Genomic DNA, 55,768 nt, shown 5'->3' with positions numbered 1-55,768 from the left:
ATGCTCTGTCTCTCTCTGTCTCAAAAATAAATAAACGTTAAAAAAAATTAAAAAAAAATTAATTTATATTAAATGTGTGCAAAACAACAGTGAAAACTAATGTATAACTTTTGTTCCATTTTGATCATTCCCAGAGTACAAGGCTTTTCCTCAGCTAGGGTGAGAGTGATTATTCAGATTCTTCCAAGAGTCATGTTGAACACAGTCAAGCCATGTATATACTGTATATAAAGTTTTAACTCACCGGTAATTAGCCTTTGATTTTTTTAAAAAGTATTTGAGCTGGAAGGGAGTTAGGTTACTTTCAGAAAATTTTGGCTCATCTTCAGATTCAATTTTAGGAGGACCCAGAGTCCAAGCACTGCAAGGATGCAGAGAAATACACAGTTTGTCACAGTTTTCTAGTCTTTCTTCCATTGCTGCTTTCTTGGCAATATTTGGGCGTAAGTGGCATGTGGAGAGAGGGCTGCAAAGGTAATTTATTTTCAAATCTGGAGCTTATTCTGGTTTTCTATTGCTTCATCACACATTACCCCAAATTTAACAGTTTAAACATTTGAAATGAAGATATTTGAGTTGAAACAAAACAATAATATTTGAATGTTTGTTTGGGGTGGGGAGGGGCAGAGAGAGGGAAAGAGACCAAGCAGGCACCATGCTCAGCACAGAGCCCAACATGGGGCTTAATTCCACAACCGTGAGATTATGACCTGAGCCAAAGTCAAGAGGCAGACACTTAACAAACTGAGCCACCCAGGTGCCCCACAATATTTGAAATAAAAAAAAATTTTATTATGTGGATCTGGCTGCAAGTAACCTCAAGAATTATCTTGAGGTGTTTCCAATCACAGGCCTATTGGTTGATATCAACCGTTGGTATCACTTGGGGTGACCCAGACCATCTCCACACACCATGTCATATATGGACTCCATACACTGCACTCACAGCTGCAAAATCATGGGTCCTAAAAGGACCGGACAGAACTGTATCACTTTTATGACTTAGTCTCAAAACTCACATATTATTTCCACTATTGTTGCAAACCTGATGAAATTCAAGAGGGATCATGGACACTACCACTTGATGGGAGAATGTCATCAGATGCGTCAGATTTCTTCCAGATTCTGGTATCTCTCACAAACCCACACTGCTGCCTAAACCTTGGTTGGTTTCTCATTACCATCTTTGCTGGACCAATTCTTCAACGGTCCATATTTAGCCCAGGTATCTACTCCCAAGTAGGAAGCTACTGAAGCTTTTTGTTCATGTATGAACATCTCATTTCTCTGAAAATTAGTTCATCTAGGCTTTCTTCTATTCATTGTTCCTTGCTGACTTCATAAAAAAATGAGTTTAATTTTGTTGAAGTCTTTGTTACCACATGCCTTTCGTGTCCTATATTTTAACTAGAAGCAGAAATCTCTTCATTCATGTTTAATTTCAAGGTCTTTATTTTTCATTTCAATTAGTTGTTTTAATCAACTATCCTTTCATATTTCCTTGTTTTCTTTTTTATGACATTAACTATTTTAAACATGCTAGGGGTGCCTAGGTGACTCAGTCAGTTAAGCGTTGACTTGGGCTCAGGTCATGATCTGACAATTTGTGGGTTTGAGCCCCGCTTCGGACTCTGTGCTGACAGCTCAGAGCCTGGAGCCTGCTTCAGATTCTGTGTCTCCCTCTCTCTCAGCCCCTCCCCTGCTTGTACTTCTTTCTTTCAAAAATGAATAAATATCAAAATAAAATTTTTAACATGCTTATAGCATGATTGCTTTTTATATTTAGTGTATAAAATTCATGGTTTTGTTTTTCTCTGCTATTCCATGTGTCTGCTTTGTACCATAGTAGTTCATTTGTAATTTGTGATTGCAAGCTAATTTTCAATGTGGTTTTATATCTACGGAAATCCTGTGAAACTTAGATGGAAAGTATGTATGTCTTTCTCCTTCCCCTAGTGAATGTTTTTGCTTTGCAAGAAATATCAAGAGTATCAATGCCTCAAAACCACTTTTTATGTTAACTTCTTAGCCTGGGGTTCCAAGACTGAGGTTACTGTAAATCCCAATTTCTTAATAGAAAAAGAGCCATTTTTTTTCCTAACCCAGCTTTCATCAATATTAAAAAACTTGCTTTTTATCTCCTACCCTTCCTAGCCCTACTTTCTGATGGTGGAACTGGACTCAGCAGAATACCTTTCTCTTTTGCTGGCAGGTTCTATGTTGAGATCTTCCAATAAGGGTGCTGAGGAGACAGCGCAAGACTCGAAAAGGCAACTTAATTCTTTTTTTGCTATTTTGTTCTCCATGTAATGGCAAGTGGATCAGCAGGAAGGAGTCCTGGCAGTGGTTACCACAGTGGCACAGCCCTCCTACTCCAGTGGTAAGTGCCCCCCAGTCCACAGAGGTGGGTTCACTCACAGGCAGACACCTTCCATCTAGCTTCTCCATTACCAGAGGAGCAGGGCAGGTTTCTATGGCATCCACAGTCTTCTCCGAGGTCTGAATGTGCACTTTGTAGGGCTGTCCTCTAAATGGCTAAATTCCTCTTCTGTTCATTTTCCCCTCAGTCCCAGGGGTGATGGCTGCTCCCAGCAGTACCTACATCTGTTAGAACTTGGTTTCCTTCTAGCATTAACCACCATTTATCTGTTTAATAATCTCTCATATTCCCTGTTCAAGTTACTAGTTCAGTTTCTGACCAGGCAAGAGAGACCCGAAACAAATTCTGCCAATTGGAAACACTCCATATTAATTATATAACTGTTATTATTAGTTCCTCTCTTTGTGAAATGTAAATGTAGGGTGAGCAAAAAAGGAAGCAAATTACTTGGTGTATACTGTAGTCAGTGACACTGACCAACTAATGAAGCTCATCACACATCCAAAAGTCAGAAGGAATGGGACATTGGTGATTGAGCCATAAGTTAAGTAATTTCCCCTTGACTTTCCCTTTTATCTTCAAGCGTACCCTTGCACGCCTTCGTTCTTGGAAAATCACTTAAATGTTCAATTTAGTTATACAAATGTAAAGTAAAAGACCATTACAGAAATAAAAGCATTTGAGAGCAGTGATTTTTAAGGAGCTAATTCACTCTGTATAACAATGCAAAGGTTGTTTGTATTATAGGCAGAGTTGGTTCACTTGGACTGTTTGTTTATAGGAATGTTTGTTTTTTAATATGAAATTAAGCTGTGATGTGCCTACAAAGTGTTACTTATCATTATGGAAATATGCTCTTTGTTGAGCCATTATTGAGCACTAAGGAGCTGTAACCAGATTTAATACACCTACATTTTCACTTCATAATGTACAGAAATAATGTACAAAAGAACTAGGCAATGCTGGATCAAGTTAAACCTGGACTGGACTATTCTTTCACATATTATTATTTAAAATCGAATATATAGGACTTTAGGACCCATAATGATACCAGATTATTGTATTATGAGACCGTTCTATTTATGTTCCTAAGGCAAATATTCCTAATTGGTAGGGAGTGAGTTCTCCCCATAAGCCAGTGAATGGCCTTATTTTCAGTCATCCTGAAAAGATGCAGATCATGGGACAGAAAGGCCTAGGAGATGGAAAACACGTTCCTCTATGTAGGCCACAATATTCTGGAGCCTTACTTCAAGCAGTGGTGTGGAGTACATTTAAGTGCAGGTCTAAGAGGCAGAATTTTGAAAACCCTAGTGTTTTTCACAAGATTCCAGGGATATAGATACAAAGGAAAAACTTGTTGAAGAAAATCTCCTTCAATCTGTATAATAATAACAGCTACTATTTATATTATATTTAGGGTATTATAGTTATAGTATGGCATATAACGTACATTCCAAAAAGTATAGTGTAATCATATTATACTAAGCTCTTAACATTATACTAAGCACTTGCTTTTAATATTCCACTAAGCACTCGATTAAATGCTTAATCACTTAGGGGCACCTGGGTGGCTCAGTCACTTACGTGTCTGATTCTTGATTTCGGCTCAGGTCATGATCTCACAGTTCTCGAGATCAAGCTCTGTGTTAGGTATGCGCTGGCAGCATGGAGCCTGCCTGGGATTCTCTGTTTCCCTCTCCCTCTCTGCCGGCCCCCCTACCACTTGTGCTCTCTCTCTCAAAATAAATATTTTTTTAAACGCTTAAATAATTTATACTGACAACAAACCCATGAGGTAAACTTAATTGTCTCATTATCTACATTTTATAGCCATCTTATCTGATATCCTGTGTAAATTTTGGTAATCTAAACTCTGTTCCAGTGAATTGAAAGAATGGATTTACGTCCATGTTTGGACCACTATGGTAACAGAGAGCACAGAATGCTCCCCTAACCCCCAGAGAAACATGATTGTAGCAGCTGATCTCAAAAAAGCAAAAAGCAATTAATAGCCAATAGAGGAATTCTGAGCAAAGAGATTCAAATTTGAAACTTCACAATCCAGACGACAACTAGAGGTACAGATTGTATCCTGATCGACTGCAGTTTCCATGAGAAAAACTTCTTCCTCTGACTTCAGAATAAACCACTAGAGAGAAAGGAACTTTGCAAGGGATGAGAAAGGAGAAAAGTCCTGCTACCGGGAAGGTGGGTAGATGGCGTCTCTAGCAAGCTGATATTAAGTGGCCATCACTGTAGGTAATTTGTGTGTCTCTTACTGGTACATTGACTAGTCTGCTGGGCAAACTGCCATTTAAATGATTTCTCTAGCTGTGATAATTAAGCATAAAAATCCTACCAGAATATACTTGACTATTGTCTTCATTGATTCCATAACCATTCTCAAATGCAGGTTTGGAAATGCAATATTGTGCCATGGCAGAAACACAACAAGACTTGTGCTCATTTTTTTTTAAATTTTTTTTTCAACGTTTTTTATTTATTTTTGGGACAGAGAGAGACAGAGCATGAACGGGGGAGGGGCAGAGAGAGAGGGAGACACAGAATCGGAAACAGGCTCCAGGCTCCGAGCCATCAGCCCGGAGCCTGACGCGGGGCTCGAACTCACGGACCGCGAGATCGTGACCTGGCTGAAGTCGGACGCTTAACCGACTGCGCCACCCAGGCGCCCCGACTTGTGCTCATTTTATTGGAATCCACCTACATTAAAATCCTCATCACTTTCTAAATGTCTGCATTTGTTATCAAACTTAACCAAATTGGCTATTAATTAATCCTTCCTGCTGACAGGCCAGATTAAAAAATTTTTTCTCCAATTACAGGTGTTTCAAATTATCATTTAAAAAAACTGAAAAAAATACAAGGAAAAAAATCTCCCAAATCCACAATCTTGCTAATATTATTTACCAATTTTTATTTTCCCCTAGGAATATATGTAAGAAAGAATGTATATATGTATTTGAAAACATATGTGCTTTGTTTTAAATATGATTTGGAACACACTATATATATAGTTTTCTATCCTGATTTTTTTCATACATCAGCAGCATTTTGCCATGCTATTAAAGCTTTTTCAAAAAGTATTTCACATGGTTATGGAATAAGACCATACCAGCAAATTTAACCGTCCTTCAATTGTTGAGCATTTACTTTCTTTCTGGCTCTTGACAAATATTTCCAAATGATTTTTCAGAACGAATTTCACTGTCCCCCATTCAGGACAATACTACTTCACTGTACCCTTTCAAAAAGTGAACATTTTTATTAGGAAATTTTGTCAACCTGACAAGTGAACAGTGACTTTCCTTTGTGTTTTAATTTGTATTTTTTTTGATTAGTGAAGCCCATTTTTTAATGTTTTAATCATTTGCACTGACTCTGAGGATCGTTCATATCCTTAACTGAGTCCAGATCTACTTTTAATAGAGGTTTATAAAATGTCTATAGTTGCATTAATTGTGGTGTCACATGCAGTTGTAAAAAAATAATATAGAGAAATCACTACATGTATCCTTTACCCAGTTTTCCTCAATGGTAATATTCTGCAAAACTATAACACAATATCACAAACAGGATACTCACATTGACACAACCAAGATACAGGTTTTCCATCACCACAAGAATCCATTCTCTACTCCCTGATCCTGGCAACCATGCAATCTGTTCTCTGTTTCTTTAATTTTGTCATTTCTAGAATTATACAATATGTAAGCTTTTGATACTGGCATTTCAATTCAGAATAATCTTCTGCAGATTCACTTAATATGTGTGTGTCAATAGTATGTTCCTTTTTGTTGCTGAGTAGTAGTCCATAGCTTTCTTTAAACATTTATAGTTGAATTTTAAAGATTATTTCACTAATAAATTTGCTTGATTATGGGGACTGAAAGAGGGATAGAAAGTATGGTTGCTATTCAATAAGTCATTCAGTCATTCCACCAATATTCACTGATTGCAAACTAATAGGCCAAACATATGCTTCATGCACTTGGTTACAAAAAACGACCAAGACCCAAATAAGGTCACAATTATTTAAGAGGCAGTTCTAAAACTGAAACCTAGGTCGGTCTAGATTTCAGGAAACAAGAAAACGAATAGCTCAGAAACGATTTTTTCATTAGTAACAATTTTCCAAAACGTAACAATTTTCCTAGATTAAATTACAACAGGCTAAAAATAGACATAGTTTTAAAAAAGCACTTTATGCAATGGACTGGGAGTTTACTAATCCACGCCTCAGATGCGATTTTAAGGCCCAAATGAAAAACCAAGTTGTACAGGAACACTGGAGAATGCAGGCCAAGTCGCGTCAGAGTAGCTATCTCTTCGCATCTACTACAGAACCCAGCAGCACGCTTGGATTGGCAAGGCGTGGATTGATGTCCCTGAAAAACCATAGCCCTCGAACTGATTTCCTCTGGACCACTACCACCTCTCCGAAATGATCTGAAATTCTGATTTTAAACAAAACAAAAAGAGGCCGGTAGGGCACCATTAAAAAGTTTCTCTACAATGTTGACAGTACGGAGATAGAAACGCAAACTAGAGACCAGAAAAGAAAAAATTCCTGGTGCATTCAAAACTATTTCACTCAGTCCCCTGACTCTATTTGCCACTTACGGTGCAATATTAACTAAACCTAAGCACACAACACACAGAGAAGTGCCCCTTCTCATACCCGATGACTTCTGGCCTTGGGCTCTAGGTAAGCCGCTCAAAAGGCTTTGGTACAAAGTTCAAAGGCTGAGCCTTGACCGTTGCGACGCGCGGAGACGCTCGGGACCCAGACGCGGGAAACGCAAGGAGAAAAGGAGACTTCTAGTTAGGTCAAGGTCCAACAAAACAAACATCCACACCCAGGAATTGAACTAGCTCCAAGGCAGAGGCTGCGGACGCGGGAGCTTGTGGAAGTGACGTAAGAACCGGTGGCCGGAGGAGGCGGGGCCGCAGAGGGAGGGCACCCTATTGGGGCCCGGGAGAGGGCGGGGGTGTGGCAGCGTCGGCGGCGAGGCGCTGGCCTGGGTGCTCGGGAGGGCGGGGTCTGGGTGCGCGACTCGCGGGGACTGGCTTCCTTCAGCGGCTGGAGGCGGTCACTTGTGCTAGGCTGAGGTCCTGAGGCGAGCGAGGGGCCATGCGGACAGCGAGGGAGTCCAGATCGCGCAGCCTGGCACTCTTCCCTCGAGCGGCAGCGACTCGGTGGCTGCTGGAGTAACCGCAGCCTTTGTTCCGAGCGCCTGTCCCAGTCTCTCACGCCGTTGCGCGCCGGCCGGCCCGCCCTTGGTCCCCGAAGCCTCATTCGGCTCGTGCCGCGCGGATGCGGCTGCCGGGCCTGAGTGTGGGCTTTGAGCGGGAGGAGGAGGAGCGGCGGCGCCTGGGCGGCATGCGATGGGGAACTGCTGCTGGACGCAGTGCTTCGGGCTCCTCCGCAAGGAAGCGGGGCGGCTGCAACGTGTAGGAGGCGGTGGAGGGTAAGCCCGCTGGGGGAAGGGCCGAGCTCCCACTGGCTCCTCCCATTCTGCCCCTTGCGGGGAACCCCCTTCACTGTCTCCGTTTCCTCCCTCCCCCTATGTCTTCAAGTAGGCCGGGAGCCCCTCAGCTCGGCGTCGAGCGGGCTGTCGTAGTGGAGGCCCTGGTCGAGAGGTGTCCCCCAGGGAAAAAGCTAGAGAAGGGGGCGGGTGTCGCTCTTGCCGCCTCCAGCAAGACTCCCTCCGGGCGCGATGTCACGCGGGGAAGGAGTCGTGGTAGGCGTCTTCTCTGGGAAGCATGGGGTACTCTCTACGAATGGGCAGTAGAACGGGCTTCACAACAACCCGGACACACCCTACGTTGAGTTTGGGCTGATGCCAAGGGTAATAGCTGTGTATTTGATCCTCCCTTTGGCTGTGACAGAGCCGCTGAGAATCTGGCTCCAGAAAGTTGATATCTCAGAGGGATTGTTAGTAGAAGTCATTTGGATGCTGTATGTAGTAAAATAAGGTTCCAGACATTGAGTAACTCTTTGACATGTACAAAGACTTGCCGAATTGCTGGGTTCCCAATAGGCATTCGGATTCTTGGTACTGATAACAAGAGGAGCAGTGTGTGGCTTTTCCGTATTAATTCTTTCGGTTATTTCCAGAGGAATGCTAGACCCTAATTGCTACCTATAAACTCTGTAATACTGAGGAAATCACAGTCCTTCTGAACCTCACGTCTCTTGATTAAAACTGGCATATGCATAGGTTTTTCTATTCACACCATCCATAGAATACTAGAATTTCATTATTCCATTTTTGTGTTTTTATTTCTTACAGTGTTGGAAAAAAATTAGAACAAACTCCTTTGAAGTTGGCTTTGTTGTTGTTAAATGTTTCCCAGAAATTCAAACTTAGAATAGAAAATATGAACCAAGACGCTTTATGTAAGGAATAAGCCTTTTTGCACTTTATGGAACAGATTGCTAAATTTTCAGTCTCTGTCTCATTGAACCAACATTATTAGGTAATAGGGTGTTCTGAATACACGAACGGGAAGCCACATGATTTATAATTTGGATCTTTTGGCGATGAAGATCTTATTTATATATGATTCACTCATTGGTTCGTCAGGTGCATATTCTTTGTGTTCATTGCACCACATACAAAGTAGCCAAGGTTGTGCACTAAGTAGTCTGAATGGAAAGGTTAGGATTTAAAGATTTTGTGCCTAGTTTAGTATCTTGGTTTCCCTGACTTAAGGGCTATTACTGTCAAAGGGGAACATGACAGCTGTTTTTATCATGTCAGACCTAATCCTCTAATTTACTCCTAATTTTTGTGTGCAAGTGCACCAATATAGTTAAATATGCTTAACTAGGTTTGAGTAAGGACTGGAAGCCACAAAATCTCTGGCTTTGCTAATATTCTGTTTGTATTTGTGTTGTGGTGTGTTAAAGTCTAATTGTAGAAATAGGGTCTTATGATCTAATTGGGTAAGCAGAAATCATTTGTATTTGATTTTGGACACTGTGGTGTCTGGAGTTTTTGTTTTGATCTTTCATTATGATTTTACAAACTAATTATGTTTTCCTTAGAGTGTAGCATTAAAATTGTAGATTTTACTCCCCAAGCACCTAAGCTTGGCAGCATAGGGAAGGGGCTGGGGGAAATCAGTGAAATCAGTGTGTTAATTGTCGGTTGATATGCCATAAAAACATAATGGTTTGATCTGTTTTCCTCTGTTATGGGCAAAACTCCTTGAACAAGCAAGTCCTATTGAAGGAATGAACTTCTGTGGGTGTGGACACTGTCATCTAAAACCATATAATGGTGATATCAATACTTTTTCTATCAATCCATAAACGTAGATTTGGACAAGACAGTACCCTTATTTGAGTATACTGATAACTTATTGTTTTACATTAATTTTCACATTGTTTTAGAAGCTTCTAGTAAGCATGCAGAGACAAGTGGATGTAGCTAATTGTTATTTACAGAATAAAGTTGCACTTTGCCTCTCGTTTTAGTTGCTTTTTTTTAATCCCCTGGTAATTCTGATTTTCTTTTTGGTATAGGTTTAGATAATTAACTAATAGTTCATCTGAAGATGAAAAATTTAGGGAGTGATCGCAAAAACTTGATTTAATTTATATTTGTCACTGTAGTTGTCATAGGTAGGAAAAAACTGGGCTTTCTTAGACTATTTTAAGCTGGACATCACAAGGATGCTTTATGACCTAGGGCCTTAGCCTCATAGATTCCCCAAGGGTATCTCAAAGTCAGATCATTCAGTATTCATTACCCAGTTTCAAAACCAGAATACCACTGATTTTGTTTATAAAATATTAGGGAATTCTAGTATTTTATATTCTAAGATATCTGTCAACTAGTCAAAATATTAATATCAGCGTTAAGATATGTCATAAATATTGCTACTAATAAAATTATTTGGTGATTAAAGCAGAGGGAGTAAAATATCTTTAAGGAATAAAATTTAGACATCTTAATGAGTCACCCTTTTTCACTGTAGGAAGTTTTGCCCACCAACACATTCCAGAGGGCTCCACCTGCTGGTCAATTCTTGGGCAGTACTGGAAATCTTTTTTGTATGTACTTTTAGTGTTAGTTTCTTTCTCAAACTGAAGATCCAGTTATGTTTTGTTGTGTTATATCTTAATTACCATTTTTATCTTGCCATATATTTCCGCACAGTGGTTCCAGTTAAGATGTACAATAGGTTTTTTTTAAACTATTTTTTAAAGTGTATTTATTTATTTTGAGAGAGAGTGAGAGAGAGTGCATGCACAAGCAGGGGAGGGGCAGAGAAGCAGAGAGAGAGAATCCCAGGCAGGCTCTGCACTCTCACCATAGAGTCTGATGCAGGGCTCAGACTCATGAATCAAACCGTGAGATTATGACCTGAGCTGAAATCAACAGTTAGACGTTTAACCCACTGAGCCACCCATGTGCTCCAAAATGTGCTGTGGTTTTATATAAAGGTATGATCATGTTTTGTATCCTTTATATTTAATATTTGTTGGCCTTTTGGCTTCAGCCACAAAGTTGCCTCAATTCAGGCAATAGTTTACAATGATCAGCTGTTTTCTTTCCTGGTAAAAAATATTTTAATAATAGCTGCCAACATCTGATTACTTCCTATGTGTGCAGGTTCTGTTCTAATAACTTTACATTATCTCATTTATTCCTTACCACATTCTTGTGACAAAGGTAAGTACTATTACATACATTACAGATTGAGAACTGAAGTGTGGCAAGTTTATCTTACTCAAGATAGCTAAACTGGGATTGAGCCCAGGTCCCTATGAATTCAGAGCCTTTACTCTTAATCACTAATAGCTCACGGCTTTTTATTTTGTAGGTAATGTATGCATATATCTTAACAACTTGACTCTTTATTCTGTATGATAAACTGTTCTTGAAACTATGCACTTGACCTCTGCAACATCACTTTTATTTTCCTGCTTCTCTGCTGGCTGTTCTTACTCTGCCTATTAAGTATGGGATTTTTCTCCTTGTTTTCTGTGCTTTATTTAGTTCTCTTTACACATAAACCCACCCCTGAAGAAATTTCATCCATTCCTATGATTTCCCAACCACCAACACTTCCAAATCTCATGTCTTCTGAACAGACCTCTTTTCAAGGGTTCAGCACTGTATTTTCAGTTGCTAAGTGAACAGATACACTTGGATATGTGAAGTCTCCTCAAATCAGCCTATCTAAAATATCTAATATTGCAGGAAATATCTAAAATAGTATAATTTCTTTCCCCCAAGGTTTCTTCTTTCACTGCTTTATGAATTAATTCCTTTAACAGCTGCATTCACAGTTTTCCAAGCCACAGACTAAACTTCACAGTCTTCTACCTCTGTCTCATCAGCTAAGTCAGTCTCTTCTTTATACATATTGAATCCATTTCCTTTGTTGGTACTTTGCCTTAAACTTTGTCTTTTTTATCGCCAGGTCACTGGCTTCTTGATGGTTCTCCCTGTTGTATGTTGTATACATACATACTGTCATACTTCAGTCCATCTTCCCTTTTTGTCATTGGAGTTAGGCTTTCTAAAACTCATACTGGATCATACTAGGCCCTTACTTAACCACTTCCTGTGTGTCCTATTTCCTACAGCTAAATTGCTCAGCCTTTTTCCCCTTCTCTGAGAGATGATGAGATGCATGGCAACAGCTCAAATGTGCAACATAACGTCTGCTCAAGATTATATGTAGTCTCTGCATTTGCGTAAAGAGTGTAATCTCAGTATTCTCTCACTCAGAAGATAATATCAGAATAGAAATCAGTGAGAATAATATAAAAAGGAAAACAATAAATTAATTTCAAAAAACAACTCATTCATAAGCCTTAATATCTTAACTTTTTTTGAAAAATGATAACCTTCCATTGAGAGTAGTATCAAATTTAAACTCCCAACAAGATAATTTTAATCTATTTTACCAGCCTAATTGTGTTTTCCAGTTATATTTTTCTTAAAATATGCATTAAAATTGTAGATTTTACTTCCTGCATGCATGACCTTGGCAGCATAGGCAGGGAAAACCAATGAAAGTATTCTCTGCCATTCTTTCACTTGCCACATCCCCAAATTCCTAGATACTAGATGGACTATATGCATTCCTGTTTTAAATTACAGTGTTCTCTCATCCTTGCCTTTGTGTGTGTTATTTCTTCTTTTCCTGTTCTTGGTGAGCTTTTACTTATTCTTAAGTATTACTGTCTTTTATTTTTTTTATTTTTTTTTTAACGTTTATTTATTTTTGAGACAGAGAGAGAGAGACAGAGCATGAACGGGGGAGGGGCAGAGAGAGAGGGAGACACAGAATCGGAAGCAGGCTCCAGGCTCCGGGCTCCGGGCTATCAGCCCAGAGCCCGACATGGGGCTCGAACTCGCGGACCGCGAGATCATGACTGAGTCAAAGTCCGACGTTTAACCGACTGAGCCACCCAGGTGCCCCAAGTATTGCTGTCTTTATGAAACCTGCCCAGCCCCCTGAGACAATGTTACCTCCCTGAGGAAATAATATTTTCTCTAGGCTTCAATCTGCTTTATAAGGTGAGCTTTTTCTGTAAAGGTCCAGATAATAATATTTTAGGCTTTGCAGGCCATAGGTGCAGCTTTTTTGCCACTACTCAGCATTGCGGTTTTAGCACAAAAACATAGATAATATGTAAACAAATTGCATGTGACTGTATTCTAATAAAACTTCATTTTTCAGAAACAGCACTGGGCCAGATTTGGCCCATTGACCATAGTTGTCTGACTTCTAGCATAAAAGGTGATATGGGTTGAGAGCTCCTCAAGGTCAAGGATATGCTTTATCTCTGTCTACTCTCAGTGTCTCATGTTTGTTGAATAAATAACCAGGGAGTATTACTTATGTACTTGTAAGATATAGAAAACAATGTTTTCTCTTATCCTTTTTCTTTTAGGTAACTGTCTAACTTTGGCAAAAATGTCACTCGTTCACAGAGTTGAACACATATCCTACCAGTTTTACATTGATTAATTAAAAAAGAAAAAGACCATAGAGAATACTAATGAGAATATTTCATCATAATACATGTTGCTAAAATAGTAATCAATAGTGTCATTGAGAGATTCCGTTTGGTTTTCTGCATGTTTGTCAGAAAAATATACAAGTATAGGACATTTCTTTTGAAATTTCAGGAGTTAGGAAGGAGAACAGTAGTAGACTTAAATGGATATGAATTTCCTGAATATTCTGTATTTTACCTTAAAGACTCCCCAGGGCTCTGAACCTTACTCTATTCTTTTTTAATATATTTTCCGTCTTTAATGTACTTTTCCTTGGTGATGGCATGAAGACACATGGCTTTACCTATTACCTGCATACTAATGAGCCCAGTCATCTCAGTATTAGCTCTGAAATACGTAATTACCCACTGAGTATTTCCACTTGGATATGAAACATAACTTCAAATTCAGTTTGTAAAGCTGAGCTCATCTTTCTTCCCTTCTCACAGCCCTTTCCTCAATTTTCTATTTTTTATTTTTTAAAGCCCCAATCATTTCTTTTACCTTGTGCCCTACCTCGTGAGTGGTAAACACTGTATCGTCACTTAAAGCCATGAATCTAAGAATCATATTCAACTCCTCCCTTTCAATCACCCTACAAATATGGGTTGTCATGTTCTGTAGATGATACCTTCTGAATTGCCCTTACATCTTTCCAACTAATACAGCCTCCCTGCCTTAGAACAGACCATTCTATCTTCTGGATATTTGTACCTCTACCCTCTCGCTGATACCTTTTTGAGCCTATGTCTCATTAATCTGAAAAACAAAGAGAAAGAAACACTAAACCTTACTTAGACTCCTACATCTCCGGCTAGCTACTACCCTATTTCCTGTTCTTTCCCTTTAACAACCTAAAGAATTATCCAGTCTTGGTATCTCAATTTCCTCACTTCTCACTCAGTCTTCAAGGCAAGCTAAATGTTCACTTTCCCTGCCACTGCTGTGTTTGTTGCCTCTTTCTGCCCCATAACATGAAAACAGCCATCATAATCCAGTGGGTATTAGTAATCTTTGCTGTACTTCACCTTTTAGCTGCATTTGATGCTGTTTGCTCCTCCTTTAACTCCTGTAATTTCATACCATATTTTCTATCTACCTCCCTGGGTAGTGGATTTAAATTGATCTATCTTCCCTATATCCTATGAATGTTCATTTTCTTGTTTATTCCTATGTTTATGTATTTTGAGAGAGAGAGAGAGTACTAGTGGGGGACAAGGGCAGAGAGAGAGAGAGAGAGAGAGAGAGAGAGAGAGAGAGAGAGAGAGAATCTTAAGCAGGATCCATACTCAGTGTGGAGCCCAGTGTGGGGCTCAATGCCACGACTGTGAGATTGTGACCTGAGCCGAAATCAAAAGTTGGACACTTAACTGAGCCACCCAGGTGCCCCTGAATGTTCATTTTCTTCACCTTTGTCATTAAATGTTGGAGTCCTTAAAAATTAAATTAGATTCTTCTGTACCTTCCTTAAAGTCACTAACCTAGGAGCATCTATGACACTATTCCCCCATCATCTCACATTTCTTAGTCCGTCCCCCAAACCAGATTTTTTTGTACCTCCTAGTTTTTCAACGCACCTATTTCTTTCACCACTGCCACCTTAGTCCAAGCTTTCATCATTTCTTGCCTAGATTTTCAGTACCATGTGGTAAAACAACACTCTTCCTAATTCATCATTTTCTGACACTTCTTTATTCCTTCATAGCACTTACCACTTCATGACTTTGTAAACTCTGTCTGTCTAGTATCCGTTCCCCTTTAACAGAGTATAAATTTCATGAACTCAGGGACTTTGATTTGTTTATTCCTATACATCCAGTATACAAACAGTGCTTGCCACATATTAGGCACCCAGTATATATTTGTTAACTGAGTGGGTAGACTGCCAGCAGGTCTACCCACATCTATTCCTGATCCTTTTCAGTAGCTCCTATATTTTGGAGTCAAAGTAACGATAAACGCAAATCTGTGAATAAACACCGCTTAAAATTCTTCAGTGGCTTATCATACTTTTAGGATAAACATTGAAATCTTTAATGTAGATTTCAAGGCTTTGCATTATTACTTCAAGGCTTTTGGGGGGAGGTGGTACTCATCTGTGTCGTACACTTCGTTGCATCCATTTCTTCCCTTTTTACTTAGGTAGCTCCTACTCAGTCATCTTTTAGACGCCAGCTCGAGGATTCTCCCCACAGAAGTCTTCCCAAACCACTTCCTACCCTCAGTGGATAAGTCTTCACACCATCATGGAATCATCATCCTTTTCTTCTGAGCACTTCTTCAGGTTTTTACTATACCTGAAATAGTGTGATTATTTGGTTAATACCTGTTTTCTGCTTTCAGTGTAAAGGAAGGAGTCCATGTCTGTTTTTGCTCACCATTGACAGTTTAGCTCCAAGTTCTATGCCTTGGATAGAAGGTATACAGGCATTAAATACCTGTTGACAGAATTAATGAGTATGTTTCTTAAATATATCTTGCTCTTTCATTCCCCCTTGCCTTTGGTAACTGCTACTCTCTGAAACGCTCTTTTTCACTACTTGGGGCCTGGCTGATCCCTCCTCCAGCTGATTTTTGATGCCCCTCATCTGAACATATCCCTCTCAAAGCATGGCAGTTGTTAATTTACCTGTGCATCTACCCTGTTAGACCCTAAGCCTCTTGGGTACATGGGTAAGTTTTTATTCACTTTTGTGTTTTAACTACAAAGCTATGTCTATCATTCAGTAACCCAGGGAGGTTCAATTATAATTAGAAAATTCAATATCATAGATACATAAGTAGCAACAGTTACTGAAGAAGAAGGTGGTCAGCAATTTCACATGCTGTATACAGATTGCAGAGGATGAATGAGAAAGAACCAAAAGACCAATAATGCTCCTTCTAGTTATTAGTTTCCTCAGGCCCCTCTTAAAGGGCAGTGACCCTCATATAATGCATCTTTTTTTACCACAATGCTATGAAGCTAGAAATCAACCACAAGAAAAAAATCTGGAAAGACCACAAATGCATACAGGTGAAATAACATGCTACTAAACAGTGAATGAGTGAAGCAAGAAATCAAAGAAATAAAAAGTTACCTGGAAACAAATGAAAATGAAAACACAACAGTCCAAAATCTCTGGGATGCACCAAAGCGGTTTATTTCATTTTATTTTATTTTTATTTTTATTTTTATTTATTTTTATTTTTAAGAGAAAGCTTGTGCAGGGGAGAGAGAGAATCCCAAGCAAGCTCCACACTCAATGTGGAACCAACGTGGGTCTTGATCCCACAATCCTGGGATCATGACCTGAGCCAAAATCCAGAGTTGGACGATCAATTCACTGAGCCACCCAGGCACCCCAACAAAAGTGGTTCTAAGAAGGAAGGTTATAGCAATAGAGGCTCACCTCAAGAAGCAAGAAAAATCTCAACCTTACACTTAAAGGAATTAGAAAAGAACAATACACAATACACAAAGCCAGCACAAGGAGAGAAATAAAGATTCGAGAGGAAATAAATGATATGGACACTAAACAAAACAATAGAACAGATCAGTGAAACCAGGAGCTGTTTGAAAAGAATCAACAAAATTGATAGACCTCTAGCAAGACTCATGAAGAAAAAAAGAGAAAGGACTCAAAATCACAAATGAGAGAGGATATAACACCTAACAAACACCACAGAAATACTATTGTAAGAGACTATTGTGAACAATTATATGCCAACAAATTGGACAATTAGAAGAAATAGATAAATTTCTAGAAACCTATAACCTATCAAAACTGAAGCAGGAAGAAATAGAAAATTTGAACAGACTGATTACCAGTAAAGAAATTAATCAGTGATTAAAAACAAAAAACCTCCCAACAAACAAAAGCCCAGGACAAGATGGCTTCACACAGGAATTCTACCTTTTTTTTTAATGTTTATTTTTGATAGAGAGAGAGGCAGAGAATCCCAAGCAGTTTTCACACTCTCAGTGCAGAGCCCAACTCAGGGCTGGATCTCACAAACCTGAACCAAAATCAAGAGTCAAATGCTTAACCCACTGAGCCACCCAGGCACCCCCTACCAAACATTTAAAGAAGAGTTAATCCCTGTTCTCCCAACTAGTTCACAATATAGAAGAGGAAGGAAAACTTCCAGATTCATTCTATGAGGACAGCATTAACCTGATAGTAAAACCAGATAAAGACACCACTAAAAAAAAGAGAACTACGGGCCAATTTCCTTGATGAACATAGACACAAAGCCCTTTAAAAAATGCTAGAAAACTGAATTCAACAATAAATTTTAAAAAATTATTCACCATGATTAAGTGGGATTTATTCATGGGTTACAAGGGTGGTTCAGCATTCACAAATCAATGTGATATAGCACATCAATAAGAGAAAGGATAAAAACTGTATGGTCTTTTCAATAGAAGCAGAAATGCATTTGACAAAGTACAACATATCATGATAAAAACCCTTATCAAAGTAGATTTAGAAGGAATATACCTCATAAAGGCCTTATATGAAAAACCCACAGCGAACATCATACTCAATGGGGAAAAACTGAGAGCTTTTCCCCCTAATACCGAGAACAAAACAAGGATGTCCGCTCTCACCATTTTTGTTCAACATAGTACTGGAAGTCCTAGCCACAGCAATCAGAAAACAAAAAGAAATAAAAGGCATCCAAATTAGTAAGGAAAAAGTAAAACTTTCACTATTTGCAGATGACATGACACTGTATATAGAAAACTCTAAAAGACTCCACCAAAAAAAAAAAAAATACTAGGACTAATAAATGAATTCAGTAAAGTGTTAGGATATGAAATCAATATACAGAAATTGATTGCATTTCTATATACTAATGAAGCAGTAGAAAGAGAAATTAAAGAAACAATCCCATTCACAATTGCACCAAAAATAATAAAATACCTAGGAATAAACTTAACCAAAGAGGTGAAAGACCTACACTCTGAAAACTACAAAACATTTATGAAAGAATTCAAGAAGACTTTAAAAAATGGAAAGACATTTCATGTTTATGGATTAGAAGAACAAATATTGTTAACAAATATTGTTGAAATGTCTATTGTTAAAATGTCAGAAGCAATGTGCACATTTAATGCAATTCCTATCAAAATACCAACAGCATTTTTCATAGAACTAGAACAAACCATCCTAAAATTTGTATGGAACCACAAAAGACCCCAAATAGCCAAAACAATCTTGAAAAAGAAAAGCAAAACTGTATCACAATTCCAGGCTTCAGGTTACAAAGCTGTAGTAATCAAAACAGTATGGTACTAACACAAAAATAGACACATAGATCACTGAAACAAAATAGAAAACCCAGATATGAACCCACAAGTATATGGTTAATTAATCTTCAACAAAGCAGGAAAGAATATCTGAAGGGAAAAAGACAATCTCTTCAACAAATGGTGTTGGAAAAACTGGACCACTTTCTTGCACCATACACAAAAGATAAATTCAAAATGGATTAAAGACCTAAATGTGAAACCTGAAGTCAAAAATCCTAGTAGAGATTACAGGCAGTAATTTCTCCGGCATCTGCCATTGCAACTTCTTTCTAGGTATGTCTCCGAAAGCAAGGAAAATAAAAACAAAAATAAACCATTGGGACTACATAAAAATAAAAGGCTTCTGCACAACAAAGGAAACAATCATCAAAACTAAATGGCAACCTACAAAATGGGAGAAGATATTTACAACTGATATATCCAAAAAAGGGCTATATCCAAAATATATGAGGAACTTATAAGACTCAACACCGAAAAATATAATCCAGTTAAAAATGGGCAGAAGACATGAACAGGCATTTTGCCAAAGAAAACATCCAGATGGCCAACAGACAACATGAAATGATACTCATCATCACTCATCATGAGGGAAATGCAAATCAAAACTACAATGAGATATCACCTCACACCTGTTAGAATGGCTAAAATCAACAACACAAGAAACAACAGGTGTTGGTGAGAATATAGAGAAAAGGAACACTTGTGCACTGCTGGTGGGAATGCAAACTGGTGCAGCCACTATGGAAAGCAGTTTGGAGGTTCCTCAAAAAGTTAAAAAATAGAACTGCCCTACAATCCAGTAATCACACTACTAGGTATCTACTCAAAAAATACAAAAACACTAATTCAAAGGGATACATGCATCCCTATTTTCATTTACAGTAGCCAAATCGTGGAAGCAACCCACTGTCCATTGATAGATGAATGGGTAAAGAAGATGTGGTGTATATACACAATGCAATATTATTCAACTATATGAAGGAATGAAATATTTCTATTTGCAAAAACATGTATGGAGTTAGAGAGTATAATGTGAAGTGCAACAAGTCAGTCAGAAAGACAAATAGGATTTCACTCATATGTGGAATTTAGGAAACAAATGAGCACAGGAAAAAAAAAGAAAAGATAAAGCAAGAAGCGTCTAGACTCCACTACAGAGAACGAGCTTGTGGTTACAAGAGGGGAGGTGGATGAGGGGGATGGGTGAAATAGGTGATGGGGATTCAGGAGTGTACTTGTCCTGATGAGCACTAGGTGATGTATGGAACTGTTGAATCATTATATGGTACACCCGAAACTAATATAACACTGTATGTTAACTATATTGGAATGAAAAAATTTTTAAGGCAATGACTCTTTTTAATCCATGTTTAGCAGAAAGAGTTGTCTTTCTCTTTGAGAAATACATTTTCTACACATTCATTTTTCCTAAATTTGCCTTCATTCAGGAGGGGCTTATTAAACAATAAGTGTTATTATTATTTATTATTATCATCTATGTCGATGCTATCCCAACCTGGAAAATCTACTGATGGATCATGCTTTGAGATTTGAATTATTAAACTTCCATTGAAATACTTGATAATAATTGAAAAATGATGTGTCTATCATCTTGATTGTAACAGCTTTTGTGGGGCATCTGATTTGTAACCTTTCCAGTCTTTTGTTCATTAAAAAAAAGTCTTGGGAAGCTTTTAATTTTTAATAGACTTTGTAACAATTTACCATGGTTCTTCATTATTTATAATGTCAAACAGAAGATCTAGGGAAAGACTTTCCTATTTTATTTTAACAGATGTTAGATATCAGGATATGAAGAAAAGGAACAGTACAAATGTAGGATTTATGAAAAATTTTTAGTTATCTTTTAGTTAAGTCACTTTGGTGAAAAGGGTATCTGCTATGCAAAATAACATGCAGAAGCATAAAAAACTGCATTTTCAGCCTATTCTTGATGAGACCGATTTTATCCTTAATAATAAATTATCTTGATATCTGCCTTGATAAAATTGATAAATATGCAAGAATATATATATGCAAGAATTTTCACTTGTGTAACATTACTTTTAAACTCTTCCAAAAATTTTTACTACACCTTCATTTAGAGTACGATAGCCTATTTTTTCTACTTCTTTAATATCATTTATATGTTTGAGTCCACTTTCACATCTTCAGCAGTAGTAGAATGGACATACAGAAACTTTACTTTGTTTAGAAACATAGGGACATAAGGCTTATGTATAAATGAATGTCCTTGGATGACTTTGGGGAGCTCTAGACTGTTAACAAAGGGAAAATAGACTTCTATTTTCTTTAACTCATTGTTTTTGGAGACTCTTTGTTTCAGCAGCTCAGCTTTCACCATAATACACTTGAATATATATGCTCTTGAATAGAATAGTGGAATTGTTGTCTACATTATTTCTAATCTCCCCTTTCCCTCCAGGGCATATGGCTGAATTCATGAAAGTTAAGTGCACACATGATATGACTTTAACCATTTTCTTTACAGCTCAGCTTTGTATTATGTGATACTGGTGTATTCCTATAGGTTTCTTTAAGCTTCTCACATCACTTAGTTTTTTATCCTTGTCACCTCTGGCATTTAAGTCTTAGGACTTGGATTGGCCACATTTATTTTTCTCCCCTTGTACACTTCATTCTTGTCTCCTGTTTCTTTGCTATTACAACCCCATTGGGATTCTCTGACTCTCCTCCCCATCATCTCATTTTCCAGTTTTATTTTCTAAATACCTCTTTAACCTATCCATTTCACTCACTGACTCCACTTTAGTACAATCTGTCATCATTTCTTACCTAGATCCAACTTTAATTGCAAACATTATTCATGCATGCACTTATTCTCTATGCATTTATCTCCACTCATTTCTCTAGTAATCACATGGTTCCTGGAACTTGCAGGAGCACCTTCTTATATGGGTCTAAGTTTACTCCTCCCACTTGAAAGAAAGAGTGATGTTTTTATTCCCCTGTTGTCACTCTGAATACAGTAAACATTGATTGATTAATTCTTTGCTTTAGGGTATTGATTCTTACCTGGAATATTTATTCAAAATATCCATTTTCGTACATGTGGCTCTGGTTCATTCATTCAGGCTCCTGTGTAGTGGTGTGTCATTGTATCAGTAGGCTATAATTAATTTATCCATTCTCCTGTTGGTGAGCATTTAGATTATTTTGAGGTTTATTTGGTATTACAAACCACTTCAGTTAACATTCTTACAAATGACTCTTTGTACATATGTATAAGAGATTCTTTAGGTACATATACCTAGGAATGGAAGGGTGATAGCTCATGCACATCTTCAGATTTATTACAGAATGTCAGACTTTTCAAAGTAATTTTACCAGGTTATACTTGTACCAACAGTAGATTTTCATTGTTCCACTTCCTAACATTTGGTATTGTCAGATATTTTTCCCAATGTATTAATGTGAAATGCTGTCTAATATTTATACTAAGACTTTATTGTATTCCTGTATTCCAGAAACAAACAGATAATGCATGTTTTAAAAATTACTTTCTGGAGCACCTGGATGACTCAGTTGGTTAAGTGTCTGACTCTTGGTTTCAGCTTAGGCCATGATCCCATGGTTCATGAGATCAAGCCTCATGTCAGGCTCTTTGCTGACAGTGCAGAGTCCGCTTGGGATTCTCTCTCTCCCTCTCTTTCTGCCCCTCCCCGACTCATCCTCTCCCTCTCTCTCTCTCTCTCTCTCTCTCTCTCTCTCTGTCTCAAAATAAACAAATATACATTTTTTAAAAATTACTTTCCATGTTAGCAATGAAAAGTATAAGAAATTAGAAATAAATCAATAATAGATGTGTAAGAACAAAACATTTAAAAACAAAAGTCTGAAATAAATGAAGGATAGTGCCATGTTTATGGATAGAAAGATATAAATTGAATGCAGTTCCACCAGTTGCACTGAACTTCACAAGCTGATTCCAATAATTTTTATGAAAGCACAAGAAACCAAATCTGGCCTACAAATTTTGAGGAAGCTGACTTGCCTTATGTTCTAATAATCAAAACCCTGCTATACTGGTATAAGGCTAGACAAATATCTAGATGAGTAGAACAGAATATAATATCCAGCTCTGTAAATCAAAGACAGAGCTCAGTAATCTCCACTTTTTTTTTTTAATTTTTTTAACGTTTATTTATTTTTTTGAGACAGAGAGAGACAGAGCATGAACAGGGGAGGGTCAGAGAGAGAGGGAGACACAGAATCTGAAACAGGCTCCAGGCTCTGAGCTGTCAGCACAGAGCCTGACGCGGGGCACGAACTCACGGACCATGAGGTCATGACCTGAGCCGATATCGGATGCTCAACCGACTGAGCTACCCAGGTGCCCCAATAATCTCCACTTTTTAACAAGGTGATTGTTACATGCCAAAGTAGAGAATGACAGATTTACTAAAACAGAGCTGTTAGCATTAAATATGTATTATTAGACATGTTTTTATGTATTGCGTCTAGATCATAGACACATACTTTTTTCTCTTTCTTATTTCAGCTATCAGAGGTGTACATCAGTTTCCTGTCAGTAATAATAACTTATTAATTGATTGTTGCCCTAGGGTGGGGAATGGATGCCTTCCTAGATTTACTGTTGCCATTTTTGCATGTTGGTTTCTCTGATAACCTCCAATGTTCACTACTTTGAGAATCTCTGGTCTTACGAGCTTGGGAGTTTTCTCTTAGAGTTTTGTTATCATTATCAATGAAATGAATTTGAGATTCAAAACTTTAGTCAAACGTTACAAATATGAAAGCAGAGAATATGGTTTTTAGCTGCCTGTTTTTATTTTTAAGCAGTTATGTTTGCATAATGAAAAATCTTAAATTATTCTGATTTACTTAAAAAAATTTTAGTGAAATTTAGGGAACTTTGTACATGACCCACTTATATACTAACAATAGGTCTATAAAAGTAGGATGGCTCTTCTTTATTTTTAGATTCTTAAGAAGTTAATGAAAGTGACCACATTTTCTTTTCATTTTAAATGTCGGATTTAAATGTCTTTTAATTTTAAATAACCCCTAATATTTAGTGAACTTTTTATGAATAATAAAACAAATGCTTTATGAATAATACAAACATTTGTTTCTTCTAAAAGTGTACTAAAAGCCTATATGGCAAAGCAGCATTACATATAAAATCAGCATACTTGTAGATTCTAAGCCATACACAGAGTATTGGAATATGCACATCAGTGTTTTCAACTGCAGGACTGTAATCAGTTTAACTTGGAAGGAAGAGGAATTGAGGAAGATCTAAAAGATATTTATCTATGTTTGATCATGAATATATGTTGAAAGAGCTTAGTTATTGGAGTTAGATCATTTTATTTTGTTGTTGTTGTTTGGTATTCAGTCTTCAAAATCCAGTGTCTATTTGAAATATTCAGACTGAGTTCTCACTTCAGACTAGCCACATGTTAAGTGCTTGATAGCCACACGTAGGCTAGTGGCTATCGTGTTGAACAGTGCCTGTCTCTAGGATTACAGTACTTCATAGGATTATTGTGGAAAGGAAATGTATATAAAAATACATATAAAAACTAAGTTCATAAAAAAACAACAACAGAGTCCATACATGCATAATAATACCTGGCCCATTATAGACAATAAATGTCTCTCTTTGCTCTCCATTACGGTAATAGCTTGTTATACTCTGTTTTTTTGTAACATTATGCATACTAGGAATTTTCAAGTCAATATTTTTTTTTTCAAAATGAAGAAAGCAAAAAGTTATTTCTTTAAGCCAAGTGATAGTAATCAAGAGCCAGGCCTTTGTGGGACGTTTGGGTGGCTCAGTGGTTAAGCATCCAACTCTTGATTTTGGTTCAGGTCATGATATCATAGTTCATGAGTTCAAGCCTCACATCAGGCTCTGCACCATCAGTGTGGAGCCTGCTTGGGATTCTGTCTCCTCTCTGTGCCCCTCCCCCACTTGCTCTCTGTATCTTTCTCAAAAATAAATAAAAATAAATTTAAAAAAAAAGAGCCAGGCCTTTGCAATAGACATTGCTACTTTCAATCATTTTGTTTCTTATTTTTCTTTCTAAGATTTAACTTTCATCTAAGGTTGTTGGAAATGTAGTTTAATTGGTTGGTATCAAATTTCTGGTTTTAGACTCATCCTATTTCTTTGTATCTCATTTTCCACTGTTCTTTTTTAATGGTGCCTCTTATATACAACTAGAACTTCATTCTTGAAGAAAATATTCTCAACTAGGACCTATGTACTGTAATGAAATATTCCTGCACAGGACTTGGGAGACCTGAAGGTGACAAGTCCTGTGATTTTTCTGTGGCTAGTTTTGTTTTTCCATTAGCACATAGTAATTTTTTTTTTAAGTTTATTTTGAGCGAGAGAGACGTGGGAGGGGCAGAGAGGAGAGAGAGAGGGAGAGAGAGAATTCCAAGCAGGCTCCGCACCATCAGTGCAGAGCCCAAAGTGGGGCTCCAACTCACTGTGAGATCACGACCTGAGCTAAAACCAACAGCCAGACACTTAGCTGACTGAGCCATCCAGCAGCCCCTAACACCTAGTAATTTTGTTTGAACAGTCACATCAGTGATTTCCCTTTGTCCCAGGCTCTTGCCCTCAGCTTTATTGGGTCAAATATAAAAAAATGGAAGGCGTATTTGGTAATTAAAAATGTAAAATATAACTGTCCAGAAAATGTATAGTACTTGTAGCTTCAGTTAAGCACATTCTTTCACTATGAGTAAATAATAGGGTGGAGGTTCTTAGCATAAATTCAGAAAAAGTTATACAATTCAAATAACCCATCACCATGGAGCACTACCTACCACTGGGTCCAGATAGCTCAGTTCCTTGAACCAGGGACTGTTCTGCAGATGGGCTTTGGATGAACTCTGCCAACATTTACTTCCCTGTTTTCTGCCCTTCCATTTCCTCCACTTTAACACATTCTTCTTTTAGATATTAACTACTTCTCTTTCCTTTACCCAGGAGATTCTTTTTCTTTAAGGTAATTTAGCTTGTCAAGGTAACAGATACATTGTGTATTGCTTTTATAGTTTTAATTTTTGTTTTCTGTATTTCCAACTTTTTGAGAAATAGCTCATTCTTCCTTTTTCCCCAGGAATAAGCTATACTTCTATTTCTCCACAGTGATTGGTAGTAAACTCCTTAAACACAATAGGCTTGTGTATGTATTAGTAATAGCATGAAGCATATATAGGGGAGGAAAAATCACTGGCATTGTATCTTTGTTCACAGCAAACCTTCCTTAGGATAGGAAAAGAAAACAAAGATTAATTTCCTGGGTTTGAAGCCAGGAAGAAAAGAATGGTGTTCTTAGTGATCTGGAATTGAGAAGTAGGCCCAGGGTTAATTATAGAAAAGGTATAAGGGGTTTGGGGACTGGTATTTATCTTAATGTGCTAGACTTGGAATTTGAATAGAGAATTCTCATCCAGACTCTTAACTATGTATGGATGTTAAGCGTAAGGCATCTAAAAACACCCGTCACCCCTTTTCTAGGTTGGTTTGAAACTTTATAATGAATTAGTCTGACAATACCTGAACCTACAGATCATCTTAGCATCAGTAAAAGTGAGGCAGACAAAAATAAAGTTCCTCATAATTTAGTTCAACAGCAAGTGCCATATTTGAAGAGTTCTTGCCTTAAAAAATTGCACTGAATTTAAATCAAATTATCAGTACACAGGAAATACAGAGGATAGAGGAAGCAAGCAGCACCAAGAGAAGAACAATCAGCCAAACCTAGAAATTGAGAAATTCTACAGGACAAATGACACAATTTCTCCAATACATGAGTGGCATGGGAAGAGGTGATGGTACAGCAAGGAGGGCTGTTACAGACTAAAAGAGGACTACAGAGGAAGTAGGGGGGTTGCAAGTTGGGGTGCGCCTGGGTGACTCAATTGGTTAGTGTCCAACTCTTGATTTCTGCTCAGGTCATGATCTCACAGCTCATGAGCCTGAACCCGGGCCGGGCTCCCGCACTGACAATACACAGCCTGCTTGGGAAAATGGTAACTTTTTTAAGTAGGGTAATGGGTACAAGGAGGTGTATATGTTCTCCTCCCTACTTTTGTGCATATTTGAAAATTGTCATGATAAAAGCTAAAAAAAAAAAAAAAAGTGTGGGGGGGATGCCAAAGACAGAAATCTTTTTTTATAAATTCTTAACTATTGAGAATAAACTCCAGAACCCTTCCCATGGCCTACAAAGGCCTGTGGTCTGACCCTGGCTGTTTCTCAGACCTCATATATTTTTCTCCCCATTCCAGCCATTCATTCAGGTCCCCCACTTACGTAGAATATGCAAAGAACAATTTGCCTCAGAGCTTGTTTGTATTTGTCTTTCTTCTGCTTAGAATTCTTTTCCTCCAGTTATCTAGCTGGCTGGCTTTCTTGGGGGATCTTTGTTCCAATTTTGCTTTAACCGAAAGTCCTACCCTGACCACCCTACATAAAATAACCTCCCTCTCCTGGTCACTAGCTTTGCTTGCTCTGAAGTATTTACTTTTTCGTAGCATTTCCCACCATTTGCTTATTGTCATTCATTCCCAAGAATGTTAGCTGCAAGGTGGTAGGGTCTTTATCAGTTTTATTGACAGTTGTATTGCCAGCACTTTAGAACCATGCCAAGCACTTAGTTACATAATAAATATTTATGAAATAAAACAATAAACACTTGAGGTCACATTTAATAAAACAGGTATGATTTTCCTCTCTGCAATTGTTCTACTTACCTTTCACTTGTATTATCATCTTTTTTTTTTTTTAATGTTTATTTATTTAGTTTGGGAGAGAGACATAGAGCATGAGCAGGGGAGGGGCAGAGAGGGAGGGAGACACAGAATCTGAAGCAGGCTCCAGGCTCCGAGCTGTCAGCACAGAGCCCAACGCCGGGCTTGAACTCATGAACAGCAAGATCATGACCTGAGCTGAAGTCGGAGGCTTAACCGACTGAGCCACCCAGACCCTCTCACTTGTATTATCATCTTTACCTAGAAGTAGGTAGTAAAGGATTGTGAAGAACCTCACTCCTTATTCTAACACAACACTTCAAGGGGCGCCTGGGCGGCTCAGTCGGTTAAGCATCTGACTTTGGCTCGGGTCATGATCTCACGGTTTGTGGGTTCGAGCCCTGGGACAGGTTCTGTGCTGACAGCTCAGAGCCTGGAGCCTGCTTCAGATTCCATGTCTCCCTCTCTCTCTCTGTCCCTTCCCCGCTTGCACTCTGTCTCTCTCTCTCTCTCTCCAAAATGAATAAACATTAAAATATTTTAAATAAATAAATAAAATAACACTTCAAGGTAGAAAATCAGGGCACTTTATTACAGGAAACCCTGAAAAAGTTATATTCCAGATGTATTAGACTTTTAGGCATCCAATAATATGTAAAGATTTTAATTTAAATTTCTTTCATGTACCACGTAAGTAACAGAGAGCTCTCTCAAATCTGAGATGCTACTTTCAAGCAGTCGGCTTTCTAATTACTTTAAAATGTGTATGACAATATTTCTCAACTTCCTTTTGGATAAATCCCAGGATAAAACTCTTCTAATAAAAAATGTTGCCCCTGAGTTTGCCAAATTGAGTATTTAATCTATTAGTATAATCTTGGCATTTATGATAGTAGGAATCAATATATGCCTTTTGTGAATAAAAACATTTAAGTTTTCTTTTTAAAAACAGATTAGATTGAGACCTTTAATCTAAGTTTTCTTTTTAAAAACAGATTAGATTGAGACCTTTAATCTAATTTAAGTTTTCTTGTTAAAAACAGATTAGATTGAGACCTTTAATCTAATTTAAGTTTTCTTTTTAAAAACAGATTAGATTGAGACCTTCAATCTAATCTGTTTTTAAAAAGAAAACTTAAATGTTTTTTCACTTGTTTTGCTTTTCTTTATACCTTTCATCTTAATTGTTGTGTTTTATTTTGGTTTTAGGGTGTGTTTTTTTTTTTTTTTTTCTATTAACTTGCTCTTTTGCCATTCTATCATATAGACTTATGTTTATTTATTAGTCAGGACTTTGACTGTGGGGACAGAAATCCAGATCAAACTATCTTAGGCAAAAGGTAGAATTTCTTATAAGGATACTAGATTTATCAAGTACTAGCAAAACCATGGGCAGAGCAGGGATGCCCCTGATCCTTAGGGATGACTTCAACACTGTCAGAACATTCTTTTGATTGGTTTCATTCCTCTTTGAAGATTTTCAGAAGCATAACTCCTAGCATCTCCCTAGAGCTCTCAGGAAGATATTATATCTCTCTGCTCAGTTTCCATATGACCCTGAACCAATCACATGAGTCTGGGGTTTGACTGTGGTCTAGTTTGGTCAGAAAATCAGGGAGTTAGAGTCATGCAAAAGCACGATCATCCTCACTAAAGTTAAATGTGGACAGAAAGCACAGAAAAGTGAGACATTTACAACAGTCAGCACCTTGGGCTTCTCCTAAAGTTAGGGGTGTATCTGTATATAATTGGAATAAAACACAGTGTTCTGCTATCTAATACAAGCATAGTACAATTACTTCCCTTGGTTTGGACAGTATACCACTTAGCTTTAGGTTTTGCTTCAGCAATGAAGTCACATTGATAGTCTATAATGAGATACTTAGTATTATTGAACTTTACTTTATTATTCAGTTACACCATCGCAGTAAGCCTGGAAGGAGAAGTAGATTAATCAGAGATAGATTCTTCATTCAGGGAAGAGAGTGATGGTTGCAGGGAGAGAGCATACAGTACTTGAAGTACATATCCTAATACCAGAACACAGCACTATTCAAAGGCTCAACTCATTTCTGTTTTTGTTTGAGAAATGGGGAAAATAGAAGAATGGGGACACTACATGCTTAGAGAATTAAGGGTATTTTGTTTGTTCTGGGTATGTTCCATAAATTATTAGATATGTAAAATGACAATTCCAAGTCCTCTGTTTTTTATTAATTATCTCTTAATGGGCAATAAAACTGCTTTGCATCTGTTAGCAAATAAAGATTGTACTAAGGAAAATGGGACCTATGATTTCACTGTTTTTTATTCTTTATAATAATAAAAATTTTATGATAATATAGCATTCATTCCCTTTCACTAAACCTGTCTCCCTTTCACACATACATAAACACATAATACTCACAAAGCATTCTGACCTATCCTAACCCCAGGATTCTTCTCATCTTTTAAAGGATCCTTTCCGTCCAAGGATCCATTAAAAACCCTCAGTGTGACTTTTGGTCTCTGTGGGGGCATGAAGTCCACTCCTCCATTAATTTAAGCAGCTATAACACGAACCACATTAGAAGTGAAAGTCTTATAATCTCCTGGCACTTCCAGTTGTAAAGAAGTTTGGGTGCCTCTGCCCTATACCAACTTTCATACTATAATAGAGGACAGAAACATAGTTAATAGAGTGTGGACATGTTCTTGGAGCAGATATAACAAAGGAGTTTCTTGTTTGATAACCTGTAAATTTCACTAATAGGAGCAGAAGAGAATGATTAAAATTTATATGGGCATGGAAAGAATAAAAAGTGCCTAACTTTGTATAAACATGGATTCCATAATCCAGAGACAACCACTCTTAGCATATGGGCATATATCTTTCCAGATTTATGTTGTTTTGCATATGTTTTCGAAAATTGGAGACATACTCTTATACATTGTTTAACACATCAGTATTTTAACATACTTTCCTTGATACAATAACAATAATGAGATGAGTTTTAAAATTTAAGTGTATTCTATGTAGTAAATACAATAAATTAATTTGTTATTACAGGTTGAGTAAATATTGGTGTCGGTAGAAAAATGTTGGTTGAACACTTTTAAACTTATAACTAAGTTTGAAAATCTGGGAAATGTTTTTATAGAAATGTGTTTATGCCACTACATTGGCTCCGTTTTAGTATTAATTGTGATTTTGAAAGTTTTTCTGCTTTTCTTCCCAGATCCAAGTATTTTAGAACATGCTCAAGAGGTGAGCACTTAACTATAGAGGTAAGTAAGTCTTGAATCTGATTGGATAAAAGTCCCTTCAGGAAGGCAGAAGGGACATTTTTCTTTTCATTAAGGGCCCTAGATTTAGTATGGACTTGTTATATTTCAATATTATTGATGCCAATGAAAAGGAAAAGAATTGGTGTGGGGAGGGGAGGGGTGAATAGGGAGAAGTTTGCAGAAGATTATGGTCCTGTTCTTCTAATAGAACTGCTATTTCTACTAAGAAGTGGTGTTTTTGGTTTTTGTCTTTTTTTTTCACAGTGCACAATTCAAAGAGAGGGTACTCTTGTGCAGTTACAATGGCTCAGTAGACAGTGATTCTAGACATAGATGGTTGGCCTGCCCCAGTAAAGAAGTACAGCAGGATCAAAGCAGAAAGCTGACTTTAAGCAACTCTACAAGATGAATCACTGAGTTTCTTATTCTTTGTGTGTAAAATATAATAATAGAATCTATTCAGTCCCTGCTATGTCCCACCTACTCCACCATAGTTTATAAATGTCATCACACATAATTCTTAATGTAGTTCTGCTGAATGGGTGGCAGTCATCCCATTTTATGGATGAGAATGAGAGGCTTAGACAGGTGAAGAAGTTGGGCTTTGTTACAGCCCATAAATGGCAGAACCTAAATCCAGTCCAAAACTGCCTGGCTTCAAAGGTTGAACACTGTACTTCACTGCCTTCTATATTAAATAAGGAAGCAAGTAAACCAGAAATTAGTTTTTTAAAAAAATTACAAACCAAAAAACAAACAAAAAGTTCAAGATAATAATTTTAAACAATTTTAAGTGACTTCTTTAAAAAATTTTTTTTTTAAAAAAAAATGTTTTTTTGAACGCTTATTATTGAGAGACAAAGAGAAACAGAGCATGAGCATGGAAGGGGCAGAGAGAGGAGAAGACACAGAATCCAAAGCGGCCTCCAGGCTCTGAGCTGTTAGCACAGAGTGGGGCTCAAACTCAAAAACCGCGAGATCATGACCTAAGCCGAAGTCGGACACTTAACCGACTGAGCCATCCAGGTGCCCCAAGTCACTTCTTTAAACTCTTGTCATTCTAAACCTTTTAAATGCATTGTTTTCTTGATTTTAATCATGTTAATATTTAATAATAAATAATGTTAACAATAAAACTTTTTTCTTTTGGTGGTTATCAAATTATTTATATTTTAAATACAAATATTTTAGTAATACAATTTAGTAGTAATGACTTTCATTTAGTCATTGGATATAATACTGTTCATCACATCATCAACAAATTGTTTACTTTCCTGTCTGTAGAAAGACAGACACTATATTTGAGAGCAGTGACTACCATTTGGTAGATTTTCAGTAAACAGTTAATGAATAGATGAATAAATATAAACGTTATAAGATAAATTCTTATTTGGGTATCTTTTAAGGCCCTGTTTCTTGAGTAAATTCTCCTTCTTATAACATTAAATTTTTTTTGAATTCAAGTGGAAAATTCTGGTAGTAGGGTTTATTATGAAATAATTCAGGTGAAATAGTTTATAAGTTTTAAAAGTTTCTGATTTATGACGAAAATTGCTATAATTCTCCTTTTTCTTTTTCATATAAATCATAAATAATAGTATATACTTATCTTGGCTATCTTATAGGACTGTTGAATATATCAAATGAACTAGTGTATAAAGGGACACATGACTCAAATATCTTAAAAGTATAAAGGTATATTATTTTTGAAGTGAAAAAGTGACAATTTTTTATGAGGTATGTACCTTAGAAAAATATCCCCCCTAACACTTGCTTTCTTGTTCTTTCAGTTTGAGAATCTAGTAGAAAGTGATGAAGTAAGTATTTCCACAGTAGTGCAAAACCCATATTTGTTCTCATGAATCATTGCATTACTCCTAGGTTTTATTTAAAAAATTTTTATTTTATTGTCTTTCAGGATTATTATTTTTTTGGTTTTTATTTTTACTTCTTAGTCCCTAATTATGTCCTTTTACCAATTTATATTAGCATATCATTCAGAATTTTCTCATGTATAACATATATAATACTATATATATGGTATATTACATATAGTTTTATATGTTCATTTCATGTATTTTATATATATAAATATATATCATATTTTAAAGCATGCTATAGAACTCAAGGAACTTTAAAAAGGATATTTCTAACCTCTTGCCATTAGGTAGGTAAAATTCTTCAACAACCCAAGGTAGATCCATTCTTTAACCATAGTTTTTATAGATTTCTGAGGGTAGAATTTATACATGCCCATTCTATAATCACTTTCTGACTTTAGCCATTGTCTTTTTTATCAGTTATTTTCTTTTGTTGACTTTTTGCATTTCATCTCATCTAAAACTTAAATTTAAGATGCATTCGAAGTACAGAAGTGTGAAAATATGAAAAAAGTACAGTGTAGAATTAATGAACTGTGGTGTATACTTCTTATGCGCTGGTTATAGTTAGAAGAGCTTTAGATCGTGAGCTAAACTTCAGTTTCACTAAACTAATTATACGAGTTTGTGCAAGTTACTAAACCAACCTTGGGCAAACTTTATACAACTCTAAAATGAGTTCTACTATAAGGACACTGAGAGCTCTGACCTTTTATCACTTTTTGTTGCTAAGGAAAAAGGAAAATGTATCAAACTAAATTTAAATTATCCTTTAGCCCAACATTTCCCAGTGTGTATGGAATACTAGTTTCAGAATGTAAATTAACATGGTAAAGGTTCTGAGAAGAACTGTTAAGAGAACTGTTAAGAAAATTATTTAAACCTATTCAACTCAGCATTTCCCAAATTAATTTGGGTATGATTCCTTTTTTCAGATAATAATACATATTTATTATCCTCTGATAGAACACATTTGGGAAACTAGCATAGCCTTTGTTTCCCAGTAAAATTTCTCCCAAATACATTTATGTTTCATAGAACCTAGTTTCTTTCCCATTTTAAGTCATTTTAATTCTATGTTATTTTTTAAAATAAGTGTAAGCAAACACTTTACATAATATTTTTAAAGTTTCTAAACTCTAGAAGTGCTAAATGTAAGAGTCCTTTCAACCTTTATTGCATCATACTGCTTTTCAAAAGAATGTGGTTCCATGTGTTTTCCTAAGATGCTTTTTGTTTGGTTGAGTTTTTTGTTTGCTTTTGTTTTTCCTAACCGGTCTTTTCCCCTTCTGTGTCATGTTTTGTGTTTGGTTTAGTTGAACATCACCCTGTTTTGTGGTGCTGTTTCTTATCAGCACCTGTTTCTTGCTGTTATTTGGCCATATATGTTAACTATCACATGTGAATAGCTTAAGTGTGTAAGAAAGATGCATAAATTCAAATCAGTTTCGTAAGTAGTTCTGGTTTACTTTGGAGGAAAAAAAACTATAGGTAATTTCATAACCGTGTGAGGAAAAAAACAAAAACAATTCATTCTCATCATTTGTGGTAGTTATGTCCTATAAAGTTGCCGTAAATGCTGAATTATTGAATACCAACTGGAAATTACTCTTAGGAAAAATGGAGAGTTAGATTCCTGTAAGCTTCTAGCCACAACATTTTCATCACCCAATCAGTAAATTACCTTGTTTTAGATTTCTGTTTTACACCTTATTTTAATATATATTACTGATTCATTTACATTGAACTCATGGCCAACAGCATTGTAAGTCATGTCTGAACAGAAGCGTATCCAACACACACATTTTTTCCATAAGGCTTGCCACAGTCTTCATGTGACTAGGAATATTAGACAGCACTTCAGCACCATACAGTGAAATCACCAACAATACACAAACAGGCAAAAAACATGGCACTCAGTAGACTGTAAAGAGGACAGTAGGAGAACTGAAACAAGAAGGCAGAGCATCGCTATGTTCTACCTCAACTGGGAAGGTGCATATCGAGCAACTCGAAGTTTTTTGCTGCTCTGTGAAAGTCTGTTCATGATGACAAAAGTGCAGGGGTTATTAGTTTTTTTGTTAAAATACATTTTAGCCTTATAGGTAAATTTGCAAATATGGAATCTACAAAGTATGAAGATCAACTGTAAATGAAGAGGGCATAGAAAGTATATTGTCTAGTACCATCCTGACCCCAGAAGTTCATTTGGTATAGAATATATATTTGTTAGAAAAAGTTAAGTGGGGCGCCTGGGCGGCTCAGTCGGTTGGGCATCCGACTTCGGCTCAGGTCATGATCTCACGGTCCGTGAGTTCGAGCCCCGTGTCGGGCTTTGTGCTGACAGCTCAGAGCCTGGAGCCTGTTTCGGATTCTGTGTCTCCCTCTCTCTCTGACCCTCCCCCGTTCATGCTGTCTCTCCCTGTCTCAAAAATAAATAAACATTAAAAAAAAAAAAAAAAAGTTAAGAAATGTCCAATAATTAGTTAATATAAATTAAGCTAAATATTTAATTTTGCTTTTGAGAAATAGTAAAATTTTAAAGCTTTTTGTTTAAAACACTCTTAATAATAAAATTTGTTTACATGATAAAAATTGGTAAGCAGAAAATATTTTGATTAAATAAAAAATTTGTTGAATTGCCTCGCATAGAATTCACCTAGTGAAATTTCTTTAATTGTTTAATTTTTATACAGGGGGAAAGTCCAGGAAGCAGTCATAGGTAAGTAAAGCTTTTTTTTTTTTTTTTTTAATATAATGTCTGTGTGAACCATAAGAAGCTCCCTAAGAAGCGAGGCTCTGTCATTTGCTTGCTTTGAGGGATTGAACAGTTTACATTTTAGGACCTTAGTTTTCTCTTTCTGTAAGATTGAGACAAATAATAATGTCTCAAACTGTTGTTTTGAACATTAAGGAATTGAATGTACATGATTGCCTAGTGCTCTCCTATTGAACCTAAGTCATGTATATTGTAGTTTTTAATAAACTATTTAATATTAATAATTACATTTCCTTGAATTTTTAAAATGTGATCGCCCTTTTTCTTCCTCATGACATTCTAAAGTTTGTTTTACTAATGAGGTTAACTAGAACCTTGATACTTCAATTTGTTTAAACAGCCTCTTTAGATTCTTCCTGAGCTACTTGAAAAAGAACCATCTGTCTTTAACTCAAGAGTTCTTCATATCAAGAGAATATTTTCATATACTGTTTCATATTTTGAATGAATGTTCATCTTTTTTTAGTTTAGCAAATATTAGGCAACTATCATGTGGCACTATACCAGGCACTGGGATTAAAAAAATCAAACATGGTTCTCTCCATTAGAAGAAAGAATATCCTGGTCGAGGAGGTAGTTTGTGTAGATGACTAATTTCAACATAAGATGGGGAAAGAGATTAATTAGCAGTTATAAAACACACAGGGGAAATGCAGGAGAGACCCTTTGCCTAAAATGTGTGAGAAGAGGTGTGTTGTGGTAGACTTCTTTAAGATGACACTTAGGTCAATCCTGGGAGTGTTGGCTAGTGATAACTATCCAGAGGAGGAGAGCATTCCAGACAGAAGAAATTGCACAAACAAAGGGGTTGACAGGAAAGAGTTACAAGAGAATTTTGTGGAGGGATGGATATATTTGTATCTTCCTTTGTGTTGAAGTTATATGAGTGTATACAGTTGTCAAAACTCTTAAGTGAAATAACACCTGAAATTTGTATTTTATGTGAGACCTCAAAAAGAAAACTTAAAAAAAAAAAAAAAAAAAAAGCCCCAGGCAGAAGTTAGGGCTAGAGGAACAGAAGTAGGAGACATTACCTTATACTGATGGTTAAAACCGTGATCATTATCAAGATCACCAACCCGAGATTGGGACCAGGAGGAAGTGGGTTGGTTGGAGTGTGTGGAAAGAGAGCAACGGTCTGAGAACTGAATAGGCAAACACTAGAAGAGGATTCTGAAGACAACCAAGACTCAGTGGGCAAAAACAATTAAAAGAACATGGTGGACATAATCTGTCTTTATCTCATTTCCCTCGTGTGTATCATCTCTGTCTCTACCTGCTAATGTTGATGTGAGGATTGAAATTAATTAATATACATAAAGCACATTGAAGAGAACCTGATACAAATTAAGTGCTGGATGTGCTATCAGTGTACATTTAGTTTCATGAATTTTGGCTGAAATGGGAAGGAGAGGGAGCAGTAACTAGAAATAAATATAGGTAAAATGAAGATTTTTCCGTCTTCTTTTTTTTTCTTCCTTCCCTCTTCCCTTCACATGGAAGAAAGGTAAAGACAGATAAAAAGTAGGGTGAAGCTGAAAGAGAGGTGCTAATTAATAGGCAATGTCCCAGGGAATGCCCTGGATTGGGGGAGGGAGGGTGGCATCCATGTCAAATGAATCAAGAGTAGAAGTATAGCAGATGACCTTGAACAAGTTAAGGAATGCCAGCTCTTCAGAGGATTGAGGGAAGAATAGAGAGGATAGACTTAAGTAAGAGGTGAGGTGGCAAGAAGTTGAAGGAATTGCTGGTTGATATCCTCATATCTCAGAGTGGGGTGAAGTTAACTTCTGAGAGAAAAGAGTTTAAATGCGGAACTTAAGGAGTACTTGAAGATTTGAAGTATAGCTTAAGATGTGAGAGGTAGTTGATCATGTCTAAGAAAAGGGTTATTGCTAGGGACTGAGAACCAGATAGGTGTTAGATTTTCTTTAGCAGCTCTCAGGAGAAAGGGCTAATCATGGAAGTGATCCAAGGTCAGAAAGTAAGCTGGGTGAATATGGTATTATGATAGGAATGCAAGAAGGTGTGTATGTTGGTAAGAAAGTACTTCAAATTTGCCATGGTGTCCACATTGGTTGTATGTGAAGTATGGCCAGGTAATCAGCATAGGTTGACGAGGAGAAAAGGGAAGGATCAAGGGCCTATGGTGACCAGACTGACTGGCCAGGATAAATCGGGAGGGTATTGGGTATGAGAGTTAAGAGTCCTAGAATGAATGGTAAGAGGGCTATCAAAGCATAGCTTTATGCTTTATGGTGAATATTTTGGGATATGGTCAGATGGCTGAAGCAGAGCCAAAGTGAAGGTAAATGGAGTCCACATATCTTAAAAGTGGTTGTAGTGCTAAAAAATAATCTGATAATATATCATCCTATTCAACATATATACCAAATTATAGCAAGTGTTAGAATGTATGCCTTTTTACTCTTAACAATTGAAATTATAGCATTAAATTGCTTTAATACATTTTGGACAGTAAAATTTTAGTATTTCTCTAGTTTATGAGTTTTTTATTTGGACTTGAACTCGTCAGAAGTATTTTTTCTTTTCTTTCTTTTTCTCCCTCATTTTTCTCTGTAGACCTCTTACTGAGGAAGAAATTGTTAACCTAAGAGAGAGGCATTATGATTCTATTGCTGAAAAACAGAAAGATCTTGATATGAAAATTCAAAAAGAGGTAAATAGTCTTTTATGTTGCTTAAGTATGTGTTCTCATAAAGCTTCAGTTTATAGTATGGAGAAAGTTGTCATTAATATAGGGCATATGAACAGTCACTGAACCTATATTTAGATATTATACAGATGAAAATTATTTAAAAGTAAGAGAAGAACAAAAAGTAAAAGAATAATGTTCCAGTCTATTATAGTTTCTTTTACTTTGATTTAATTGATCAGAAATCATATGCTGCCAAAAATGAAGATAATACATTCTTCTAAAAAATAACATCTTAATTCACAAGTAGAGACTCTGGCAAGATACATGTATTTTTGTGTTTAAAACCAACTTTTAAAAACTACTCTGTTTCACAATAAGTATTTTTTAAGTCTTTTTGTTTGTCTTGGATTTATTTATTCTTAGTGAATAAAGTGAATTCTAAGTGAACCATAAACTATAATCCTAAATGTTATATTTATTTTAATGTGTTGATGGAAATGGCCTATAATTATAGTTTTGCTAATCAGTAAGTGGAATTAGTCATATTCTGTTATACATTTAAGAACAGTTTGTTTAGTACCAATTACTGATTTCAACAGCATTAATTTAAGCTATGCAAATAGATGTTAATATTAGGCTAAAGAAAAAAATCGTTGAAATTTGATTTTTAAATTTGGTTTGACATGCAATGAATTATCACTAAAGCAGTTTGGATGCTATTAGGAATAGCAAGAATTTAAATTTGAAACTAATTGCTGAATAGCTTGGTGGTAATAAAATTCAGGACACGTGCATCAATGAGACATGAACTTTGTGAAAGCTTACTTCACTTTGATAGATGGTGGTATGATTGGCCTTAGTTTAAAGACCTTGGACTCAGGAGAGCCAAAACCATTAAACTAGTCAGAGTGATAGGCATTGGAACAATTGTTGAGCATGAAGATCACTATATATTCTAAAGAAACAATTTTGTATTTCTGCAAATTAAATGCTACTACTTCATAATTCAGCTTCTAAAGAGTTCTATAATATCTTTGATATCATTTGAATTATTTTGTAAGAGGAGAAATTGAAATGAGAAATCACAAAAATTTCAATTCTGTTATGCTTTATAGAGGTCATTTATTTTTTTAATAATTTATTTTTAATTTTACAAACAAACATTTTATTTTTAGAGCAGTCAGACAGGTTCTGGTTTTTGTTAATCCTTATTGTTTTGTTCATGTACAGTTAGCCTTACAAGAAGAGAAGTTAAGACTAGAAGAAGAAGCTTTATACGCTGCACAGCGTGAAGCAGCCAGGGCAGCAAAGCAGCGAAAGCTCTTGGAGGTGAGGGGAAAAGACCCCAACATATGTCAGGGCTGCTCATCTCCTGATTTTCTCTGACAAATCTCAATTGAGACTTCTTCCACCCCCCAGAATCAAGGGCTTCTTGTTTAACAGCAAATGTATTTATGCATATATTCTTAGGAATTTTCATTTTTATTTTCTAGTTTATTTATTTTGAGAGAGAGAGCGCACAAGCAGGGGAGGGGCAGAGAGAGAGAGAGAGAGACAGAATCCCAAGCAGGCTCTGCGCTGTCAGCACAGAAGCCCCATGCAGGGCTTCATCCCACAAACCGTGAGGTCTTGACCTGAGCTGAAATCAACAGTCGGATGCTTAACCGACTGAGCCACCCAGGCACCCCCATTCGTAGGAATTTTAAAGGCAAATTAGTTCGTCTTTAACAACTAGGAATAGCATCAAATAATTTCTACAGCACTTTTTAGTTTGCTCTTGTGAGTATTTTTTAGACCAATCGTTGAACTGCTAGAATTTCTTCCACTTCTTTGAATCTGGTAAGCTAGACAGTTTGCCTCATCTTCAGATATTGTATATTTCTCATCTTTACTCTTGTGTCTTTGGGAGACTGGGAGTTTGAGTCTTGAGAAATCTTTGGCATATTATCAGAGAAGGCAACAGATTTATTATATCTCACCATGCTGTATGCTAATATGGCATTACTGTAATTGCCAGACCACTATTAATAACAGGCATTTACGGAGCCTGTTATGTCAGGAAGTGTTTTAATTAGTTTACATGTTTTACCTTGTTTAATACTGACAACAATCCTGGGAGATAGGTAGCATTTTCAGTCCTCATTTTATAGATGAGGAAACTAGGGGACAGAGATGTTAAGTAACTTGCTTGAGATCCTGCAGTTAATAAATGGTAGAGCCGCAGTTCAAAGCACAGCAGTGCTTGGTCAGTTATCCTACTTAGCATCTTCCTCCATATTTTGCCTGTGTGAACTCTGTGCTGTAATATTAACTGAAGTAGTACAAAGATCATGTCACATAAGAATTATTGTAACAGAGAAACTGAAAAATCATGTGTCATATTGCCATGAATTTATATGCGACCAGTGCCCTTTCTCTCTTTCTTTGTCTCTATCTCTTTCTCTTCCCGCTCCCCTCCCGTTTTTATTAAATTGTTTCAGCAGATTAATTAGATTATGTGGGAAAATGGGGTTTTTTGGTTTTGTTTTTGTTTTTCAATATATTCTAACTTGTGAAAAAGGTTAAAAATTAACTCACCTACTAGGAAATAAAAATATTTTTCTGGCTATACTTTAGATAACTCTTCTTACTATAATAAAATCTCTACTGCTCACCTTTTAAAGACAAAAGCATTCCATATGCAGCATCTATTTGGGTTCTCTGAGTTTTCCAGAAACACATAATAGTCTGTACAACATACACTGGCACACAAACATACACACATATATGCAAATCAATTCAATTTTCACAATAGCATTATGAGTGTGTTAGGGCAGTATTACAGCCATCTGTAATTTACAGATAAACAGAAAGTAGAGACCATGCCAGGGATACACAGCTAATTAAGCATCAGAACCCTAACTCTTTTTTTCCTCCAAAGTTTATCTATTTTTGAGAGAGAGAGAGAGAGAGAGAGAGAGAGAGAGAGAATCCCAAGCAGGCTCCGCACTGTCAGTGCAAAGTCCAATGCAGAGCTCGATCTCACAAACCCTGACATCATGACCTGAGCCAAAATCAGGAGTCAGACGGTTAACTGAGCCGCCCAAGCACCACTTTTTTTTTTTTTTTAAAGTTTATCAAAGCCCTAACTCTTGACAGGTTTTCTAAATCCTTTGTTTTTATTATTTCTGAGTCAGCTCAGCCAGGTCTTCTAGATCTTTTGTTTTATTGCTATTTATTTCAGCCAAAATAGAACTTCATCCACTGTTTTAACTATTTTTTTCTTACCCCTCATCCTTCCAGTTATTATAAGTTCTTGGGTATAATAAGAATGTTGAGTACACCAATATATACCTGTTTTAAAAGTTATTTTTAATAACACTGTAAATATTCTGAGCCCTCAAGGATTATACAAGGATAGAGATTCCATCCATAAATAAGAGGATATAGAAATGAACAGTGATACATTTTTTTAAAAAAAAAACTTCAATGGAATAACTTTTTAAGTTTGTTTTTTTTTTTTAGGAACTAGGAAAAAATTACCTTTTGGTGTTACATGAAAGATTTTTTTTTTAAATATAACTTTACAACAGAGTGATTTTGTATTGCATTATGTTTCCAAAGCAAGAAAGGCAGAGAGTTGTGCAGCGATACCATCCTTCCAACAATGGAGAATGTCAAAGGTAAACAGTGAAACATAATACTTCCCTTTGTAGTAGAAAATGTTATTTACAAAGAGAACACGGTTCAGCTCTGGATGTTTGTATACATACTATGTTTATGTGTTCCCTAAAAAATAGAGACACTACTTTGTAAAAAGACTGAGAGCATTTGTTTTCTTTACATTGGAAAGTGCTCATTTATTTAAATTAATTTCATTGTGTTTTTAAGAGTGGTCATATCTTCCATATAGAAAATAATGCAGTAACAGACCAAATGCCTTTGGATAAATTGCTTATGCCTTGCTAGTTTGTGTTTTCCTTAGCACCCCTCTTTTTCTTATAACAAAGTTTATGTATGATTGTTTTTTAGAACACACATTCCAAAGTTGTATTTTCCACTCATTCAAAGAACCTTGTTCGTGCTTCATTATTATAAATTATAAAAATGGGCTTATGACTAAACCTTGACTTCAGGATTAACCAAAATCTTACTATTTTCAATTTATTGCTAGCATTAAGAAAATTAGGACCTATTTTCATTAGGTAATTCTAATTGTATAGTAATTATAAATTTGTGTGGGATAGACCTTCAAACTAAAATGCCTTCATTAGCATAAGCATGCATTTTGTTGCATCTACTATGAATATATTAAAAAATTCTTTTACTTTTATTACAGTTCAGGACCAGAAGATGACTTTGAATCTTGTTTAAGAAATGTAAAGTCACAGTATGAAGTTTTTCGAAGTAGTAGTAAGTCTTTTAAAATATATGCATACATTTTAATTTTACTTAATGCCACAACAAACAGATAAATGGAGATCCTGACTCTCATTCTATAGAAGAACTTCCTGCCCTTTAAAATTGTATTTCCCAGATATATCAATTAACTAGTTCTGTATTATACATTTGTATCTTTCCTTTTCAAAAGGGAATTGGAGCAAAGAAAAATCTCAGGGTATTACTGTAGATCTGGATGGAGAGTCAAGCACATGTTTTTCTATTTCTACTCTGGTCCTACCTCTCCATCTCCCAGAAGAAGGGAAGATGGGAAGAAGTAGTTACAAAAGTATACTCATTTTAGTTATTACAAATTGATTAAAGACTAAATGTTTTAAACGTTAAAAAGATTAAGATTAAAATGTTTTTCTCTAAGTTTCAAAAGTTGGAACCCCAAAAGCAGTTCCTCTTGAAAACATGGGCTGATTTTATTTGTTCATTTATTTTTTTTGTCCCTCTTTATAATTGGTTATTAAAAATATTACCTAGAGTTTATTGTATTGGAAAAGTTTATATAATTCATTTATTTATTTATTTTAACGTTTACTTATTTTTTTAAATTTTTTTTTAATTTTTTTTTAAACGTTTATTTATTTTTGAGACAGAGAGAGACAGAGCATGAACAGGAGAGGGGCAGAGAGAGAGGGAGACACAGAATCTGAAACAGGCACAGAGCCCGATGCGGGGCTCGAACTCACGGCCTGTGAGATCATGACCTGAGCCGAAGTCGGACGCTTAACCGACCAAGCCACCCAGGCGCCCCTACGTTTATTTATTTTTGAGACAGAGAGAGACAGAGCATGAATGGGGGAGGGTCAGAGAGAGGGAGACACAGAATCTGAAACAGACTCCAGGCTCTGAGCTGTCAGCACAGAGCCCGACACAGGGCTCGAACTCACGGACCGCGAGATCATGACCTGAGCTGAAGTGCGCCGCTCAACCGACTGAGCCACCCAGGCGCCCCTATATAATTCATTTAAATTTTCATGTTTATCATGCTACATGGTAAAAAAATAAAAAGAAACAAAGGGGAAAAGCCTTATATTGTTCCCAATAGAAACTTAACCAACGTGATGATCTCAATAATTGTTTCTTATGATGTTAAAAGTAATAATACTTGGAGAAAGGTAATATTACAAAATAAATGGTTGTGATAAAAGAATATAAATGACCACATTATATTTAATGTATATTCTAGGACTCTCATCAGATGCCACAGTTTTGACACCAAATACAGAAAGCAGTTGTGATTTAATGACCAAAACTAAATCAACCAGTGGAAATGATGACAGCACTTCCCTAGATCTAGAGTGGGAAGATGAAGAAGGTATTTTATATTCACAATTATACCTGAAAATTTTAATCTGTGTTAATTTATAGAAATCTACTTGGTATTTTACTTTAAACTGAAATGAGTGCAAGACCATGAAAAATCAGTACAAAAATTTCTTAGTCTCTTACTATATTAGTGATTATCATCTGTTGATAAATGGTTTAGAAAGTTACTTAATTCTTAGTGTTTCTTGCGCTTTAGAAAATAAATGTTAATGAACCTATAGTACTTAATAAGAAGAATTACTGCCCCCTTGTGGTCTACGTAAAGCCAAAATTTTATTATCTTTTGGTTCATTATAAATGGTAGGGTTTTTTTTGTGTAGTTCAAAAGCTGTAAGTAACATGGACATGGGTTTGAATTTTAGCTGGTATGTTTTCCTAGCTCTAGTACTTTCAGGAGATTTCTTAATCTCTTTACAGCTTCAGTTTGTTCATCATAAAAAGGGAATAATAAACCTATTTTAAAGGATGACTATTCACCATTGTATACACAGTGTCTAAAATGCCTGGCACAAAATAAATAAATGAAATGAAATGAAATGAAATGAAATGAAATGAGGCACACAATGAGCAGTCCATAAATATTTGAACAAATGAACATATGAATGTTGTGAGGATGAAATAAAATGTATATAAAATACCCACTACAGAGTATAGCACATACTAAGTACTCAAAATTGTAGCTAAAACATGGGAGGTTTTTAAAGTCTATTTCACAGAATAAGGCTCAAGTTTTCATTTTCATTTTCATTTTAGGAACTAGGTAATCCGCAAAAAGGAAGAACCAATTATAGAATGTAGGACTTTAGAAGAATAGTAAGCATTAACTATTTTACAGAATTTTGAGATGCAATGGACCTTAGTCCTCTAGTCAAGCCATTTCTTTTATCAAGAAACAAACAAAGGTACAAGGGACTTGAATGACTTTACCAAAGATTGCTTTAACTTACGTAATTAAGTCGTCTTCTCAGCTAAACACTTTCCACAGTCCTGTACTTCTGTTATTTTGTATCTGGGTCCCAAGCAGCAGACTTTAAATTTATTTTTATTGTAGCATCTTTTTAAGTTTGATTTAAAGCCTGTGAGGTCTTTCAGTTCCAGAGTCTGTCATCCACACTGTATGCTAATCAGATTTGTAGATAATATGACTTTTGAGGTTATTATTCTAGTCATTAACACAGTTAGTTACTAAACTAGACCAGGTAGGAGAGAGAGCCAACTAGAAACCTTTCCTTAACAAGGCCTCCATAGGACTGACTCTTGAAGTTAATTAACAAACCAAGTCTGATTGTTAAATAAAAACTGTATTACTAACTGGTAAGTCTTTTGACACAGCTTCTTAAATTTTCACTGAGATTTGTAACAACTCTCCAAATAATAGGAATGAATCGCATGCTTCCGATGAGAGAGCGTTCCAAAACAGAGGAAGACATTCTCCGAGCAGCACTTAAGTACAGCAGCAAGAAGACTGGAAGTAACCCTACATCAGCCTCTGAGGATTCCAACGGGCTGGAGTGGGAGAATGATTTTGTTAGTGCCGAAATGGACGGCAATGGCAATTCTGAGTATTCTGGATTTGTAAATCCTGTATTAGAACTGTCTGATTCTGGCATAAAGCAATCTGATGCAGATCAACAGAAACGATAGGGTAAAATCGTGTGACCCGGTTTATCAGTTGTGACCAAATTTTAAAAACCAACTAGAATGTATAGATGGTTGTGCTGAGCCGTTTTGTAAGAGGGAGATAAGAAACCATGTTGTAAATGCTTATTAGAAAGGAATAGAAATGATAGGCTATATCTGAGTTGCTTCAGAATTAAGTGCAATTTCATCATCTGCCTTCTGCTTTTCAAAAACAATTTAATGGTTCTGTCATGTTATTAGATTTATTTTAACTCATCTTTATAGCATTCCTGTTTACTATTTGTAGATTTTCACTTTTAAAAATAATTTCATTAATTTTACTTTGGATGCTTCTCAAACCTATTTCAGTAGGTCTCTGTGAAATATTAGGGCATTTTGTGTTAATTCTCAGCAGATGTGAAGGGAGCATGAGGAGGGACTGCCAGATCAGATATATAATAGTGTTCCCGTTTCCAGCATTATTTACTCCTATGACTTACTTAAATTTTATTATCTAATAGTAAGCACAATTGAGTAGATGACCCTAAGGAAATGCTGAAGTATCCGTTTCTTTCTACACTTACTGCATATCCTAGTATAATAATGTTGATTCAGTCTGAACAAAGGATAATATGTTACAATAAACTCTGAGTTTGGACACTTGAAGCTGGTAATTAAAAATAATATTGAAGAAAAAATACATATTTAGGTTTTTCTCTTCCTTTTACATGCTGCCAGTATAAATGAATATTGACTTTAAGTTAATTGATATATTAAATTTCTAAGTGTCATTTTTAAAAAATTCTATATTTCCAATGAATGGTCTTAGAAAGATTTTACACAGGACATATTCTTTGTGCATGATTTATTAAGAAAGGAAAACCTAAAAAGGCAATACGGGTATTTCAAAGTAAAATCCTTTCTGGTGTGAAAGGATCCATTGATTTTATTAAGCTTTCCTTTGCCTTGTAATACAAGGTGCTTTAATGGGATGGAACTAAGCATATCAATATATAAAAATGCATTTTGTTTTATGCATTGAGCTCTTCTTTTCCCCAAAGTTTATGTATCAATTTGAAAGGCCAAGGATATAAGCACTCCCTAATTGTTTGTCTTAATTTTGCTGAGGATTGAGTATGATTTTAGTAAGCAGACTGTTTTCTGATTTTTCCTTAGTGTGTTTTTTTTTTTCCTTGCAGCAATGACAGTGCATGTTCTCAAAAATATAGGAAGGTCCAGATATAAATAGTAACTTAAAGTTCTTGCTGTACTTAAAACAAAATCATGTGGCCCTTTCAATATTTGAACTGCTAGGCAATGACATCTATAGTTTCATCTTTTTTAATCTCATAGAAATAAATATGATACTTTAAATATGTAAATATATTAGGTAATGCTGTTATTTATGATTGTCTGAACATAATTTAAGTTGTAGCTTTGTCACTGGAAATATTTTAAAAGTAATCTATATTCACATTGCCTGTGTTACGCTTTTTAAAGTTTGTATACATCAGATGTATATTTTTGGTTTGGCATAAGCTACTATTGTAATTTTTCTTGGCATTTTGTTCATAAAAAATTTTTTGAAGGAATGGTAACTTCTCAAGGATTGTGAATAAACACATTTTTACATTTAAAAATAATAAATTATTTGATTATTACTAGTTTTACTCTATAAAAACGCAATAATTCTGACTCCTAGGGCATAATTATTTTACTAAATCTGCTGTGAAGACAAAAAGGAGTGAATTAGGAAAGCAGGGTGGAACTAAATTTTAAAATGTTTGTTTTAACTGCTAAGAAGAGGATATAAATTTTCTTGTTTTATATATTTATAAAAAACACTAGAAATAGCATTTATTTATTCAGCAGATATTAGAGAATCTGTGTCTGATAGGGTATTAGGGATATCGTGGTAAAAAGACATAAAATGTCCAAGCTCTTTTGCCTACATTCTGATGAGAGAGACAAGACAGTAACAAGTAAACATCTAAACAAGAAAACCACAGATCACAATTAGGAAACATATAAGACGAGAGGATGCAGGATAGCTGGAGACGAGGGGATTACTTTTGGTAGGTCAAGCGAGCCTTCTCTGAGGAGAGGACATTTGAGCTGAGACCTAATTGCTGAGCAGGAACCAGCCCATGTAAAAAGCCTGGTGACACAGGTTATAAGCAAAAGGAACAGCAAATATAAAGTTCCTGAGGTGAAGGAGAATGTTTGGTATGTTCTGAGAATGAAAAGACCACTGGGACTGAAGCATTGTGAGGTAGAGTAATATGAGATGATATCTGAAGGGTATTTAGGGCCAGATCATGTAAGGCCTTATAGACTATGGTTAAGAATTCATTTTATTTGACGTATAAAGCCACTGACTTTTTGTAAGCTAGAGTGTAGAGTGATTAGGGTTGCATTTTTTAAAAATTCCCCTAGCTGCCGTATAGAGAATGGGTTATAAGAGGGCAAGAGTGATACCTGCAATGGGACATGGTGTGACTTGGGTTGATAATGATGATACCAATGCAGAGCTGATAAACTTTAGAGGAAGAATTAACAAGATTTTCTAATGGGTTAGATATGGGGGCAAAAAAGGAGTGGAATCCAAGATAACTGTAGGATAGTGCTTCCAGCACGGTGACCTGGTGACCTTGCTCACTGCATATCTACCTAGCAACACTCAACCCCAGTCTAGCCTGTCTTGACAAAGCCCTATGATCCTTCCTGGAACATGGCAAGATAGGCAGTCTTAGAGGAGCTGTGACAAAGCCATTTATCATCTGCTTCCCTGTCTTGCAGAAGGCCGTGATGAGGCAATTTCTCACCCAACTCCTTGGTTCTAGTGAAGCATGGGATTTCCACCTCACCCCCATTCACTACAGATGTAGGCTAATAAAACTGTTTGGCTGGAGTTCATTAGAGACGGCTTTTTCAACAACAGAGCTACCCTCCATTTATGTGTCATTTAGCCTCTGGGGTCCAGTGTCCTACAGACATCCGTAGGGACCAGGGATGTGGGACACTGACTCCATGCTGATCTTCCTTTTGCTATCTGTGTAAGTAATAGACTAAGTCTATTTGAGCTCATTGTCTCCCTGCTGGCTAAATCTAGGGAAGTGTGACAGCCAACCTAAGAGCTGCAACTATGCTTGTCAATAGTTTTTTGGTTTCTAACTTAATGAATGCAGTGGCAGGAATAGATTTAGGAAGGTAGAGGAAATTAAGAGTTCTGTTTTGGGAAATTAAATTTGAGATGTTTATGAGAAATCTGAATGAAGGTCTCAAGAAGGTGATGGGATATATGTCTGCAGCTCAGAGAAGAGGTCAAGGTACAAGTTTAGGAGTCATAAGTAGGTAAATGGTATTTGAAGTCATTACACTAGGTAAGATCACCCTGGGGAAGCATATAGGCAGAGAAGCCCAACTATTGATATTTAGAGAACAGGGGTAGAAAAACAGCCATCAGAAGCAAACACAAGAATATAGGAAACCAAAGAATGTGGTGTCACAGGAACTACTAGTGGCCGTGTGCCACCATGTGAAGTGAGGAAGACGAGAATTGGAACCAATAGGCACTGAGGGGCAGATGGTGGTGACTTAATCCCCAGCCACAGCCTCCTCTGCCTGAGGCCTACAGCACTCCTCCCTTACAGCAAGCAGTCTAAGAACAGTTCTGTCTTCAGAAAGAATTTCAAAAAAATCTCAAACGTTTCAAAAAAATGTTTAGAATTAAACTTAGACCTTGTTTTTTAGAGAGAGAGAGAGAAAGAGAGAATGGAGGAGGGGCAGAGGGTGAGAGAATTTTAAACAGGCTCCACACTCAGTGCAGAGCCGACACGGGGCTCAACCTCATGACCGTGATAATCTTGACCTTGAAATTAAGATCTGATGCTTAACCGAGGAATCGGTTAGGTGCCCCTAAACTTCAACTTTATTATTGCATGGATGCTGTTAAAATTTTGAATTCGTGCAATTTAAAAGTGTGTAGTAGAGGCGCCTGGGTGGCTCAGTCAGTTGAGCGTCCGACTTCGGGTCAGGTCATGATCTCGCGGTTTGTGAGTTGGAGCCCCACTTCGGGCTGTGTGCTGACAGCTCAGAGCCTGGAGCCTGCTTCAGATTCTGTGTCTCCCTCTCTCTCTGCCCCTCCCCGGCTCATGCTCAGTCTCTCTCTCTCAATAATGAATAAATGTTAAAAAAAAATTTTTTTTAAGTGTGTAGTACATAAAAATCAATGTAATATTTGGTAAGAAAACAAGAATTCTAAACATAGCAATAGTTTATTAAAATGTCTAAAATATTGGTTTTAGATACTGAATATAGATACGGAGAAGTATTTTTGGAAATAAACACCACAATTCTACAAAAAGGAAATCATAGAAAAGGTATTATTGCTCAAATAAGGCTTCCTATAATAAAACCACAATGACGCATAGACACTGCTCCAAAACACATCATGCTGTGTTGCATGCAGTACTCTAGCACTGCAAGTACCAACAGGCTACACCACTAGGAGCAACTCAACCATGGCCTTGACACTGAAAACAAAGAGCTGCTTGTGAAATAATATGACCAAACTAAGAGGTGGTTCCTTGCAAAACATAGGGCTAAAATCAAGCATATAAAGAAAATAATATAACTATTTTGAGAACACTATTCCTTCATCACCAAGGATGCTTTTTGTACATTAATGCTCACAGAGGTACACTTAAATACACTTAAGAATTCTTCATACATCTAGGAATGCAACAGACGACTAAATCAATGACTAATACAATTTACAGACTTCAAAATGATAAGAAGAGATCCCAAATTTGATAACAGATAACAGTAATATACTAATAAACTGTGAAATATCTATAAAATGTCTACAGATTTCTTCATCCTTCATGATTCTCCTCTTAGCCCTCTGTGTTCACAATTCATTTTCATCCATTTCTGTAGGAAAAGTGTCTTGGGTAGAACAGGATGAGTAACAGCCATCCTCAGGTATGGGCTTCTGTAGTGGCCAGTTGTTTTCTTGCAAGAGTGATGTTGGAGACAAAATAAATTGAGTCTCAAAAAATTCTAATGACTCTCCATCTTCCTTCTCTATCAGGAGCTGATAGTCACCAAATCTGACCATGCACTTGTCAGGCAGGTCTATTTTATTTAAGTAGCACAGCTCCTTGTTGTCCACAAGCAGACTGGTCTTCTTACTCATATTTTTTATTTCAAAAGAGAGAACTGAACTATCAAACTTTTTAAACAGCTGCAGAGAAAACTGAACTCGGGAAACTTGTTTGTCCTGAAAGGTATAATGACAGATATTGGAATTTCGGCCAAATTTCACCACTTCACTGGAGGGAAGTTTTTCTCGGTTATAAAACCTTATGGATTGGAATATTCCACTTTGCAGCTGGACGGGATGGTAAACAGTTATCTGGAGACAAGTTATTGTCTCTTCCGTGTCAGCATCTTCAAAATTGGACATGATGTGTCTCAGGATCTGACCTGCCTGCAACAATCAAAACAGCATGTTAGTTCACTCCTATACTTCAGGCATTGATATCTTTAATTCTAATATTTTGATGAAAATCTACTGATAGGTCATTTATTTAGACTTTAAATTAAGAAGACAATACAGGGGCACCTGGGTGGCTTAGTCAGTTAAGCGTCTGACTTTGGCTCAGGTCTCTATCTCAAGGCATGTGAGTTCGAGCCCACATCAGGCTCCACACTGATGGTTCAGAAACTGCTTGGGATTCTCTCTCTCTCCCTCTCTCTCTGCCCCTTCTGTGCACTCTCTCTCTCTCTCTCTCAAAATAAATAAATAAACCAAAAAAAAAAAAAAAAGAAGATGATGAATACATAGAATACTTTCAATTATCTAGTACAAATGTGAAAATTTTCACCAAGCCCCATGAGATCTGGTGTATTACTTTTTCTATCTCTATTTTTCATTTCTAGTTTGACAACAAGACCATACATACAGTCTAGACAATAATAAGGAATGCCTGCTGATAATAAAGTGATCTGGCAGGAGCAAAAAGAAACTTCAGTTCCTTTCTCATTTAAATAGAATGACTTGGGCTCAGAGAAAATATGACAGCTGTACATTAAAATCGGGAATAAATAATCCCTTTGCTTTAAATGCCTTCAGAGAATATACACATAAAGAAAACCTACAGTTTATTAACTAAATTATAATTAGATGTATTATGAATTGTAAAACCTGATTAAAGAAATTTAAAAGTTATGAATAAATAATTCCAACATTTATCCCTTAACATCGTCACTTAGATTTCTAGTAGGAAAAGGGTTAAATATAATAAATGCTTAGCAAAGATATGGAAGCAATCTAAGTATCCATCAATAGATGAATACTAAAGGGTAAAGAAGATGTGGTATACACACACACACACACACACACACACACACACACACACACACAGAAGAATATTATGCAGCCATAAAAATGGATGAGATCATGCCATCTGTGACAACTAGAATGAACCCAAAAGGTATTATACTAAACTAAATAAGTCAGACTGAGAAAGACAAATGCCATATGATTACACTCATATGTGAATCTAAAAACCAATGAATGAACAAACAAAAAGTAGAATAAGACCTGCAAATACAGAGAACAAACTGATGGTTTCCAGAGGAAAGAAAGTAGGGGGATGGGCAAAATGAATGAAGGGGAGAGGGAGATATAGGCTTCCAGTTACAAAATGAGTAAGTCACAGGGATAAAAGGCACAGCATAGAGAATATAGTCAATGATACTGTAATAGTATTGTATTGTGACAGATGGTAGCTATGTGGTAAGCATTAAGTACAGAGAAGCTGAATCACCATGTTCTGAACACCTGAAACTAATGTAATGTTGCAGGTCAACTATACATAGGGGCACCTGGGTGGCTCAGTGAGTTAAGCCTCTGACTTTGGCTCAGGTCAGGATCTCACAACTTGTGAGTTCAAGCCTCGTGTCAGGCCCTGTGCTGACAGCTCAGAGCCTAGAGCCTGCTTCAGATTCTGTGTCTCCCTCTCTCTCTGCCCCTCCCCCACTCATGCTCGCTCGCTCGCTCTCTCTCTCTCTCTCTCTCTCAAAAATAAATAAACATTAAAAAAACAGTGAATCCTTTAAAAGTTTATTTTATTTTATAATTTTAAAATTAGACATTACATACTTAAAAAAAAAATCTCCACAAGTTAGTTCTAAATATCATAGTCTGTACTCCTCCTGGAATTATTTATTTCTGTCAATGGTTCCTAATGACTGGACAAACTGACATTAACCACAATATAACTGCCATTAAGAGTTAAGAGTGTCCCTCAAGAGCTCTTGGCCCCACTGTGCCCTCCACCTACATTTGCCTTATATGTACCTTTAATAATCAGTACAATAAAGTAGTATAACAGAATAGGAGAACTAATTGCCAAAATCTTTGAGAGCTTATTCTCACACAGAACTGCCATTTTAAAGCTAATTTATTTTAAAAGGATTGCATGCACATGATTAAAAAATTGACACAGTAAAAAAGAATATTTTAAAAAGAGTATCTTCCCTCCACCTTAGTCCTTTGTTTCCTTTTCTAGAGCCAACCACTGTAAGAGTTGCTTTTATCCTTACAGAAATGTTCTTTACACAAGCAGCTTAACTATGTGTATGCTCAGACACAAACACCTATGTTTCTACACATAAGAGAAAACATTTTCTTACACAAACAGGAACATACTGTATCTAGTTCTAAACCTTGCATTCTTAAATTAATCATACAAATGGGTGATTTGTTTCTATATCCACACATGTAAATACATCTTACATTTGAACAGCTACACAGAATTCCTTTAAACTAGTGTGGCGATAAATTATACCAATAGGGGGGTGCCTGGGTGGCTCAGTCAGTTAAGCATCCGAATTCAGCTCAGGTCATGATCTCGTGGTCTGTGAGTTCAAGCCCCATGTCGGGCTCTGTGCTGACAGCTTAGAGCCTGGAGCCTGCTTTGGATTCTGTGTCTCCCTCTCTCTCTGCCCCTCCCCAGAACTCGCTCGCGTGCTCTCTCTCTCTCTCAAAATTAAAAAAAAAAAAAAAAAAAAATACCGAGGGAGTGATCCTGAGCACTTCCTGCATTCCTTAAAAACTGTTTAGAGTTTGGGAATCAATAAGCTTGAGTGAAGTTGGTCTGTAGTTTTGTTTGCCATCTATATTAAATGTTGGTATCAGAATTATGCTGATTTAAAAAAAATGCTTTCCTTTTCTTTCTATGCTTGCTGCTATTTACTTTTAAAATACAATCTTTCCTCCTATTTTGCAAAGTTATGATGCTACAAATCAAAACTCTCAATTTATTCCATTTTTCAACAAACGATATAGCTAAGCAAAATTTCTTTTTTATTGACTTAGAAATATATCTTTATTTTATTATTTTTTTTATTTTTTTTTAACATTTATTTATTATTGAAAGACAGAGAGACACAGAGCATGAGCAGGGGAGCGGCAGAGACGGGGGAGACACAGAATCCAAAGCAGGCTCCAGGCTCTGAGCTGTCAGCATAGAGCCTGACATGGGGCTCGAACTCACAAACTGCGAGATCATGACCTGAGCCAAAGTCAGTCACCTAACCAACTGAGCCACCCAGGCACCCCTCTTTAATTTTAAATTTACTTTTTGTAATAGATTGTTTTTGGACATTATTACATCATATTGTATTACCCAAGTAGACAAGAGATGCATAGCTATAAGCAGAAAAAGTGACCTGAACCCTTAAAATCATGGGTCAAAGATAGTAAAAATTACTATGAAACCAATGTAGCGACAATTAACCAACAATGGGCAGAATTGGTTAACAGATCCTACACTGTGATTTGAAGATACTTTAATTATGATAATAAATTCTCATTATTCAAGAAGCAGACAGCATTAAAAAGAATAATTATAACAAATCATTAGATGATGCAATTAGTTGTTGACAAGAAAACAATTAGCTGTTAACAAGCAAAAAAGATAAAAGGAAAAGCAAGAATCTGTCCATGATCTCAGTCTTGTCTAGGATACATTGCCCTCATTCTAGTTCATTCTCGGACTTTGGACAATAACAGTTCCGAAAGGAGAACTGGATTCAAAACCATTGATATAATCTTTTGGTAACACCCAAATTACACCCAAATTTTGGTGTGTGTGTGTGTGTTTATTTTAGAGAGTATGCATGAACAAGTTGGAGAGAGGGGCAGAGAGAGCGAAAATCTTAGGCAGGCTCCATTCTCAGTGTGGAGCCTGATGCAGGGCTTGATCCCATGACCCTGAGATCATGACCTGAGCTGAAATCAAGAGTCAGATGCTCAACTGACTGAGCCACCCAGGTGCCCCTGTTTTGTGTTCTTTATATAACCTGTGAACTTAGAATTCATTCTTTTGAGCAAATTTGCCACCAAGAAAAGTTTGCCTCATACAAGCTCTTATTCCTAGTACTCAGGGTAGATCTATTATTGACTGCAAGGGAAAAAATATTGGCGTTCTGGTTTATCAAATCAGTGGCTACAAGTGTCTTGGTGTAGATCAATTCTCAGGGATCACAATTGTGATCCTTCAACAAACACTGAGATAGACTGTCTAATGTCAAATACTTGTTGCTCCTCCCTATCAGGCCAATCCCTACTGGTTCTGCTCCTTTAGAAAGATGAGACTTCCCACTCCACTGACAGCCATGTAATGAAACACGAATGGAAGTAACATAGAAGCTTACTTCCAAGCAGAAGCTTTAAAAGGCACTGTGGGGTTCCACCAGTCTTCTTTGCCTCTGCCACATCAGCAGTCCCCAAAAGCAGCTCAGCCTCCATTCCAGAGGCAAAGGCCAAAGATAGAGCCCACAAGGACACAGAATATGAGCAAGAAATCAAACCTTCTTTAAGTCATTTGTTCTTGAATTCTAACATCACCTGGGCTGACATGCATTCACCTATCTAATGAAGGTAAGAAGTGACTACAAACCCTGACAGTTAATAGGGTTACTACTTACTGCTTATGCCCTTCACATGCCAGTTACACTGCTAGCCATTGAAATCTGCTTGAGATAAATTATCAAAGACAGAAGAACAATGAGCTTATATAGTATAACAGTGGTTACCTTTGAAGAGGGAAATGGGTTGGGGATGGAAAAGACTTCATTGCACACTCTGTGCCTTTGAAATTGTATACCATGTGCACTTAATATCTAACCAAACATTTAACAAATATTTTCTTTACAAATTTACAAACCATCAAATTTTTGTGGAATTAAATGGAGGTGGAGATTACCTAAGTATTCAGTGG

At 36.5% G+C, this 55,768-nt stretch overlaps 2 protein-coding genes across 2 annotated transcripts; one reads left to right on the top strand and one right to left on the bottom strand.

Moving 5' to 3' along the window:
* The first annotated feature begins 7,580 nt into the window (after nucleotides 1-7,580).
* LOC125918007 (AP-1 complex-associated regulatory protein) lies at nucleotides 7,581-46,879 on the top strand. The gene is made up of 10 exons (XM_049624065.1): nucleotides 7,581-7,872; nucleotides 30,730-30,778; nucleotides 32,569-32,595; nucleotides 35,355-35,380; nucleotides 38,021-38,117; nucleotides 39,327-39,425; nucleotides 41,700-41,758; nucleotides 42,415-42,488; nucleotides 43,714-43,842; nucleotides 45,232-46,879. The coding sequence occupies exons 1-10, from the start codon at nucleotides 7,790-7,792 to the stop codon at nucleotides 45,495-45,497; spliced, it is 909 nt and encodes a 302-aa protein (XP_049480022.1). The 5' UTR covers nucleotides 7,581-7,789; the 3' UTR covers nucleotides 45,498-46,879.
* Nucleotides 46,880-49,859: 2,980 nt separating this feature from the next.
* LOC125918008 (TRAF-interacting protein with FHA domain-containing protein A-like) lies at nucleotides 49,860-50,976 on the bottom strand. Its single transcript, XM_049624066.1, has one exon. It carries the CDS (start codon nucleotides 50,941-50,943, stop codon nucleotides 50,386-50,388), a length of 558 nt encoding a protein of 185 aa, XP_049480023.1. The 5' UTR covers nucleotides 50,944-50,976; the 3' UTR covers nucleotides 49,860-50,385.
* Between the last annotated feature and the right edge of the window lie 4,792 nt (nucleotides 50,977-55,768).

Source organism: Panthera uncia, unplaced genomic scaffold (genome assembly GCF_023721935.1).
Source record: "Panthera uncia isolate 11264 unplaced genomic scaffold, Puncia_PCG_1.0 HiC_scaffold_365, whole genome shotgun sequence".
Taxonomy (NCBI): Eukaryota; Metazoa; Chordata; class Mammalia; order Carnivora; family Felidae; genus Panthera; species Panthera uncia.
Note: the sequence above shows the minus strand (reverse complement) of the source record. Positions and strands in the feature narration are given on the sequence as shown.

Excerpts from the sequence above, each read along its gene's own strand:
- LOC125918007 (XM_049624065.1), top strand. The coding sequence starts at position 7,790 with ATGGGGAACTGCTGCTGGACGCAGTGCTTCGGGCTCCTCCGCAAGGAA. Across the intron at positions 7,873-30,729 it reads CGTGTAGGAGGCGGTGGAGG|ATCCAAGTATTTTAGAACAT; the intron begins GTAAGCCCGCTG and ends TTTTCTTCCCAG. Across the intron at positions 38,118-39,326 it reads ATATGAAAATTCAAAAAGAG|TTAGCCTTACAAGAAGAGAA; the intron begins GTAAATAGTCTT and ends GTTCATGTACAG.
- LOC125918008 (XM_049624066.1), bottom strand. The coding sequence starts at position 50,943 with ATGTCCAATTTTGAAGATGCTGACACGGAAGAGACAATAACTTGTCTC.